This window comes from Chrysochloris asiatica, unplaced genomic scaffold (genome assembly GCF_000296735.1).
Source record: "Chrysochloris asiatica unplaced genomic scaffold, ChrAsi1.0 scaffold00316, whole genome shotgun sequence".
Classification (NCBI taxonomy): domain Eukaryota; kingdom Metazoa; phylum Chordata; class Mammalia; order Afrosoricida; family Chrysochloridae; genus Chrysochloris; species Chrysochloris asiatica.
The window spans coordinates 1,987,273-2,053,536 of NW_006408834.1; the positions used below are offsets into that span (position 1 = coordinate 1,987,273).

Consider the following 66,264-nt stretch of genomic DNA (forward strand, 5'->3'; position numbering starts at 1 on the left):
CCCTTTTAAGCTACTACATCCATAAGTATAAGTCAAGTTCAAATTATAGCAGATCACACTTTTTCCTCTTCTTTCTTTCTCTAGTTGAGTTCTGATCATCCAAACATTGAAGCTAGGTCAAATGGGTACTATCTGCAAGTATGGGCATTCTTGTGCTTCTCCCCTAACATCATATCAGCTGGACCCTTTGCTCTCCCCTCTAGCCCTCTGTGACTATGACCCTGAACATGGGCTCTGGAGTCTCCAGGCCTCACTATACTGCTGGCCACCCAGGTTGCAATCCAGGTTAACAGGAGTCTATTGAACGTGGTCAGACGTAGCTCACAGCTTCATTGCTGTTTTTCCCCCACTTCCCCTTATCGGTAGACCAGCATGGTCACCAGCAAGATTACATGCCTGCTTGTGTATTCCCTTTAAGTTTCAATCTTGGAAGGGGTTTGCCCTGAGGAGACTTGATTACTTGCCTTGATGGCTCCTGGACAAACAACTTGCTAGTTCTTGTAGTAGTCAATCAGACTTCCATTATTGTTTTTGATTTTTCCTGCTGGTCTTTCTTTTAAGAAGTATCTTCTGTTCCTCTAGCTGTTCCAGGCTGGTCTGCTTGTCTTTTCAAGTGGAAATTTCCCACCTCAGAAGAGTCTGGATTGGGATCAGGAATCCCCCATATGGTCTTATGCAATGCAAAGGCTCCTCAGGAAGACTCTTTCACTGGGCAAGTTCTAGCCCCATTTTAGGTATTCCAATCAGTTATAGGATGAGGATGGACTTATAAGCTTTCTAGAGTGATGTTTCTGGCTATTCCTTTCTCTCCCCCTCAAGTGTCTATTTTATAATAGTAAGCAATGGAAACCAAGATTCATAATACAGTCAAGCATCTTAACATTATTTCCCCTCTTTTACACATTAAACCATGCCTCAATCCCTGTATCACAGAGCCCTGTTGTTCTAAGGTTGAGCATACATCACTATTTACCTCTGTCCCATTTAGCACATGCAAACCTGCCTAAATGTTCTCCCATCCACCCTTCTTGTTCTCCCCTCCCCCTTCTTGTGTATTGCCCCTCCCCAACACCCACACTATCATGTGTCTATTCCCTACTCTGTGCTCTACCTTCCCGTAGCCCCTTCTTCCCCTTGCCCCACCCTCTACAGTCCGTAACCAACAAAGAATTTTTTTTTTTCCTTTTAGTGTGGGTATTTTTTCTTAAGCATTTACAATAATGGTCATATGCAGTATTTAAAAACATGGAATGCTTCTCGAATTTGCGTGTCATTCTTGCGCTGGGACCATGCTAATCTTCTCTATATCATTCCAATTTTAGCATATGTGCTGCAGAAGCAAGCACTCACACACACACAAATATATATATATATTATTGGCATTTTGATTTGTATTATTCTCTTGGATTATCTTTTGATAGTGTTGCCTATTTTTCTCATTCAAGCAGTTACTTTCCTGATTGATGTATAAAAACTCCTAAATGTTAGGTAATATTAATTATTGGTCGTGTGTTGTAAATATTTTTCCAGTTTTCCATTCCCTTTTTAATTTTACATCGGTTTTGGCATACAGGAATTTTTCCTCTTACATAATCAAGCTACCCGATTTTTCTAGTTTCTCATTTTTACGCACAAGGCTTAAAAGTGTGCAGGCTTAAGGCAAAGATATCCTAAGTGACTCTCGACCAATGAGTGGGGCTGGGGACTTTAAACTGAGGTGGCTCAATGTGCTCTGTCATGTCTTTGAAGCCACTGGGCAAGGTTTAGGTCTGGGAGAAAGAGTTGGATATATAGGCACCCAGAGGGGAGGAACCCATTTTGAAAGAGATGTTGTTATTAGGTACCATTGAATCTGCTCCGACTCATAGCGACCCCTTTTATACAATAGCACAAAACACAGATCGGTCCTGCAGCGTCCTCACAATTGTTGCCATTTGAATCCATTGTTGCAGTCATTGTGTCAATCCATCTTGTTGATACAGTTTTGAAACTGTTGTTGTTGTTGTTAGGTGCCATCGAGTCAGTACCGACCCATAACGACCTTATGCATAGCAGAACGAAAGATTGCCCGATCCTGGGCCAACCTCACTACTGTTGCCACGTTTGAGTCCAGTGATGCTGCCACTTACTTAGCCAATCCATCTCGTTAGGGGTCTTCCTCTTTTTCTCTGACCTTCCACCTTACCAAACATGATATCCTTCTCCAGCGACTGGTCCCTCCTGACAGTATGTCCGAAATATGACAGATGAAGTTTGGCCATCTTGGCATCCAAGGAGCACTCTGGCTGCACTTCTTCTAGAGGAATAAAATGAGGAGGAAATTGTCGAGAGAAAGACTCTGTGTGGGTGATGATGATGATGAAACTTTTAAGAGTCATTTATGTGACTGGAAATTGGATGACTGTTCTGTAACCTTTTCCAAGTTCCTGAGCTTTGGGCTGATTTCAGGGGACTTTTGGGGCCAATTTCTCCCCAGACTTGGGCAATCCAAATGATTCAGTTGCTGGGGTCCCCTAGGTATGGGGGAACCCTTTTGGTGGCCAGTAGTGTGATGAGGAGGTGGAAGAGCTGCCTCCGTTACAGTAGTGACCAGTTCCCTCACAAATGCTGTCTCTTAACTTTGCAAAGTGTTCTCAGACTTTGCAAAGCTCTTCCACATAACTCTGCCTGTTTTACTTATTATAGCAACCATGTGAGGCAAGTAGAATATCAAGGATACCTATTCTCATTTTTATGGAACCTAAATAAAAATATAATGTAAAAAGTATTCTGATTTGGGTGAAAGGACACAAAGCAAATTCATTTTCCATTCAACAATTTCTAGGCAGTTTGTTTTGTGACATTGATTGCAATCTCCACAACGTAACAGCAACCGTCCCACTTCCTCCCTGTTTCCCGTTTCCATTCCTCCCTTCTTTCCTATCCCTTCCTGCCTTCTGAGCTGGCAAAAGCTGCCCTTTTGATCTCATCGGGTTGATTGTTCTAAGAAGTGAGTACCTCCCTGGAGTTGCAGGCCTGTCTATTGGCTAAAGATTGAAAAAGAATATGAAATTATGTCACCTTTTGAAACTCAGCGATTGAGTTATGAAGTTATGAAAAAAGACCCCACCACCACCACCGCCGCTGCCCAATTTCTGGTGAGGTGCACAGCTTACCAGAGAGAGCCGTGTGGCTAAGAGGTAGTGTGCAGGTGATGGAAGCAGACATCAGGGTGAAAGGCCAGCTCAGCCACTTACTCTCTGACTTCAGGCAAGTAACTTTTCCTGAGTTTATAAGTATCTATAATGTGGGCACACGAATACCTGTCTTGCAAGGGTGGTATGGGAGTTAAAAGATATCATGCTTCATGTTCTTCCATTCTTTTATCTTTTTGGCATTGGGTGTTTTGGGGAGCCATCTTGAAGCTTGATGTGGATCGAGTGTATGTAAACCCACTCTAAGAGATGGGAGAGCCGAGGAGTACCTGCACAGGGTCTGCCTAACAGTGGCTTCTCTTCCATTCTCCCATCTTACAAATACCCAACAACTGTGATGCACTTGGAGGCCTTGACTAAAGGGTCCTTGTGTGGTTCTATAATCCCACTCATCTAAATGTCCTTTCCCATTGAAGGATTTCTGGTGTGGCGCTATAGGATCAGTACTGTACTGCAAACCACAAAGTTGGCAGTTCAAACCCACCTGCTGCTCCTCAGAAACCCTAAACAGAGTTGCTATGAGTCAGAATTGACTTGACAGCACTTAAAAATAGCATCATATGCATGGAGGGGGTTGGAACCATGGCAATGAAACGATATACGATAGAATGAATGTAAAACTAATGTTCTCCCATGTAAACTATCATATAATTCACAATATAACATTTAAAAAAAATAGCATCATAGGCTGTAGATAGAGCAATGCTGGCATTGAGAATATGACTCATTAAAAAGAAAGAAAAATGAGCTATTTATCCAGAAGACCACTGTATAATTGGGCTCAATGAATGTTTACAATCACTCACATGTAAATGTAAAAGAACTAAAAAAAGATTATTGAAGTATAAGGAGTCTAGCAACAGAACTCAAGAGAGGGCTTAGTAGGTGGCTAAGAGTAGAGTTCACAGGTCAAATTGAAGCTACCACCTGCTTGTGTAAATAACGTTTTACTGGAACAAAGACATACTTGTTTCTGTGTTGTCTATGGCTGCATTCTGGAATCCTGGTTTGGCACTGTGGGATAATGCGCTGGACCGCAAAGTTGGTTTGAACTGTTGGAAACCCTATGCAGGGTCGCTATGAGTCGTAATTGACTTGTCAGCATTTAACAACAACATGACTGCATTCTGGGTGGCACAAACAGCTTACTTTTGGCTACTAACCTAATGGATGGTAGTTCAAACCCATTCGGTGTTGCTACAGAAGAAAGATCTGGTGATCTGTTCCATAAAGATTAGAGCCAAGAAAGCCCCATGGAGCAATTTTACTCTGTAACACACGGAGTCTCCATGAGGAGGCTAGGACTGTACAGCATGTGCTTTCAGTGTTATTTGTTTTGATTTTTGGCTCTGGCTACAACAACAGAGACTCTATGTCTCGTAATGATGAGACATTTACAGTGTCTCTGATCCATTACAGTGAAAGGTTGCCAACCTCTGGCTGCCAGCTGTTACTCTCAGGCTCTGTGACCGTAGACTAATCACTCATACTAGCTTTGCCTCAAACTCCTTATCTATAAAATAACAATAATAATAATACTTCCTTTGCAATTTGTTATAGCGATTAAATGAGATAATCCATGCAAAAGCCTTAAATATGAGGGGGCTTCAAAAGTTCATGTAAAATTCCCATTATGATTTCATTCCATTTTCCACGAACTTTTTGAAGTCCTTCATATGGTGAGTTTTCAGTAAACAATTGTTGCTGTTGTCAAATGCTGTTGAGTCATAGCGACCCTGCACAGGGTTTGCAAGGAACAGCTTGGTGGGTTTGAACTGTTGACCTTGTGTTTCACAGTCCAGTGCTGAACCTACAGCGTCACACCAGGAACCAAAATAGCTGTCATTATAAGGAGGCATGATGGTATAACAGTTGAACACTGAGCCACTAACCAAAAGTTTGGTGGTTCAAGCCCACCCAGCAAAAGACCTGACCCCTAGGGGACAGTTCTACTCTGTCACATAGAGTCGCTATGAGTCGGAATAGACTCAGTAACACCTAACAACCACATCATCATTATTACTAATATCATTAGTTTGCAGCCAAGTCCTTTGGGTGAAACACTCACTCTGACCCAAGGCTATTTGTCCAACCCTAGTTTCAAAAGCCCCCACTATGGATATCAACAGCAGGTAAACCCCTGCCACAATCATGCTTTCCTAAGATCCACCATTTCAATAGCATTAACTCAGCTTCCAGGAGATCAAACCCACATGCTGCTTTCCTCCACACTTAATGTAGACACTTAGCTCAGTGTAATTGAATACTTTCCCGTAGTCTGTGTACCCTATCTTGGGGAGAAGGGATTGAATGAGGCGTGTCGTTGGAATTAAATGTCAAGAGCACCAGCTGGTTCTTTCTAAAAATATGGGTTAGATATTCCAAAAGGTGTGAACCATCAATCAAAGTACAAGCGAAGCGTTTGCATTTAATTGTTTGTTAGAAAACAATTTTGAAAAAGAAAGAAAATGAACCTTTTAATAAATGGCATGGGAAACCATTAAGGGAGCTGCCAAAACAAGTAGTCCGTGTTGGCTCCTAAATATGATGGGAAAATGCTGCTCAATATCAAGAAGAAGTCTTACCCTACAGTCCAATCAGCACTGGGAGGTGGTTTCCAAGAGAGAAGTGAAAAACAAAATCCCACAGCCCAACCTTTCAGAATAATCATAGTCATGCAGAGAGAAAAACTTTTCCTGCCCTCTTCCTCATTGTCAACCTTTGCAGGTTAGAAGAGCAATCCCTATGGGAAGTCAAATCTCTAGCCCAGCTTCTTACCAGGTGGCTGAGCAGGGTTAGAGGAGGAGAAAGTGTGGAGAAACATCTACACATAAATAATGGACTGGTAACCCCACCACCACAGGGGTATATCCTGACCCTTTGTAGATCACCTGAGCCCTGAATGACCACTGCCATGGGCAGTGCTTCATCAAGTTGCCCTTGGAATAGGGAAGAATCTTCTCCTTACTCCCACACCTCATCATTGTGGACTGGGTGGGTCATAGGAGGGAGGAATGACTGAAAGTAACAAGACTGCTCCCATGGGATTCCTCCTCTACCACTCCTTGTCCATTCATACTTCCCTTACTGTCTAAGTAGTTGCTCGTTGACTCTGACCCCTGGAGATTCCATATGTATCAGAGAAGAACTGAACTCCAGAGTTTTCAACGGCTGATTTTCTAGAAGTAAATCACTAGGTCTTTCTTCCAAGCTTCCTCTGGGTGGACTCAAAGCTCTAACCAAGTTTGTACCCCTCAGGAATTCTCCCTTACTGTCATTTACATCCAACAGAGGTTTATTGAGCATCTCCCTACATTAGCTGGCAACCTTGGGTGTGCATGATAACCAACTGCAGAGCTCTTAAAAATGACAATACCTGTACCCCACCCCCAGAGAGCCTGATGTAATCTACATTTGGAGAAGGGCTGATGCATTCTACTGAGTGTGTGTGTGCCAGTGGGATTTTTAAACTTTCCAAGTGATTCTAATATATGAACCTATTATGTGTCGAGTGGTATATATATGTGAATAACATAAGCAAGGTACCTGACCTCTTGGAACTTATAGCCTAGTGGGGCAAGACAGACAATAAACAGATGAATAATCAAGTTACTTTTCTATAGTGCTACTAGGAAACTTAATCTTGGGGCTGTGAAAGAGAGAGTCAGGGCTGGAAGAATGTGTTACTTTAGCTAGAGTGGCTGGAGCATCATGGTTGTGGGCAGTATTCTGTTCCTTTGTAGTGAGTTCTGTTAGAGCTCAGGACTAGTGTCATGGTCAGTCAGATAAGAAGCCTGTACCTTTTTCAGGCTAGTGAGCATCACTTTGTTCCCTGAGTCCAATGTTGTTGTTAAGTGTTGTCAAGTTAGTTCCAACTCATAGCTACCCCTGTACAGGGTTTGTGAGGCTATAAATCTTTGCCAGAGAAAAAACCTCATCTTTCTCCTGCAGAGTGGCTGGTGGGCTCGAACCCCTGACCTTGTGGTTATCAAACAGAGTCACTGTGCTCTCTGAGGGAGAATTGTTGTTAAGTGCTGTCTATTCAGTTTTGACTCATAGCAATCCTCTATAGGGTTTCCAAGGAGTGGCTGGTGCGTTTGTACTACCAACCTGTGGTTAGCATCTAGTGCCACACCAGGATTGTTGTTGTTGTTATTGTTAGGTATCGAGAGGGTGCCAAATCATAGCGACCCTATGCACAGCAGAATGAAACACTGCCCAATTCTGGGACAACCTCATTACTGTTGCCACGCTTGAGTCCATCGATGCTGCCACTTGGCTGGGAGTCTTCCTCTTTTTCTCTGACCCTCCACCTTACCAAACATGACATCCTTCTCCAGTGACTGGTCCCTCCTGACAATATGTCCCAAGTGTGAGAAATGAAGTTTGGCCATCCTGGCCTCCAAGGAGCACTCTGGCTGCACTTCCAAAATGGATCTGTTTGTTCTTTTGGCAGCCCATGGCACTTTCAATATTCTCCTCCCAACACCATAACTCAAAAGCATCAATTCTTCTACGGTCTTCTTTATTCACTGTCCAGCTTTCGCATGAAAATGAGGTTATTGAACATACCATGGCTTGGGCCAGGCACACCTTAGTCCTTAAGCTGATATTATAGTGATTACCCAGATGGAAATAAAACCTAAGGTCACATGTGCTCTTAAAGCCACAGACGCTTTTAAAAGTAGCTATAACAATGCATAGTAAGAGAATCCCAAACAAGCAATGACTGTGTCTTGAGTGCCCTTTTGGTGATCAGCACAATGCAAAATGCAAAGGGAAAATGAATTCCATGTCACAGGGAGCGTAAGTTGTGGTTGGGAGAAACCTAACAACCAAGACACAACCAGAGCACAATACAAGGGAACACTGCATTTAACTCAGGTTTGCTGGGGTGATGGAATAGGATTTTAAACAAGAGAGAGATAACTGGGCATAAGAACAGAGAGGAATAGCTTAAAGGATGAAGCTAAACTTTAAGTTCAGCCTGGCAGATGGAATGGATCAGTAGAAAGAACATTAGAATATTCTTGGATGGTGAATCAGTGTAAACAAAGGCAATTAGAGTTAGTTTGCTTCTTACCTGGTCTGACTAGAGTTTAGAAGATTTTAGAGAAAAGAAGAATAAAGGTGAACATGATTATAAACACTTTTGAAAGTCAAGTTACAGGAATTACACATTTGACTTGCTCTGTTAATCAGTTATGGAGGTGTTTAGTTACAAGCCACAGAACTCTGAATGCATTTGCTTAACCGGTTAAGGATTCTCTTTCTTAAATAACAAACATGCCATCACCAAGCAGGTATGGAAGTTCCACATTGATACTCCATTTAAAATATTATTTATTTTGTTGTGTTTTTTTTTTCAAAGATATACACAGTAAAATAAACATCAATTCAATAGTTTCTACATGTACATTTATTATATTCTTTGAGTTGTGCAGCCAATTCTCACCCTCCTTTTCTAAATGGTTCCTCCCCTATTAATATGAACTCCGGGGGTAGCACTGTAGAATAAACGCAGGACTGCAGGGTTGGTTTGAACCACAAGGTCAGCAGTTCAAACTCACCAGCCGCTCCTTGGAAACCTTATGCAGAGTTGCTAAGAGTTGGAACCAGCTTGACTGCACTTAACAGCAAGAAGATTCCTATATAAGCTTTTGAGTCACTGTTGTCAATTTAATCACCTATAGATAGATTCAGTGGCACTTAGAAACAACAACAACATAGATATATCCTAAAAGAGCATAGTGCTGAAAGTAGTTTTTTTTGTTTTTGTTTTTGTTTTGTTTTTACTGGCTAAGCTAAACGACTATTTGGTTTTAAGAAGACCTTAGGGAATATTTTTGGTTTAACGTTTAAAGATTACCTTAGGGCAATAGTTTCAGGGGTTCATCTAGCTTTCATGTATCCAGAAAGTCTGAAGTCCATGATTGAAATTCTGTTCTGTATTTCCCCCCTTTTGATTAGAATTCTTCTTTTGAATCTTTGATCAAAATGTTCAGTAATAGTAGTTGGGCATCATCTAGTACTTTTGGTCTCATGGCAAAGGAAGCAGTTGTTCATGGAGGTAATTAGCCACACAGTCCATGTCCTCCTCCTCTTCCTGATTCTCTTCCCTCTGTTGTTCCAGGTGGATAGAAACCAATTTTTGTGCCTTGGATGGTGTTTTCAAGCTTTTAAAACCCCAAGCACTACTCAAAGAAGTAGAAGGTAGGATAGAAGTACTAAATACACTATTGGGCCAATTAGCTGAGATGTTCCATGAAGCCATGACCCGAGATCTTAAAACCAGAACCAGATTCCTGATTGTACATAAGCAGCCTCAATAGCTATTCTTGTGTTTGTGTCATTGTTGTGACTGTATCTATCACACAACTTTTGTTCTGCAGGTGCACAACTTATTGACAGCAGTTACAGTAATTGTGGAGTCTTGGTGTGGCACTGTAGGATAAGCACTGGACCTCATGTTTGAACTGCAAGGTTGGTGGTTCAAACTCACCAGTTGCTCCTCAGAAACCCTATACAGGATCGCTATGAATCCAAACGGACTCGACGGCACTGAACAACAACAATAAACCCTTAATCACAATTACTGTAACTGCTGTTCTGCAACCCTATCCTTAACCAAAGATATCTGGTAGCGTAATAGGTTACACACTGGGCTGCTAATGGCAAAATCAACAGTTTTAATCGACCAGCTGCTCCACAGGAGAAAGATGAGACTTCCTGCTTCCGTAAAGATTTATAGTCTCAGAAAACCTCTTCAGGGTCACTATGAGTCAGAACCAATTTGATGGCATGCAGCAACTGCATTATCCTTAATCAAGGCTATTTTTCTATCACCCTTAATATCCTTTTTCCTCCTGCCCTGGGTAGCCACTAATTAACCACTTCTAAACTTTGATCTCTATACATGTATACACTGATACTTTCTATCTTCCCCTCCACCATAGGGAAGGCATTGTCATGAACCTTGTTTCTTCATAGTTACAATATAGCTGTATCGCCTCAAGCCTCATATTCACATTCCAAGCAGAAAGAAGACAGGCAGGAAAGCAGAACCGGTGGTTTCTGCTTTAAGAATGCAAAAGCTTCCCCAGAAATCTTAAGCAGTCTTCTGTTTGTATCTCACTGGTCAAAATGGTGTCACGGGTTACCCTTAAATGAAATGCTGGTGATTTTGCTAAGAACACTGTTACCCCAAGAAAAATCAGAGCTCTGTTTCATATGGAAGAAGAAATGTATACTGGAACAGCAATTAGGCATCTCTACTCTGGTAGCGTAGTGGTTACGAATAGGGCTGCGAACCTTAAGGTCAGCGGTTCGAAACTACCAGCCACTCCGGGGGAGAAAGATGAGGCTTTCTACTCCCGTAAAGATTTACACCCTCGGAAACCCTGTACAGGGTCGCTATGGGTCGGAACCGACTCGACGGCACTGAACAACAACAACAACACACTATGTATTGGTTACAAATCGGGCTGCGAACCGCAAGGTCAGCAGTTTGAAACTACCAGCTGTTCCAAGGGAGAAAGATGAGGCTTTCTGCTCCCGTAAAGATTTACAGTCTTGTACTCCACGGCACATAACCAACCAACCAACCAACACACTATATATTGTACTTTCTATTTGGCTTTGGTGTACTAAGGATTTGGATGAAAGCAGAAGAAGGGTTAGGTCCCTGGTATAGGATTAAAAGATGTTAGCAGTCATTTCTAAGCAACAATGGATATGACTTTGTGACAGCCACCAACAAGGTGAAGGGCACTGACAAATTAACTTTATAGTCTTTTCTTTTTCTTCAATGCATAATGTTAACATTTGGGATGGATGGGAGAGAGCTATGAATAAAGTTATGCATAGTTGATCAAAGAAACCCACAATCAGGGACATGTTCAGACAATAAAAAAACACATTAAAATAGTATTACATTTAAGGTAGAAAGCACTTGAGATACAGAAAAAGGGTTGAGTTAGGTTCAGATCTAGGGATTCTAATATGAATGTTCTTTTTCTTGGAAATGTAAACATTGCTTTCAAGGTACATTTTCTAGACACAACACAAGTGGACCATTAGAATAGCATCTGAAATTAAAAACAAAAAAGGCCAACCAAGATGAATGAGATCTGAAAGTAAATTGCATCCTTTCGATGGCTAATCCTACAAAGAAAACAAGTATTCTGCCTATTTGATAGAAGGTGAAGAGAAAGGGAAGAAAAGGGACTCTAGGTCTTTTTTTTTTTTGAATTTTATCCTAGTGCTGTAGGATAAGCACTGGACTGTTAACTGCAAGATCAGTGGTTCAAACTCACCAGCCACTCCTTGGAAACACTCACTATACAGAGTTGCTATGAGTCAAAACTGAATCGAGGGCACTTTAACAGCATTGTAAAAGAACAGAATAAATTCTTCTTAATACTACACACATATTGCAATTTGAAAATTCATCACTTAGAAATTTATCAAGCACCAGTGAAGACTCGGAAGGATTCAGGCAATGAGTGGTTGCTGACCTTGAGGAGATGGCAGTGTTGTGGGGAAGGCAGATTATTGCAATATCGCATGAGGAAGCAATTTAATCTAGGGTGTAGGCACAGGCTGTGGGAACTGACAGGAGGGCAGGACTAATTCTGCCTGTGGGTTGGTTATCCTTTGTGCTTTGACATTTTATGGTTCTGCAGTGGCACAAATAGGATTGAACTTTTACTTTAGCCTAAAAGGGAATTTTAAGCCACTCAACTTCCTTAGGACCCTGGGGAAAGACTGACCTTGCCAATATATGCTCATCCATAGCATCCCAGAGCTATTTCTCAGCATTGGAGAAGAAACCATGAAGCAACTCAGTGATGGCTGCCTTGAGTGACCATAGAGAAGCTGGGTTACAAATGTTTGCAATGCATGATTCTGTAATTACTGTGAGACTCATTTTTATTTGGACTTCCAAAGTCAACTCTAGTTAAGTTTTTACTTATAGGCAACTGGGCTTTCTTAATATATTTTCCAAAGGTCAGCTCCATGTTGCAAATTATGGGAGCAGTTAATATGAGGTTGGCTTGGGATGACTGGGGCAGGCCAAGTCAACTAGTTATTACTTTCTTCAGATGACACCAAAATTCTGCTTGGGATCTGGGAGCAAATAAGAGCATGATTTTTTTCAAATAAATTCCCAACTAAATATTGGACCCTGACAATATATAGGGTACTAGGCAAATTTTTTAGAAGAATTGATGCTTTTGAGTTGTGGTGTTGGAGGAGAATACTCAAAGTGCCATGGGCTGCCAAAAGAACCAATAGATTCATTTTAGAAGAAGTGCAGCCAGAGTGCTCCTTGGAGGCCAGTATGGCTAAGCTTCGTCTCTCCTACTTTGGACATATTGTCAGGAGGGACCAGTCACTGGAGAAGGGATATCATGTTTGGTAAAGTGGAGGGTCAGAGAAAAAGAGGAAGACCCCCAATGAGATGGATTGGCCAAGTGGCAGCATTGATGGATTCAAGCATGGCAACAGTAGTGAGGTTAGCCCAGGATCAGTCAGTGTTTCGTTCTGCAGTGCTATGGGTCGGTACCGACTCAATGGCACCTAACAACAACAACAAGGCAAGTTTTTGGCAACTCAAACCCACCAGTGGCTTTCGGAAGCCCTGTGAGTCAGAAGTGAACTCAACAGCACACCACCACCACAACAAGGCAGGCATCTGACTTTCTAACCAGATTTAGTTTAGAAATGTGATTGATTATTCACCTACATAGAAAGGTTACTAGCAACACAAGATTAGGTTACTGAGTAGAAGATCACTGAATTTGGGGAAATGAGGGATTCAATTGCAGCTCTAGGAAGAAAGGTTATCCCTCTAAGTCTTCAGAAAAGCCTCTGCTGGATAAGCTTTTTCTCTGTCTCCCACCCTGTTGAGCTGATATGTCCGGTGAAAGGTGTCAAAGACAGAAGGCAACTGGCTGCTCAAGTAGACTTCATGGAATAGCAACGCCTGGTCAAACCACTGCTACTCTGGATTTGGTCTGCAGGTTTGGAGAGTCGCTAACTAGCTCAGTTTTCTAAGAGCACTCAGTTAATCAGGCTTAGGGGAAATGAGTCACAAGAATGATTCATGGTCCTGAATGTCAGTCCTGATGATCTATAAGGGGTAGGAGTATAGTTTCTGGTAACTAGAATGCTCTTGTCCACTGATGGTAACCTACATCTCAAAGACTATTGGATCAATAACAGATTTTTTTTTTTAACTGACCATGCAATCAGGGCCAAAGGAGAACTTATTGCACCATCCCTGCCCCACAATATTTCTTCTGAAGAGAATGCATGTGGGGAAAAAAACAATGCTGATATCTGTGATGTTTAAAGTCTTCTTTTGGGATAGAGCAGGAATTAATATCATTGAATTTCTAAAATCTAGTTCCCCTCCATAGATAAGATAGATAGATAGATAGATAGATAGATAGATAGATAGATAGATAGATAGATAGATAGATAGATAGATTGTTGTTGTTGTTGTTGTTGTTAAATGCCATCAAGTCAGTTCTGACCCATAGTGACACTGTATAGGGTTTCCGAGGAGCCTTGCAGTTCAAACAGCTTTGCAGTCTGGCGCATTAACCCACAGCCCCACACCAGGACTCCAGATGAGCTTACATGTAACAAAATGAGTTATCTGTCAGGTCCTGCATCATCCTTACAATCACTGCAATGTTCAAGTCCATTGGTGCAGTTACTGTGCCAGTCCCATCTTCCTATAACTTCTCCCTTGATCTTCACCAAATAGATGTCTTTCTCCAAGAATCACCTGATGACTTGTCTAAAACAAAAGAGTTGGATAGTTTTTGTTGTGATCCATAAGGTTCCCACTGGCTAATTTTCGTAAATCGATCACAGACCTTTCTTCCTACTCTGTCTTAGTTTGAGAGCTCTATTAAAACCTGTCCTGGTGTGGCGCTGTGGGTTAATGAGCCAGACTGCAAAGCCATTTGAACTGCAAGGTCAGTGGTTCAAGCTCACCAGCTGCTCCTTGGAAACCCTATACAGGGTTGCTATGGGCCGGAATCGACTCCATGGCACTTCACAACAACAACAACCATAGGTGACCCTGCTGGTATTTGAAATACCACTAACCTAACTTTCATCATCACAGCAATATGCAAGTCACCAAAATACAACAAGCTGATAGTTGGGTAGTGGTTGCTGTAGAGACCATACAGACCATGTGTACGTCACTAGACACATTCTTTAGATATGCATGAATTTGATCTTAGAGAGTGAAGTCTGATCATCTTGGTAGTTGTTGGGTATTTCCCAAATATCCTCAATTATGTGTTTTTATAATGGTGTGCAGCGTAGCATTTTTGTGTGTTTCTTTTATATTTGTAAACTTATTTTCAATTTACACTCAGTAAAATTCACTCTTTGAATCCTCTGAATTTTGACACATACAGTATTTTCTTTTTAATATTTTATTGTGAATTATGTGATAGTTTATATGGGAGAACATTAGTTTTACATTCATCCTATCGGATATCATTTCATTGTCATGGTTACAATCCCCTCCATGCATCATCAATCAACCAAAGGGTATACCCTGCAAGCCTGCTCCCCGGTCATCAGCACACAGCCCCTCTCCCTCTCTGAGTCTAAAGTCCCCAGCTGCTCCATTTCTTCATGTCATCATCTCTGCCTCCATCTCAGACTTCACTGCTTCTCTGGGTAGGGTATTGCTCTCTGCTCTTCTCCCTTGATAGTCCCAGGGACCTCTGCTCCTAGACTGCAAAGTTAATCCCTCCCCTCCTTGCTACAAAATGTCTACCTTTACATTTCCAACCCTCACAATCAGTCCTGATAACAATTATTCACTATTGTATCACAAGAGACCTATTCACATTTCCTTTCATCAGGCCCCCCAGACAGATTAGATACTACTCAGTGGACAGTCTACCTTCCTCCATGCCCTCTGGATCTAGGTTCCCTCTTGAAAGCTTGTAAGTCAGTCACTTCTTGCCTTTGTAGTCCCCCCACCCCCTTTTTGGGTAGCCAATGTCCAAGTTGCCCATCCCTATCTACTCTGTGTATGGAAGGGGTGGGAATGATTCTTGCTGTAAAGATTTGTTCCCTTTTTTGAACTACTGCATCCATAGGTATAGGTCAAGTTCATTAAATTGTATCAGATTACTCTTTTTTTCCTCTTCTTTCTTCCTGTAGTTGAGCTCTGATCATCCAGTCATTGAAGCCAGGTCAAGTGGGTATTATCTGCAAGTGTGGGTGTTCTTGTGCATATGCCCTGTCTTATTATCAGCTGGATGCTTCACTCTCCACTCTAGTCCTCTGGGCCCAAGAATCCCCAGGTTTTGCCACATTGCAGGCCAACCAGGTCTTCCCCCGGGTTCACAGGAGTCTATTGAACATTGCAGGGTTTAGCTTGTAGCTTCATTGCTGTTTTTCCCTCACTTCCCCTTATCCGTGATGAACGTGATCACCAATCAGAGCGTGTATTCCCATTGAGTCTTAGTCTTGGAAGGGGGTTTGCTCTGAGGGAACCTGACCACTTGCCTTGATGTCTCCTGGGTGAGCAACTTGCTTGTTCTTGTAGTAATCAGTTGGTCTGCCTATATTGTTTTGTATTTTTCCTGTCTGTCTTTCTTTCAAGAAGTATCTTCTGTTCTTCTAGCCACTCCAGGCTGGTCTGCCCATCCTTTTAAGTGGAAATTTTCCACCTCTGAAGATTCTAGATGCTGTTCAGGATTCCACCTATAGTCTTATGTAATGCAGAGGCTCCCCAGGAAGCCTCCTTCATTAGGCACGTTGTAGCTCTGGTAGCGTAGTGATTACAAATCGGGCTGCGAACCTTAAGGCCAGCAGTTCAAAACTACCAGCCACTCCGCGGAAGAAAGATGAGGCGTTCTGCTCCCGTAAAGATTTACAGCCTTAGAAACCCTGTACAGGGTCGCTATGGGTCGTAACCAATTCCACGGCACATAACAACAACAACAAGCCCCATTTTAGGTATTCCAATCAGTTATAGGCAGAAGACAGACTTACAAGCTTTCTATGGTGATATTTCTGGCCAGTCCTGTCTCTCCCCCTCCAAACACATACAGTCGTGATATAAATCACAGTCAAGATATAAAAAGTTTCATTACCGCCCCCCCACCAAGATATTCCTTCAAGCTACTTCCTTGAGTTACATTTTTCAAAGATACCTACCACAGATTATTAACCTCATCCATTATGTGTTGATTCGTGCCATTTCTTTTAGCAGAGTGTCAGTTTTTCTGGCATTATCTACCAGTCTTGGGGCCCACCAGACTGAATATGCAGTTGTTATCACACAAGGGCAAAATGAAGCTTTCTAATATGCATGTGTGTTTTAATTAGGCTATTGTTGTTGGTAGGTTCTGTTGAGTCAGTTCTGACTCATAGTGACCTTTGTACAACAGAATGATACACTGCCTGGTTTCACACCATCCTCACAATCTTCCCTATGTTTAAGCCCATTGTTACAACCACTGTGTCAATCCATCTCGTTAAGGGTTTTCTTCTTTGTCATTGACCCTTTATCTTATCAAGCATGATGCCCTTCTCTAGGGACTGGTCTCTCCTGATAACATATCTGAGGAAAGTGAGATGAAGCCTAGCCATCCTCACTTCTAAAGAGCATTCTGGTTGTACTTCTTCCAAGATGAATTTGTTCAGTCTTCTGGAAGTCTATGGTATATTTAATATTCTTCACTAACACCATAATTCAAAGGCATTCATTTTTCTTCCTTATTCCTTATTCATTGTCCAGTTTTTGCATGCATATGAGAGAATTGAAAAAAAAAAAAAAAAAACATAGGTTGAGTCAGGTACAGACACTTCCATCCTCAAAGTGACATCTTTGCTTTTTAACACTTTAGGGAGGTCTGTTGCTTAGCTAGGCTGGGAATATCATTTACTGGATCTGTAAACATAAAACAGTTGACATATATGAGGGGGCTTCAAGAAATTCGTGGGAAAATTCCATTGTCTTCAATTCCATTTTTCCAAGGACTTTTTAAAGCCTCCTTATATTTGGAGCTCTGGTAACGTAGTGGTTACGAGTCGGGCTGCCAACCTCAAGGTCAGCAGTTCGAAACTACCAGTGGTTCCACAGGAGAAAGATGAGGCGTTCTGCTCCCGTAAAGATTTATAGCCTTGGAAACCCTGTGCAGGGTCACTATGAGTCGGAGCCCATTCCACAGTACTTAACAACAACAACATATTTGAAAAGCACTTTCCCCAAAGGAAGTTAGAGAAAAATTTTAGTGTTCCAGTTGGAGCTCCATCTACAAGAAATATGTTAACTCTGAAGGTTAGGGAAGAGAAGTGCTAAGTCATATCTCCAATTCATTTCCTTCCTTTTAAATGGGTCACGAGGGCAGAGATAACCCCAACACACTAGCAGCTGTTCCAGAACTCAAGTAATTATATTCATACCTCCTGTCCAGAAACTAGGCCTACATATTAAGCACTTAAAAGAAAAACTTAACTTTCCTAAATTAAACCTGCATTCATTTTAACCTGTGAAAGTCAGTAATGGAATTTTTAAAAATCTTACAAAATATGTTAAAAAGTGTGGCAACAGTAGTGAGGTTGGCCCAGGATTGGGCAATGTTTCGTTCTGCTGTGTATACCGACTTGATGGCACCTAACAACAACAAATATATATATATATATATATATATATGTCTCTGGACAGTGAATAAGGAAGACTCTAGAAGAATTGATGTTTTTGAGTTATGGTGTTGAAGGAGAATATTGAAAGTGTCATGAGCTGCCAAAAGAACCAACAGATCTGTGTTGGAAGAAGCGCTTTGATATCGCATGGGATATCAAAGAGTATATGTCTCTTTGATGTTCCATGACCTTTAAAAAGGTCTTGTGCCACAGATGTACCTAATGCAATATGTCATTTGATTTCTTGACTACTGATTCTATATGACTATTGATTGTAGATATAAGCAAAGTGAAGTCCAGTTACAATTTTTTCTTCATGTTTCATGATTTTATTTATTGGTCCAGTGGTGAGGATTTTTGTTTTCTTTACATTGAGGTGCAATCCATACTGAAGAGTGTGTCTTTGATCTTCATCAGTAAACATTTTAAGTCCTCTTCACTTCCAGCAAGCAAGGTTATATAATCTGCATATCACAAGTTGTTCATGAGCCTTCTTCCAATCCTGATGCCATGTTCTTCTTCAATTTGTTGTTGCTGTTAGGTGTCATCAATTCGGTACCGACTCATAGCAACCTTATGCACAACAGAACAAAACACTGCCCGATCTTGGGCCAACATCACTATCTTTGCCACACTTGAGCCTATTGATGCCGTCACTTGGCCAATCCATCTCACTGGGGGGTCTTCTTTTTTTTCTCCTACCCTCCACCCTACCAAACATAATAACCTTCTCCAGCAACTGGTTCCTCCTGACAATATATCTGAAGTATAAGAGACGAAGTCTGGCCATCCTGGCCTCCAAGGAGCACTCTGGCTGCAATTTTTCCAACACAGATCTGTTGGTTCTTTTGGCAGCCGATGGCACTTTCAATATTCTCTTCCAACACCATAACTCAAAAGCATCAATTCTTCTACAGTCTTCCTTATTCAATGTCCAGCTTTTGCATGCATATGAGGTTATTGAAAATACCATGGCTTGAGTCAGATGCACCTTATTCTTCAAGCTGACATCTCTGCTCTTCAACACTTTAAAAAAGGTCTTGTGCAGCAGATTTGCCTAATGCAATTCTTCTTCATAGAATTCAACTTTTCAGATTATTTGCTTAGTATACAGATTAAATAAGTATGGTGAGAGGATATGGCCATGACACACATTTTTCTTGATTTTAAACAATTCAGTATCTCCTTGTTCTGTTTAAATAACTGCCTCTTGGTGTTTGTACAGTTTCCAAATGTGTACAATGAAGTGTTTCTGAATACCCATTCTTCGCAATGTTGTCCATTGTTTGTCATGATCCACACAGTCAAAAGCCTTTGCATGGTCAATAAAGCACAAGTAAATATCTTTCTGTGATTTTCTTTTAGCCAAGATCCACCTGATGTCAGCAATGATATCCCTAGTTCCACATCCTCTTCTGAATAAAGCTTGAATTTCTGGCATCTCCCTGTTGATATACTGTTGCAACCATTTCTGAATTATCTTCAGCAAAATTTTACTTGCATGTAGTATTAATGATGTTGTTTTATGAATTCTGCATTCTGTTGGGTTACCTTTCTTTGGAATGGGCACTAATATGGATGTCTTCTAATCAGTTGAACAGGTAGCTGTCTTCCAAATTTGTTACCAAAGATGAGTAGGTGCTTTCAATTGCTGCATCAATCTGTTGAAAGATTTTAGTTTTTATTCCATCAATTCTCGGAGCCTTGCTTTTCATCAATACTTTTACTATTGCTTGGACTTCTTCCTTCAGTACCATTGGTTCTTGACCATAAGTTTGTTCTTGAAATGTTTGAATATTTAATTTTTTTTGGGGGGAGGGTAATAGTGACTCTGTATTCCTTCCATCTTCTTTTGATGCTTTCTGCATCAATATTTTGCTCATTGTTGTTGTTGTTAAGTGCTGTCCAGTCAATACTGACTCATAGTGACCCTGTATAGGTTTTCCAAGAAGCAGCTGGTGGGTTTGAACTGCCAACCTTGTTGTTAGCATTCCAGTCCTAATCCTACAGCACCACACCAGAAGTCTATAAAACCCTTCAATAGTTCAAGCTGAGGCTTGAATTGCTTCTTCAGTTCTTTCAGCTTGAGAAATGCTGACTGTGTTGTTCCCTTTTGGTTTCCTAATGCCAGGTATTTGTGCATTTCATTATGATATTTGACTTTACCTTCTTGAGCTGCCTTTTGAAATTTTCTGTTCAGCTCTTTTACTTCTTCATTTTTTTCCCATTCACTTTAGCTTCTCTGTGCTCAAGAGCAAGGTTAGGAGTTTCTTCTGACATCCATTTTGGTTATATATATATATATATATATATATATATAGTGTTTTTGTCAGGTGCCATTAAGTCTGTAACAACTAATAGTGACCTTATGCACAACAGAATGAAACACTGCCCGATCCTGGACCAACCTCACTATTGTTGCCATGCTTGAGCCCATTGATGCTGCCACTTTGCCAGTCCATCTCTCTGGGGGTCTCTCTTTTTCTCTGACCCTCCACCTTACCAAACATGATATCCTTCTCCAGCAAGTGCTCCCTCCTGACAATATGTCCAACGTATGAGAGACGAAGTTTGGCCATCACTTCTGATAGTATAGTGGTTTTATACACACACACACACACACACACATATATATATAAGAAGCTCTGATAGTGTAGTGGTTATGAGTCAGGCTGCTAACCTCAAGGTCAGCAATTGAAAACTACCAGCCATTCCATGGGAGAAAGATAAGGCTGCTTCAGTAAAGATTTACAGTCTCAGAAATCCTATGCAGGATTGCTATGAGTCAGAACCGGTATATCACCATATATATATATAATATATACTCATGCTCATTATCAACGATTCAAACAATACAAAACTAAACTTAACTTTTGTTATATTGTGTCCTGGTATTATTTAGAAGTTGTTTGTTGTTGTTGTTGTTGTTGTTGTTTTTAATGATGTCAGTTCAACTGACAGTTTCACATGTGAACCATTCCCCTCACCAGTTTATCTTTTCTGACTATCTAGAAGACTCATCCCATGCCATGGGCTGACAGATAACTCTTTATATCAAAATGGGGAGAATGTGAGTTTATAAATAATATTGGGGCCAGCAGCATATTCTGTAATGGCTCTGAGCTATGGGGTCTGGCTATAAACAGGCATCTTGGTCATCCCTTCTTTGTTCTACCACTGACCCATAGAGTGACAAAGAAAACCACTAGTTATGTTAAGAACGTACTGATCTATTTGCCAGGTGCATACAGAGACTCCTCTATTCCTGCCAACTTCAGGAATTCAAAACAAAATCATGACTTGCCAAATACATGCAGATGAAGAACTCAGCAGTACAAAAACATATATATATATATATATAAACATATTTATGTTGAATCATTAGAACACTTAATTCTAAGATCCAAAGAGTTCCCAGTTGTTAACACAAGTCCAGAGAGAAGCAGATGATCCAATAAAACTCACTTCACAGGAGCCTTATAAAAAGATCTCTTTGGTTTATCACAAAGAGAATACCAGTCAGTCCGCATATACCCACCTGCCTTCCTGTAATCCTCCACAACTCTCCACCTTTTGCTTCCCTTACCATCGATTACTGTCCTTACGTTTTCCCACAGCTCTCACCTCATTCCCATCCCCATCTCTTTTGAGAGTGGAGCCCCAGGCAGTCCACGTAAACAAACTGCCACTCTCTCAAATGAAAAAGGAAAGCAATGCCTCCAATAGGAAAATGTAGCATTTTCCAATGACACCCTGGGAAGCTTCAAAGAATAAAGACTATGTTTTCTCTTTTTCATGTGGGAGTTAATATTTTTCATGAATTTCACGTTGAACAGAAATCAGTGTCATGAACTAGAAATAAGTAGGTCTGCCCCTCATGTGCTTCATTGTGGCTCTTCTACGAACATTTACTAGAATGACCTTCGATTTGAATGGGAACCACAAAATACCAGTAATTTTATCTGGGGAATATTTATATTTTGATGCAGTAGGTGAATTCCTGATTAAAGGGCATTATTAGAAGTTTTTGTTTTGTGTTTTCCACACTAAATGTAATTTCATCTTGGTTAGGCTTTGCATTTCTAATTGGCCCTTTGGGTTCCAAAAGGATTTTTTTATTTTTGTTTTTTAAAATCCATTTCCTTTTAAGTTGCTCTCATGATAAGACCTGTCAAGGAACACACATTGAGTTCCAAATTCCTTTACCACAGGTCAACCCCATCTTTTCTCTCTCATACTATTTTGCTACAGAGAAGAACTTTTCCATAGGGTTTTCTTGGTTGTAATCTCTCAGGAAGTGGATTGCTGAACCTTTCTTCTGTGGTACTGATATTGTTGTTGTTAAGTGCCATTGGATCGGTTCTGACTCATAGCGACCCTGCACAGGGTTTCTGAGAAGTGACTGGTGAGGCTGACCACCAACCTTGCTATTCAGAGTGACCTTATAGTTCAATGTATTAATCCGCAGCACCATACCAGGACTCCACAAGGTACTATGAGTGAGTTCAAACTGACAGTGTAAGTTAGCAATTGACCACAGACTATTGATACTACCCAGGGACCTTTAACTTCCTGATTTACAGCCTATTCGATTGGAAAATCTTTATGTATTGAAGAAAGCCAGGGACCTTAGAGTATTATCTGTCCATAGTGAATGATGATATATGATTATTCTAAAGCCTCATTCCATTCATTAGTACAAAGGGAAGCTACCAACTTCCTAAACATTTCCTTTGGGATTGAAGGAATTGACCATCCATTCTTAGTTTGCAAATCACATTCTCAGCTCAGGGTCTTTCTATCCTTACATCCTTTTTCAACTTTTTAGGCATCTGTTTTCTGACTGAGTTGCAGAAAATGCTTTGAGGAGGGCTCCTTAACATTGATGTAGTTAGGATTTAGGATTTACCTGGAATCTGAGTTCAGAGAATGTTGCCTTTGGAAACCGTGGTGTGTAAGCAGCAGCACACACACACAAAACATGAGTATCAAGATCTACCACAACCGGGAAGATTGGCTAGCGTGTTGATGATCTTACGGCAACACATTGGTTACCAACCCCAAATAACTAACTCCATGGTCACCAAGATGGCCTCAGTGTAAACCATGTAAGCAAAAATTGAACATTTTAAAATTCCATCAGGAATAACATGAACTGTTCAGTTATTCTCTCATCCTACAGCAGTCCAGTCCAAAGCATTTACTTTGGGTACTGCAGACTCAGTAAGTAAAACAGACCTAGTCCTTATTCGCTCAGTCTAGCAGGAATTCCAATAGCCAGTTTGTCAGTGTCGACCCAGTGCTGGGTCTCACAGGCAGGTCATCTGTCTCTTGAAAGGTGGTCTCTGAGCAGAGACATTCTTCAACATCTCATATAACAAGTTGTCATCAAATTGATTCCTACTCATGATGACCTGATAGAATGGAACTGTGTTCTATGGTGGTGACTGATATTTCAGAAGCAGATTGTCAGGCTTTCCTTCCAAGTCAACTCTGGGTGGACTCAAACCCCCAACCGTTCAACTAACTCATTAACCATTTACATCACCCAGGGACTCTCAGTTTTCCATAGATTGGCTAAAATGGCTCACAAGACCACCCAATTCCTTTTGCCTGACTTCACACTCATCAAAACTTTCTGTTTCAATGTGGTTGCAGATACCCTGATTACAGGAAATAAAGGCATAGAGCAGTCAGAGATGAGAATAATCTTAAACTGAAAGATTCATCTCCACATGTAATGAATAAACTCATCATGGCCTTAACTATTGACCCCTTTGATCTTGGTTCACATACATGATTGTATGTGGATACAAGGCTGTATATGGATAAAGTCTTGGACTTGCAAAGCAGAGACCAGAAGCTAGCCAGTGATGACCAAGATAGTCAGATTGAAAATATTTGCTGGCCTCAGTCTGCTGATCCTCACCTGAACGCTTTCCTCTAGTCCACCCTGTCTATGGTTCAAAGACACCCTATTGTCTAGGGCTTAATGCTTGTTCACATACACATTCTATTTTAAGCTGCTATGTGATAGATAACCCAACCCCTAGGCTACTGATGAAGAAATTAAATTTCAAAATTAAGTTGCTAAACCTCCTACAGCTGCTAACACAAAGTCAGAATTTATACCCAGTTCCTCAGATGCCAAGCCAAAGTTCTTCCCACTATCCAAAAGCTGTCCATTTTTTAAACTTCAGTTCTCTCCTTTTGCATTCTTTTTCAGAACACACTGGTGGGGAACTGTCTCACAGTCTGCCTGTTTTCTTCAGGGTCTCTGGAAGCAGCTGCAGATTACTGACTCCGGGGTGACCTGCAGCCCGGCTCCCCACCTCACTGGGGCTCAGAGCTCTCTTTCAAACCAGATTTCGGGCCCCAAGCCTCTCCCACATTGAAATCCTGTAGCTGTCACTGTTGCCTGAGCAGCTGTTTTTAGAAGTAAGGGGAGGGGGGCATGTGGAGGGTGAACACTGAGGTTTTCTTGAAGTCTATAAATATTTTTGCTAAGGCCACCCAGAGTTTTAACTCCACTGATTTCAAGATAAATTATTTCCTGAGGAAAGGTATCTTTTCCTTACTCTTTCCTTCAACATTCTCCATCCCCAGTGTGTGTGCGTATGTGTATAAAGGATATCTATCTATCTATATATATTGTTGTTAGGTGCCTTCAAGTTGACTCCAACTCACAGTAACCCTGTATTTTGTTTTCAAGGAGTAGCTGCTGGTGGGTTTGAACCACCAACCATTGCTGTTCAAACCAACCTTGCGATCCAGTACTTATCATACCACACCACACCAGGAGGACTCCCAAATATATATCTTGGTGTGGTGGTGTAGGATAAGCACTAGACCGTAAGGTTGGCTTGAACAACAATGATTGGTAGTTCAAACCCACCAGTCACTCCTTGAAAACCTTATACAGGGTCATTACAAGTCAAAATCAACTCAACTCGACTTAAAAATGACATCTATATTGAATCGACAACCATTGCCATTTAAAAATGTGGCCGTCTGCTTCTGTAAAGATTACAGCCTCGAAAACCCTGTGGAGCAGATCTACTTTGTCCTACAGGTTTGTTAGGAGTCAGACTCAGCTAGAGGGCCATGAGTTCAGATTGGATTTGCTTACATCTTCTCCTTATCACTATGCTCAAAGACAGAGATATTAATAACTCACAGCAGCCAAGGCTGATTTATGGCTCAAGAAGTCTAAAGGGAAGCAGATCGAGTTCTCCTCAGCTTCTGCAGGGATGGGTAATGGTCTTTAAAATCTTTATGCAAGAGGGAGAGGGGCTGTGTGTTGACGACCGGGGGGCAGGCTTGTAGGATATACTCTTTGGTTGGTTGATGATGCATGGAGGGAATTGTCGCCATGGCAATGAAAAGATATATGATAGGATGAATGTAAAACTAATGTTCTCCCATGTAAACTATCACATCACAATAAAACATTAAAAAAAAATCTTTATGCAGGAAGAGACTCCTGTTTTAAAGGTCTGGAAAAATGTCCACGGATAGATTCCAATGTATCTTTAAACCTCCAGGGTTACTCTAGAGTACTTAGGCTACAAGTTGCCGGGTGGGAGAATCATTACACATATAAACCCGAAGCAAGGGAAGTGAATTTTATATAGTGGGGAAATAAAACTATACATATGTACAGTCTGAAGTTTTGTCACTTGGGGGATATAATCTGCTGTTTATGTTTTAAAAATCATCTCTGTTTATCAATGTTTCTTTGCTTTAGTAGGTCAGTGGTGATAAAACAAAATATAAACACTGAAGCAAATAAATTTTTGAAATTAGTATTATAAATTCGGAGTAGCACTCTTAATATGGAGTCCTGGTGTGGTGCTGTGGGTTAATGTGCTGGACTGCAAAATCAATTTGAACCGCAAGTTTGACAGCTCAAGCTCACAAACCGCTCCTTGAAAACTCTATACAGGGTCACTATGGGTCAGAACCAGCTCAATGTCACTTAACAATAACAGCAACTCCTAATACATCAAAATAAATTATTAAATTGTATCACAATTGCAAAAAAAAAAAAATCAAAGAAAAGCAGTGAAAATGTGCACAACTCAAAATACCTTCAGTTTCTAAATCAGTGATCATATCCCACTCCAAATAGGTAACATTGTGGTAGAAAATACACACTTCATTCATCATGCATTTCCAAATACACTTTCTTAGCAATAAAATACACAAAAGACTCAGTACATTCTAGCCCATGTTCTAACACATCTCTTATTTACTACTTCTTAAATTAAGCTTTCTAAAATGGAGTTCTGATGTGGCACTGTCGGGTAAGCACTGAACCACAGGTCAGTTTGAACTGCAAGGTCAGAAACCCTATATAGGGTGACTATGAGTTGGAACCGACTCAATAGCACTTAATAACAACAAGGTGAACTAGTAACCATTGCTCCTTTCAATCAGAGCCAAAGACACAGAGGAAACCAATTTGTTGCATGTGAGCCTTAGTCACTTGTAACCCAAAACACTTGTCTCAAGTCCACACTGACTTGCTAATAGGAACTTCTCTCCAAAGGGGTAATCAAACTAACTGTGTCCAAAGTGAAATTCCAGGGAAAAGTTCTGCCATTTTCTTTCTCTATTTCAATAGGACACATTTAACCTTGTCTGGGAGCCGATTGTTTTTATAAATACAACACATTCTTGGACCAGTGCCACACCCTCTATAATTCTGTGTGAAATCTAGGAATCAGGACCTGCTGAACTACAAACCAAGAACCAACCAGTCTCATGACCATGAAAAGCCAGCCAAGAGCCTCAGCTGTCCCCCACCATGTGCTGGTCCTTTATTTCTGAACCAGCAACAGTGCTGGTGTCATTTTCATATCCATTCCACACTCCTCCCAGGTTCCTAAAGCTAGACATTTTACTCCCTTATCACTTCCTACAGTGGCTGGTCCTTTAGGCAGCAGTGGTAAAAGACCTTGCATTTCAGCAAGAATTTTAGGAGGAAGCAGAAGAGTATAACACAGGACTCTTACTTTTAATTACGAAGTCTCACATCCATGGAAAGCCATCCAGGGCTATCTTCCCACTCACATAAACACCAAGCAAATATTGTTTCTCAACCCTCTAACAATTTCACGTAACAGCTTTGAATAATACACAAATATTCACATAATAAAACCAGTTGCCACTGAATCCATGCTAACTAATAATGGCCCCATGTGTAACAGAGTAGAACTGTGTTCCTGAGGGTTTACAGTGGCCAATTACTTACTTACTTACTTATTTATTTATTTTTCAGAAATAGATCACCAAGCCTTGCTTTCAATGTAGCTCTAAGTAGAGTCGAATCTTTAACCTTTTGTTAGCAGCCAAGTACATTAATTGTCTGTACCAAACAGGGACTCCATTCACGGGACACATACTTTTTCTTCAATTGAATTGTTTGTATTTGGACTTGGCAATCAAATACAAAAAGGTCCAAAATTGTTTCAATTATGCTGTAGTTTGCAAACCTCTCATAAGGACATGTAATTTGGGAACATCTGTTGTTGTTGTTGTTAGGTGCCATCGAATCAGTGCTGACTCATAGTGACCCTATGCACAATAGAACGAAACACTGTCCAATCCTGGACCAACCTCACAATTGTTGCCACACTTGAGTCCAATGATGCTAACACTTTGCCAATCCATCTCACTAGTGGTCTTCCTCTTTTTCTCTGACTCTCCACCTTACCAAACATGATATCCTTCTCCAATGACTGGTCCCTCCTGACAAGATATCGGAAGTATGAAAGATGAAGTCTGGCCATTCTGGCCTCCAAGGAGCACTCTGGCTGTACTTCTTCCAACACAGATCTATTTGTTCTTTTGGCAGCCCATGGTACTATGAATATTCGCTTCCAACACCATAACTCAAATGTATCTAAGTACTTAAAAAAACTGTATTATCTGGTCAAGGACTATAATAAATCCCTGGAATATGGCGGCCCTTTCGACCTTGGCGTCCTCATTCTGCACTGTTCGGGTTATAACCATGTTTAATAGCCAGAACCTTGAGTTAGTCTACACTCGATCCCAGCCTTGTCTCCGGTGGCCCTAGATTAGACGTAAAACTAGTGTAGGCAGATTAGCTCAATGGGAGTGTCACATGATCACAGGGGACCAATTCCAGTCAAACACAAGACATCAGTAAAAGTACTCTCACTGAAAATGTGGAACCAGTCAATTGGTTGATTCCACCAGTGTCTTTTCGAGAAAGATAGAAGACTGTCAAGGAGACATGGGAAAGACAACATGGCTCCTCATTTAGACTCCATCCAACCCCACACTGTCTGCCTGATGCTGTCACCAGAACACAGCAGCTGGCTCAGCAAGGGCAGAGGGAAGGTCAGGACTGCCAGAGTCACCCAAAAGGTTTGCTTTGACTCCAGCCTGAGGGGAGAGACCCAAGTAGATATTTTATTCCCTTAGAAGTACAGCCAGAGTGCTCCTTGGAGGTCAGGATGGCCAGACTTCATCTTTCATACTTCAGACATCTTGTCGGGAGGGTCCAGACACTGGAGAAGGATATCATGTTTGGTAAGGTGGAGGGTCAGAGAAAAAGAGGAAGACCCCCAGCAAGATGGATTGGCAAAGTGGCAGCATCAATGGGCTTAAGCATGGCAACAATGGTGGGATTGGCCCAGGACCGGACAGTGTTTCGTTCTGTTGTACATAGGGTCGCAATGTGTCGGTACCGACTCGAAGGCACTTACCAACAACATCACTTCCTACAATGTCTGGTCCTTCAGGCAGCAGTGGTCAAAGACCTTGCATTTCAGTACACATTTTAGAAAGTCGTAGTCTGGGATCTTGTCTCCTGACACTGTTTCAGGGCAATCATTACAATGTTGACTATGTCTTGCCAAGATGACTTTACAGCATTGGTTTTCCCGATATACTTTTCTTAGTCAGATGGATCTTTTCCACATCATGCTCCTCAGCAGCACACTTTACAGAGTGGAGACTCAGAAAACGGTAATATTAAGCATTGACGTTCCGTCTCCTCCAGCAGCTAAGACTCTAAGTAGGGGTATGGTAGTGGGAATTGGTTCCTTTATAGAAGAAGGGATCATAAAAGACATTGTATCGATGGTGATGTTGTTAGGTGCCATAGACTTGATTTCAACTCATAGCGACCCCATATGACAGAGTAGAACTGTCCCCAAAAGTTTTCATTAGGAAGCAGATCTCTAAGCCTTTCTCCCTTGAAATAACTAGATGTGTTTGAAGTGCCAACCTTTGGTCAGCCACCAAGCACTTAACCTTTGCGCCGCCTGCCCTGGCTTCTTAAATCACCATTTGGAGATGGAACTCTACCTCAGATAGAGGTACCACAGCAGAATGTACCCCACTGAGTAGCTCTGTGCCTCGGTCACGTCATTTCTTCTCTCTGGACCTTGATGCCCTCATCTGAAATGGGAACAGTGCCCACATGCACACTCAGGTCCCAACTCCTGTTCTTCAGTATGAGTTTGTGGATTTACACTGGAAGCCAGTTTGACTCAGCCCATGGTCCCAGGAGGCCAATACTTTCCACACTATTCTCCCTAAATTTGTACTGAGCCCATCTAACCCAGGCCCTTAAAAGAATGGGATTATAATTAGTATTTTTAACAGCGTTTCTTTCTTTTCAAAGGAAATTTGCCAAGGATGCAAAAGGAAATGAAGATGATCAAAGATGAGGATGTGCATTTCAATTTGGGTGTGAAGAGGACCCCCTCTTTTCCTCATTGCTTGCAGCCTGTGGCTTCCAGGGGGAAAGCCCCCCAAAGACACTCTTTCCCGGAGGCTCTCCGGGGACCTTTCCCCCAGTTTCGGTATGAACCTTCCCCAGAAGACCTAGACGGATTCCCCAGTGACTTCGAAGGCGGAGGGTCTCGGAAACGGAAAAGCATGCCCACCAAGATGCCCTATAGTCATTCTGCCGAAGAAGAAGCCCCCATTGTGCTCCCCGCTGAGGAGACCAAAAACCAGGGTTCTCCAAACCTTCCTCTGCTGTTCCCGCAGCCCCCGCGGCCCAAGTACGACTCCCAGATGATCGACCTGTGCAATGTGGGCTTCCAGTTCTGCCGCACCCTGGAACACCTGGGGGCCAGAGCCATCAAGCAGGAGCCGGCTAAGCCCAGTGCCGTGTGGGCCCAGCCCACGGCCCCTCCGTTCCTGCCCACACCCTACCCCTACTATCCCAAAGTCCACCCAGGCCTCATGTTCCCGTACTTCATGCCCTCCTCCACCCCCTTCCCCTTCAGCCGGCACACCTTCCTGCCCAAACAGCCCCCTGAGCCGCTGCTGCCCCCGCGGAAAGCGGAGCCTCAGGAGAGTGAGGAGATCAAGCAGAAGGTGGAGAGGGTGGACGTGAACGTGCAGATCGACGACAGCTACTATGTGGACGTGGGTGGGTCACAGAAGCGCTGGCAGTGCCCCACCTGCGAGAAATCCTACACCTCTAAGTACAACCTGGTGACGCACATCCTGGGCCACAGCGGGATCAAACCCCACGCCTGCACCCGCTGCGGAAAGCTCTTCAAGCAGCTCAGTCACCTGCACACCCACATGCTGACCCACCAGGGCACGCGGCCCCACAAGTGCCAGGTGTGCCACAAGGCCTTCACGCAGACCAGCCATCTGAAGCGTCACATGATGCAACACAGCGAGGTGAAGCCGCACAACTGCCGCGTGTGCAGCCGCGGCTTCGCCTACCCCAGCGAGCTCAAGGCCCATGAGGCCAAGCACGCCAGTGGGCGGGAGAACATCTGTGTGGAGTGCGGCCTAGACTTCCCCACCCTGGCTCAGCTGAAGAGACATCTTACCATGCACCGGGGACCCATCCAGTACAACTGCTCCGAGTGCAACAAGACCTTCCAGTACCCAAGTCAGTTGCAGAACCACATGATGAAGCACAAGGACATCCGGCCCTACATCTGCTCCGAGTGTGGCATGGAGTTTGTGCAACCCCACCATCTCAAGCAACACTCCCTCACCCATAAGGTGAGCTCCCCACCCAAGGGCGGGGGCTGGCTGGCAGTGGGGTACTAGGAGCCAGGAGACCTGAGCAGCTCTCACCTTTCACACTGGGGAGCGGTGACTGAGTAGAAGGTTTCTGCTCTGAGCCCTGAGTCTTCATCAGCATGTTAAATGGAGGAAATGAAATTGTTGTTAAGTCCTTTCTCTCCCAAGAGTCCCTGGGGGTGCAGACATTCCACACATTTTGCTGCTAGCTGAAGCTTCGAGTGGAAAAATGGAATGAAAAGATAATGGAATTTTTCCACAAACTTTTTGAAACCATGCTGGTACTTAGAAAACCCCGTGGTTCTGATACAGAATCTACTTCTCCGCCACTGATCTCTCCACCTAGCTTTCTAGAGTCTCGGGTTGGCCTGTGAGCTGGTGACCTAGGAATAAATCACACAGACATTTTGGAGAAGAGTCTGAGAAGGACTGAAGGAAACAGCTAGAAGTTGTGCTGCTGTTTTCCAAGTCTCTGTGGTGGTGGTGGTGGTGGTGTGTGCTGTCCAGCCAGTTCCCACTCACAGTGACCATGTAGAGGGTTTCTGAGAGCAGTTGTTGGGTTTAAACTGCCGACCTTGTGGTTAGCAGTCCAGTGCCTATCCTACAGTGCCACATTCTGTGTCTGGAAACTTCATCCAGGGAACTAGCATGAGGACAATTGCACTGTTCAAAAAATGTGTCATCAGACTCCTGTGTCCCCAAGACCAGTTCTGTCCTGAGTTCAGTCAGCATTTTCGAGAGAATTCTCCTCATCTTTTGCTGTTGGGGGCAGCGGCTACCTTTTGCCTTGTTTTCTCTCAGTTATGAGACCTGCATTTTGTGCAGGTGGCTTTTAGGAGGAGAGCCTGGCCCAAGCCCAACAGGACCTGCTGTTCCCTGAGTTGAGCTTATGGGTGTAGTACCCTGTGGTTTGTATTGTGTTGTTTTGGTTTTATCTTCCACGGGCTCATTCTTCAAGGAAAAATGTAAGCCCAAGAGTCTAAATTCGGCCTAGTTTGGAATCAGATTCCTGGTGTCTTTCAGCGGAAGGAAGGCCCTCTTGTTGTCCCTGAAATACTATCCCCTTAAATTGACTTGGGTGTGGCGCTATAGGATTAACACTGAAACCTGAACTGCTAGGTCGGTGGTTCAAACTCACCAGCCACTCCTAAGTCAGAAATGACTTAGTGACATTTAATAACAACAAGAAGCTGACTTGGGTCTGCACAGAACTTCCTAGAGGGCAGGTTTGTCTTACTCACCTCTACCATCACACCCTTGACCACGAGCAATTTCCTTGGCAGTAGAGACTTCTAGCAAGTCAAAGTTTCTAAAACCTTCTTCAGTGAAAGGTCAGTGGAGAGCATTGCCCAGGCAAGATAGCATTTCTGCTCAGCGATAATGGGTCTCGTTTGTTAGATTAGGACAAAGCACAGGGCATTTTCTGGCTCTGCAGCAGAGACGAAATGTGCACAAACAGCTCCTGCCCTGCATTTACAAAAGGCCCCTGGAGATGCCATCCAGGGGGGAGTTGTCCTGCCAAGTCTAGGTGAACCATCAACAAAGAACGTAGTCTGAGATGCAGCGACAAAGGGGGCCAGTAGCTTATTTCAGGAACTCCTGTGTGTGGTGAAAAGGAATCAAAGTTGCATTTCAAAATGTAAAAAATTCTATAAAATAGTAGAAAATAAAGTAAAAAATGGGAGACACTGCCTGGTGCCTGCAATAAGCATTAGGAAATGGAATACATTTTAATTAGTTGTTGTTGTTAAGTGCTGTCGAGTCGATCCCGACCCATAACGACCCTGTGTAGGGTTTCTGAGGAGCAGCTGGTGAGCTTGAATCACAGACCTTGCAGTTCAAATGGCTTTGCAGTCTGGCACATTAACCCACAGTGCCACACCAGGACTTAGAGATGTCATTAAATAGTGAGAGGTAGCATTTATTGAGAAGTCTTTGGGTGATGCAAGTAATTAAGCACTTGACTGCTAATGGAGAGGTTGGTGCTTTTAGCCACCCAGACGTCTCTCAGAAGAAAGGTCTGGCGATCTGTTTCTGGAATCAATCATTGAAAATCCTATAGAGCATGATTCAACTCTGACATACATGGGGTTCCCATGAGTAGGAATGCACTCACTGATAACTGGGAGTATTTACCCAACACTTTGCATATGTCCGGTGCTTTGTAGTTCATTTAACATCTCTAAGAATAGCTATAATTATGATTATAATTATTTACAGATGAGGATGTTGAGGTTCCCTATACTCCAGCACTTAAGCTCTTGAATCTTTACTGTAAAGACTGTCCCCTCTTCTACCCCATTCCCATCATTCCTCCCTGTGCTCCCAGCTTCCTTCTGAGCCTCTCTCTGTGCTTTGACGGATCCTGTTGTGTTTCAGGCTTGTGTTCACTTGAGTTCCAAGGCAGCCCACACTTGAATTTTACTGGGACATATAATTCTCTTTAGAAAATTCTGAAAACCATGATATGTAGATTAGTAGTGATAAGTAGATCCCAGGACAGTTGGATCATAGTCAACTCCAGAGAGAAACTTGAGAAAAGAAAGATACTGAAGTAAATTTTGAAACACATAAAGAAAATATTAAGCTCATTATTGAATGTGCAACACATTTTTTTAAGTTATTTTAAAACTCAACAACAAAACCCACTGCAGCTGTGTCTATTCCAACATATAGCAACTCTATGGGATAGAGTGAAACTTATCTATAGGGTTTCCTGGACTTAAATCTTTATGAGAGCAGATAGCCTCATCTTTTTCCCATGAAGCAACTAGTGGGGTTGAACCACTGACTTTGTCATTAACAACCCAACACTTAACCCACTGTGCCATAGGAGAATGTTGTATTTTAATTTGAAGAGGGGATTGATGTCTAGAGTTCTTCATTAGCATAAATCCATACTCATCAGCAATCATTTAGATAGAGAGTATGAAAGCCAGAAAGAAACTCGAGTTTCCCAGAACTCACTGCTTCATCTTGACATGAGGAAAGCAACAAAAGACCAGGTGATACCATGTCTAAGGTTAAGATACAGCCAGTAAGTGGTTGAGCAGAGACCTGAATCTACTGTTTAATGCCCTGGACTCACCAACACTGAGGTGTGGTACTTTCTGACCATGCTCCAAATCAAGGAAAATTAAATATAGGTAGAGAGAGAGGCAGAGCTATTTGGAACACTTGCCTCCTTAGACCTCTACATAAACCAGGGTTTTTAAGGTTAGTTAGTTAGTTAGTAAGGTAGGTAGGTAGGTGCAATTGAATCATTTCCAACTCATAGCAACGCTATGGAAATGGAACAAAACAGTGCCTGGTCCCACACCATCATCACAATTGTTATGCCTAAGCCCATTATTGCTGCCACTGTGTCAACCCATCTGATTGGGGGTCTTCCTCTTTTTCACTGGCTCTCCACTTTACCACTCATGATGTCCTTCTCCAGAGACTGGTCCCTCCTGACAATATGTCCAAAGGAGAGAGAATGTCTTTCCATCCTTGTTTCTAACCAGCATTCTGACTATACTTCTCCCAGGACAGATTTGTTAGTTCTTCTGGCAGTCCATGGTACTTCCAATATTCTTTGTCAACACCATCGTTCAAGTGCACTGATTCTTCTATGGTCTTCCTTATCCATTGTCCAATTTTCACATGCATATGAGGTGACTGAAGAGACCATGGTTTGGGTCAGGTACACCTTAGTCCTCAACTGACATTTTTGCTCTTGAACACTTTAAAGATGTCTTGTACAGCAGATTTGCCTAATGCAATACATTGTTTGACCTCTTGACTGCTGCTTCCATTTGCTAGTTGTCCTGATCCTATATTAACCTTCATTTTAATGCTATGGCTCTCTTTAAGTTTTCCTTCCCAAAAGTCTTTCCTGGTCAAGATCTCCTGCAAAATCCTTCTTATGAAAGCAATAGTTATTGGTGGTGGTTATGTGCCACGGAGTTGGTTTTGACTCACAGTGACTCTGTGTAGGGTTTCTGAGATTGTAAATCTTTATGGGAGCAGAAAGCCTCATCTTTCTCCTGCAGAAACAATGGTAGTTTCAAACTGCTGACTGTGAGATTAGCAGCCCAACTCATAACCATGACACTATCAGGACTCCTTAGTAGTTAGTCAGGATCAACTAATGTTCTACTCCAGCTCTGAATCCCCAGAAGTGCTCTCAATGACAGCACTGATGCTTAGGTCTTCAAACACTTCTCTGTAATTTCCTGGTGCAGAGAGCTGTCCGCTGTCAAATTCTTCTGTAAGACAGAAACCAGCTTGGGGGAGGCACCATAGCTGTGCCACAGAGAGGTCACTGTGGCTGAAGCCTATAGGAGCCCAGGAAACCAACTCAATGGTGTAATTATCAAGTTGTAAGTTATTGAAGTGTGGGTCAGAGCTGTTTTCCTGGGATTTTCAAGTACATTAATGAGAACTCAATAGAGCATTGGTTTTCGTATGGGAAATGATAACATCAGTTTAGAAGGCTTTCTGTTTGCATTATCATGAAAGCTGGATTATAGATTCATTCTGCAGCTTATTCTACAGTGTTCTTACCCAAATCCTATTAATCTCCGAGAACTCTCTCTCTGTAGAATTAACCCTGTAGCAGCAGGAGCAACAAAAATAATAGCTTTCTTTCCCTCTAATGATCTGGCTAGTTTATGGTTTTCAGAAGAAAGAAAAAACATGCAATTATTTTGTTCTACAAAATAGTGATTTAACAAGGTTAAAGTCACACCATTTGCAAACGCAGCATCTGTCACTAAATTCTTTGTGGATTTCTTTGGCAGAGAAAGAAATGAGGACTAGAATCACAATAAAGACATGTTACCTGTTAACTATCTATTTCCTGAATCTGGCCTCCCTCCAGGGCGTGAAGGAACACAAGTGTGGCATTTGTGGGCGGGAGTTTACCCTGCTGGCCAACATGAAGAGACACGTGCTGATTCACACCAACATCCGTGCCTACCAGTGTCACCTCTGCTACAAGAGCTTCGTGCAGAAACAGACCCTCAAGGCCCACATGATTGTCCACTCGGATGTGAAGCCTTTTAAATGCAAGGTGAGCAGCATGTCGGGGAGAAATACAGAAAAGGGGGACACACGGGGTTGTGCAAATGGCTGAAAGGAAAGGTCCCCAGAGAATCTTCGAATCCATTTGATTAGTGGGCCACTGAGGCCCATAGTAGATCCTTGGCCATCCCCAGGTACCATATGCTGCTTGGAGTCTCTTTTCATACAACCGATGCTCACACCAGTCCACATTGGTCCCTAAGAAGTCTGCTTGTTGGTCACATTATTAAATCAGTGCTAATAGCAAGTAGGAGAGAAGGAGACAAGGATGATAGGCTGTTTCTGGGTGGAGGCAGGTGTAAGAGAAGGTGTGAGGGATGGAATGTCCATTTGGACAATGATGTTTCCAAAGGAAGACGGTGATGTGGAGTAATCATGTATAGTCTTCTCCCCTTTATGAATCAATGAGTAAATTGTAGAAAGGAACTAGAGAAACTTCTAGCACTGTTGCTCTCTTTTCTCACTCCTCTCCTCTCCTAGAACTCAAAAATATTTGGTTGGGCTGAAGAATAATCATGAGCACAATTATTTGAAGTATTTTCCATTTGCTCCCAAATAATATATAGTATAAGGATTGTAAAACATGATGCCGGGACATGGGACTTCCTCATGTAACTTTACAAGGGAGGAGGAGAATCATTATCAACATCAACAGCCCAACCTCCAACCTTGTTTTTTGGGGGGATGGGGTGGGATATGACCTTTATTGAGCTTATCCACCAGAGTGGAAACAATGTCTGTCCAAAAGCAAATGTTTGTTACTATAACTTCTGCATCACAATTAAAATCCAAAGTTTTTTTTTAAAACAGTCAACTCAATCAAAACCCACTATTTCAGAATCAATAGCTTCTTTGAAGCCACAGTAACCCTAAATATGGTTAAGACTCGAATGCCGAAATTTGGTTGATTGCATAGCTAATTAAATTTCCAACTTGCTCAAATAGAATACAAAAAAGCAAAATTGTGGTTTTTTCCACATACAGTCCACTGGAATCACCAACACTGGGCAGCTGTTAGAGTATTTCGAATCCTGAGACAATAAGGAATCCAGGCATCCTTTAGACAGTCTTCTGTTGCCCTTTCTTCCAATCAGAGATCAGTGGATGTGTGGGATGACACCACCACCAGCAATTGTAGCCTTAATAAGGGAGTCCAGCTCTTCTTCATCTCCTCAAATAGCAAGTTGCAAGTGACAAGGGGTAATACGCTTTACCTATAAGTCTTTTGTTGCATTTCCTGCCAGTTCAAGAACCTCTGAGGTTAGGTACTCCAGAATGGCTGCGTTGTACACAGCGGCAGTCGTGCCCACATGCCCGTGGCTGGTCGTGCTAGATTTCAGGTGTCAATGAATATGGCTCACCCGGCTCACCCGGAACTGCAAGCCGGCTCTCTGCGAGCGGGAGACAGCTTTTGTCTTTGCCTTTCCTGAGTCCTTTCCAGCCTTACCGCCAGCCATTTCGAATTCTGCTGAAGCTCAAACAAGCAAGGTTAGAGAAAAGGTTAGTCAAACACCCAGCGAGGTCCCATCAGCTACTTCGTCGCACCGCAATACAACTGCCCTCCAAACTTTTTTACCATTTCTGACACCAGCTGTCCGTCTTACAGCACTAATTCTCTTCTGGGTTTGTTAATTAGTCCCAATGTCACAAGTAACTCACAAACTATACTCAGAGTTATGGGGTTTACTAGGAAAGTGGTGGTGGTGGTGGTTATGTGCTGTGGAGTCGGTTCTGACTTATAGCGACCTTGTACAGAGTTTCCGAGGCTACAAACCTTTACGCGAGCAGAAAGCCAACAGACTACAATTCAGGATCAGGAATGACTCTGGATATAGTTCTTTATGGAGTCCTGGTATAGTGCTGTGGGTTAATACGCTGGACTGCAAAGTTGGTTAGAATCTCAAGGTCAGCGGTTCAAGCACACCAGCAGCTCCTCGGAAACCCTATACAGGGTCGCTATGGGTCGGAACCAATGGCACTTAACAACAACAACAAGAAGATTCTTAGCTCTGCCCTTAGCCCCTCAATCTGATCTCTGCCTGCTCAGGAAAGTGTTACAAATATCTTTAGCTCTGCTAATAAGTGCTAAGAGGCACCACACTCAGCAAGTAAAACTCAGCTAGAAGGTGCTCAGCATTCTTCTCTTTGAGTAAGGATACTCACTGTAGCTGCCTTACTCCATGGGCTTCAGCACGACAGTCCTTCTAGTGCTGGCCTCATGGTTCTGCTGTCTCTGTTGCTATAATTTCTCTGCATTGCTTCTTGCCATCTCTCACCATCTTTGGTGTAGGAGGTTCTCAGCACAGAGACCCCAGGCTCAAAGGACACAATCCACTTCTACCTACTCTTTCTTGGTGATAGTAAGAACCCCACTTGCCACCCCTCGAATGACTCTTTGTTAAGCCTAATGAATGGCAAAACTAACCAATTCCGTTGTTTGGGTTCCATACACCTTATTTGCATGGTCCCACTCATAGTGGTTATGAATCGAGCTGTGAACCACAAGGTCAGCAGTTCGAAACTACCAGCTGTTCTGCAGGAGAAAGATGAGGCTTTCTGCTCCCATTTACAGCCTCAGAAACCCTTTACAGGGTTGCTATGAGTCGGAATCGACTCCAGGACACATAACCACCAACCACCACCACTCCCCCAAGGATTATATGACCCTTATTTGCATTGTTAGCAAACTGTCCAATCCCCTTGGTGGGCCACAAGTACCTTATTTGCCTAATCCACTCAATCATTTAGTGGGAATTATAGACCATTAGTGAGCAAGACCCTACATAAGAGCAAGTCATTGCATCACAGGGACTGAGAATCTTCATTCAAATATATGTGTTCGATTAAGTGGAATGGATCTTTATTTCATCGCCTGAGGTAAACTGTGGGATCTGGAAGTTTCTAAAGTCCAAGGCACTGATGTGTCTCTCAAAAGAGCTCAGGCTTCCCAAGCCTGTAACTCCCCAGTGCTGTTTCCCTACTCTACTTCAAAACCTAGAAAGACTCTTGCGCAGGGTTGAACAGCTTAATTTAAGGTACAGACAAGCAAGCGCTATCAGGTCATGAAGACAGGGCTAAGAGGAACAAAGAGAGAAATTACCATGCTTACCAAGTGTTAGAACCCTTCTGTTTGAAGCGGAAGTTTTCCTTTTCTCTGTCACTAGATATCTGATATGGTCTAAATGATGTTCTCTGTTGATCCCTATTTCCAAAGTGGGGTTCACTGTTTTTGAGGTCTGTTCTTGATTTATTTCCTTGGCAGTTTGTTCCCTCTTAAAGGAACCCCCTGCGAAGTTGACTTTTTCCTGTGCTGGCCACTCCTGGAATGGGGTGAGAGGGGTCAGGAACCAGAGCTTCCCTAGACCTGTGTGGGTATTCTCCAGAGATTGGGGAGGGAGGCTTCTCCCTCCAACCCTTTTCCTGCCACCCACTTGTATTTCCCCTCCTTTCCTTCAAGTTCCCAGTGGTTTGAAAGTCAAATTTATATCCATCTTGAGTCTTCCAAGCTGATGGGAGAGAAAGCTGAAAGTAGGATTAGCTGCCTAATTTGCAGAGCCTAGTGCAACATGGAAATGTGAGCGCCTTTGTCCAAATGTTGTTAAGAGTTTCAAGATGGCAACAGCAGAGCATGAAAGTAAGCCCGGGACCCTCTTCTCTTTCTATACAGGCCACACATCCATGAAACCAGCCCTGGGTACATGAGCCAAACATCTCCACAGACCACCTCCTCCCTCTGTCTTTGATCTCCTTCCTGCTCCACTGAGTCCCTTGAGCTCCTGCCAAGGGTTAACGGCCTCCTGCAATGAAGGTGTAAACAGGCTTTCTTTGCTTCTCTTCATTCCTCGCACTGTTTACTCTTGAACTTGGAGCATAAACTCGTTTTTATAAGTGGGGTACATAAAGTTGTCAAAAGATGGGGCAATCTTTGACACAGTTTTGTCATTGTTAGTTGCTGTGGAGTCAACTCCAACTCATGGTGGCCTTGTGCAAAAGAGAATGAAATGTTGCCAGATGGATCCTACACCATCTTTATGATCTTTGGTCTGTTTGAGTCCGTTGTTGTAGCTCGCTAACGTGTCACTCCATCTCACTGAGGTCTTCCTTTGCTTTTCACTGACCCCTCTACTTTCTCAGACATGCCGCAGTTTATGTTGTTGTTCTCAATGAGTGCCGTTAAGTCAGTTCTTACCCATAGCTACCCTGTATAGGGTTTCCAAGGAGCGACTGGTGAGCTTGAACCACCGACCTTGTGATTCAAACTGACTTTGCAGTCCAGCAAATTAACCCACAGCCTTCGCAGCAGGACTCAGTTTATGGTCCCCTAAAAATCCACACCTGGCTGATCTAACCTTTTCTCATCTTTCTTTTGTCCATTTGGGTTCAGTTGTTGCTGTTGTTGTGTGTTGTGGAATTGGTTCCAAATCATAGCCACCCTGTATAGGGTTTCTAAGGAGTAGCTGGTGAGCTTGAACTGGCCACCTTGTAGTTCAAACTGACCTTGCAGTCCAATAGCAGTGGTAAAACCAGGTAGAAAGCTCCCTGAGAAGGAGGGATACATTGGGGGCAGAGCCAAGTACAAAGAATGGACTTGACAAGCTGTATGTGATTTGGAGCTCTGGTAGCGAAGTGGTTATGAATCGGGCTGTGAACTGCAAGGTCAGCAGTTCGAAACTACAAGCTGTTCCGAGAGAGAAAGATGAGGCGTTCTGCTCCCGTAAAGATTTACAGCCTCGGAAACCCTGTATAGGGTCATAATGAGTTGGAACCGACTCCACGGCACACAGCCGCCACCACCACCATGTGATTTGGGGGCACAGAGGCAGTTCTTCTGCTTCTCTACTTTCAAGGGCCTCAGAGAGGTCTGGGGGATTTCTTAGATCAGGTGGTACTGAGGATCTAGAGGGTGCTCTTTAGTCTCACTATACAGAAAACTACACAACACAGTGCAACCCAGATCTAGTGATGCAGTGAGTGAGCCTAGCTTAATGTTTTAGAGTTCCTTTCCTGAAAGACTGTCTCCTCCTCCCAACAGCCAGTAATTGTACATCATACACAGATCAGAGAGTGCCTGCTTACAGCTCAGAAACTCAGTTTGAATCAACCTTCATTTTGTTGAGGGTTGATTAGGCTCTGGATGTCTGATCCATACCATCAGAGCCCATAAGAGAAATGTCAGCTTTGAAACAATGCACAATTTATACTTACAATGGGAGATGGGTCTGCACAGGAACTGCGCTGCTCATCTGCACAGGACTTTTCCTCCTGGTGGGTAGGTCTTCTCAGGAGATTATAAATCAGGAGGCTGGCTGGAGAGTGTATGTATCATTAGAACAAAACTCACTGGACTTTAAAGAGATTTCTGTCAAGCTTTGGTGGCATATCTCCATTCTTATACATTTCTAAAACAAGAGCTGGCATCAGTCACCTTGATCCAAAGCCCTCTGTCTCCTGGAAAATACCAGAAGCCTACTGCCAGGTTCTTCCCACCTCCACCCCCTACAAAGTGTCACCCTGCTTGATGTCCTCCTTGCAGCATCACCATCCTTTGTTTCAATATGCATTCAGAGTCTGTCTGAGTTTAGAACTATGCCTTGAACTTTTTGTGCTTGTAAACTAACTCCTGATCCCACTGTGGGATGAGCTATCTAGAGACATTCCTGTGGACATTTGTGGACTCTAATAGTTTCTTAACAACCTGGTCCTGGGTGGAGACTGTGGGGAATTTGGTGTTAGGAAGGAACCGTTTAATCATTGCTATGTAATTCATGGAGTCCTGATGTGGTGCTATATGATGAACACTGGATTGCTAACCACAAGGTTGTCAGTTCAAACCCAGAAGCCACTCCTTGGGAAGCCTATATAGATCATTATGAGTCAGAAGTGACTTGATGGCACTTAACAACCACAATGCAATTCATAGGGTCCTTGTATGGTTCAAATGATTAACACACTCCACTGCTAACCAAAAGGCTGAAGGTTCCAATCCACTCAGAGGTGGTTTAGGAGAATAATCTGTTGATCTACTTCTAAAAAATCAGCAATTGGAATCCCTATGAAGCCCAGTTCTCCTCTAATACATATGGGATTACCATGATCCAGGATCAGAGCTATCAGAGATAGATGGCTGGCTGGTGGTATAGAGATGTTGAACAAGCCCAAACAGTTAATCCCTAGCTTTATAGTGGTGACAAGGTAGATGTCACATGAGTGATGTGGTTGGGAAAAGAGTCTTTCTCCAGCCACACTCAAAGAGTTAACACTCCTCAATTCTTACTAAGAAAACTCCCAATTTTTCTTCTTAACCAAAACCCCTCCTCCTGCTGCAATAGGAACTGGTTCTTTCCAGCTCTGGGCTCAATGGGAACAGCTGTCCATAGCAAGTAGAAAGGTTCGCTCACTATGGAATTAAACATTAACAATAGGGTGGAAAATTAGAGGAGAGGAAAGGTTTCAATTCTGTTTCTTTTTTCATTATAAAAAAAAAAAAAAATGACTGCCCCTCCAGGCTCTTTTGCTATTGGCTGGATTTCTGGACTCCTTGTTTCTGAGAGCCAGCTGGAGTTTTTCCAGAGGCCTATGCCTTTAGACTTAAGCCTGTTTCAGAAATATGCTTCCCAGATTCTGCGTAAGCATGCAGGCTTGATTTGGATACTATCCTTGTGGTGGCCTCACTCTATAATAGCAACAAACCAGCTGCCGTCTTTGGGAAACCTGTCCAGGAAAAGCAGCCATCCAGAATTTCCGGGACAAATTCTCCTTTGAGATGGGTGAAGCCGGGAGCTGCCTAAGTTATGAATCACCAGGTCATCTGCAGCCTTGAGTGGTGCAGAGGGTTGAAAGCCTCAGGGCAGAGCTGTTAGAAGAGAAAGATGGTCTCTCTGAAAAGGGTCCCCACTGGCTCCATTTCTCCTCTGTCTCATTGATGCCCCATAAGGGGAGAAACCAGGTAGGGTGTTCTGAGGCCTTTCAGGCTGGCATGGAGGGAGTTAAGGCAGTGACCAGATAGAAGCTTTTTGGCAGCAAACCCCTCCTCAGCAGAAGGAAGGATATAGCTGTATGAGCTGCCTGTTTAACAATGCCTCACATGTCCCCTGGGGCCCGCCTGCAAATAGATTTCATCTTGCTTTCTCTTGTACTTTTCAAAGCTTCCTGTTTTCTCACGGTCCTTTCGGAAAGTTTACAGTCTCTCTCTCCCTCCCTCCCTCTCTCTCCCTTTGAGGAAAGGAACACCCTTCTTATTAAAAGAGAGAGAGAGAAGAATGTAAGGGAAGGGCCCTTTCGAGGGGGCCTGTTCTCCTGAGCTGCAGGCTGCTGCCCTCTGACCTTTCCTCTCAGAAGAGGAAAACACAGGCTTCCTGGCATATCTCTGTCCTGAACCTCAGACCAGGCTGCTTGAGCGAAGCAGTGTGCCTGTACTTGGCATAGTTGTCCTTTGGCCCCTGCCAGGAGGTTACATACTGGCCATCACCTCCTGTCTGGACACAGCAGATGTCCTCGCTAGGACTCATGGGAAATTGCCTGAGGTGACTCCGACCCTAGACTGAGGAATGAAAGGACAAAGGGAGACCAGAATTTGGAGTTCCGGTGGAGATGAAGGAACTAGGAGGCCTGGGGAGGACAGAGCATCTAACAGCAGTTTGATAGGGAGTACAAGGGCTATTGGAGTCCTGTTGTGGCACTGTAGGATAATGCACTGGACTGCAAGGTTAGCTTGAACTGTAAGGTTGGTGGTTCAAACCCACAAGCCGCTCCTTGAAAACCCTATACAGGTTTGCTATAGGTCAGAACCACTCAATGGCACTTAACAACAACAACATGAGGAATGTGGAGTCCCGGCATGGGGATGTAGGATAAGCTTTAGACAGCAAGGTCAATTTGAACCACAAAGCTAAGTGGTTCAAACCCACTATCTGATTTTCAGAAATCCCATACAGGGTCACTATGAGTCAGAACTGACTCAAGGGCACTTAACAACAACAACATGAAGACTGGGGAGTCAAAGAGTGATCTCCCCCAAAGCCGGAAATCTGAATGAATCTTCTGTTCCCATCCACACTTCCCAGAGATGGGCCGGGCACAATTGCTTGCATTTCTATCTGCCCACAAATCACCTGGCAAGTACTTAGTGCAAGAATTCTTCACTTGGTACTTCCTGTATTATTCCCCCCAAATAATGTGGTTTAAAGCGATAGCACCCTCATCTTCAAAAATCTTTCTACACCTGGAGAAAGATTCTACTATGTAGACAATGTTGTTGTTGTCAGGTGCCATCGAGTCGGAACCGACTCATAGCGACCCCATGCACAGCAGAACGAAACAATGTTTGATCCTGGGCCAACCTCACTACCGCTGCCACACTTGAGTCCATCAATGATGCCACCTGGCTGATCCATCTTGTTGGGGGTCTTCCTCTTTTTCTCTGACCCTCCACCCTACCCAGCATGACATCCTTCTCCAACGATTGTTTCCTCCAGACAATATGTCCAAAGTAGGAAAGACGAAGCTTAGCCATCCTGGCCTCCAAGGAGCACTCTGGCTGCACTTCTTCCAAAACAGATCTATTGGTTCTTTTGGCAGTCCATGGCACTTTCAGTATTCTCCTCCAACACCACAACTCAAAGGCATCAATTCTTCTACGATTCTCCTTATTCACTGTCCAGCTTTCGCATCCATATGAGGCTATTGAAAACACAATGGCCTGGGTCAGGCGCACCCTAGTCTTTAAGCTGACATGTAGACAATAAGGATAGTCATAAGAACTAATATTGTACTCTTACTATTTGTGGAGCCCTACATGAATTATTTCATTTGATCCTCATAACAACCTTCATAGGAACCAGGATCATTATGAATATTTTATAGAAAGCAGAAGCTTAGTAACTTTCTGGATTCTCACCTTTACCTCTAGTCTCTGCCATATCATAACAGTCCCTGCAACCCATTTAGAGTTCAAACTGTTTGTTCCAAATTTATATTCTATTTTAAAGTTCACGGTCCTTGGAAGATGCAGTATAGGTGTGAAGCTGAGATTTAATACCAGAGGCAGACGAATACTGCCCATAAAAACAACGGAGAGTTCAGGCAGGGGGCGACCTATTAAGATGATCACCTGCAAGATGAAATCAGAGTCCTCATTCCTCAGACAGTTTCCCGTACTGCCCCCTTTCCTGACTCCCATTTTAATATCTCTTCAGACCTTGACAGATCTTGACTTGGACAAACTCTTAGCTTCATGTTGTAAGGTGCCATCGAGTCAGTTCTAATTTGTAGCGCCATTATGCACAACAGAATGAAACACTGCTCGGTTCTGTGCCAACCTCATGATTAGCTTCATACCTCATGATGACAAGGGGCCTTGAGTTAGATGGAGGAGTCTTGGTCGCACAGTGTTTAAGCGCTCAGCTAACTGAAAGGTTGGTTGTTGGAACACACGAGACACTTTGAGGAAGAAAAGTGCCTGCATAAAGTTTTGTTGTTGTTGTTAGGTGCCGAGTCGGTACCTACCCATAATGACCTTATGCACAGCAGAACGAAACACTGCCTGATCCTACCCTGTGGGGCAGCTCTACTCTGTCACTCTGAGTCGCATTTAACTTGACGGCAGTGGGGTTTTTGTGTGTGTGTGTTTTGATTTAGATGGCTACTTTTCCCAGGAGAAGAAATTTCGAGTTTTGATACCCTTTTCCCTCTATTATTCTTTTTTCCAGTCTAATTCTTTCCTTTAATACAACAGCTCACTTCTCAATCGCCATCCAAACACATTGTCATTAATTGACTCTATCACTAATTGACTCCTTTCTCATTTTCTGACCCCTATCACTAGCAGTGACTGAGCAATCTCTTTCTGATTTCCACCGTCATAAAATAGCTCCATACATTTGTGTATTGTCATCTAAGGACAATCTTCTGAGAAAGATGAAGTGGCCAAGTTCTGGAGAAGGAACAAAGGGCTTTATGAAAGGTTTGTTGTTGTTGTTGTTAAGTGCTGTTGAGTTGGTTCCGACCCATAATGATCCTGGTGAGTTTGAACCGCTGACCTTAAGATTCAAACCGAATTTGCAGTCCAGCACATTAGCCCACAGCACCACACCAGGACTCCTGTGGAAGGTTTGTTGTTGTTGTTGTTGTTGTTGTTATGTGCTGTGGAGTCGGTTCCAACTCATAGCGACCCTGTACAAGGTTTCCGAGGCTGTAAATCTTTATGGGAGCAGAACATCTCATCTTTCTCCCACAGAACAGCTGGTAGTTTCTAACTGCTGCTGACCTTGCGGTTCGTAGCCCGATTCGTAATCACTACATTACCAGAACTCCTTTGTGGAAGGTTTGTTGTTGTTGTTATGTGCTGTGGAGTCGGTTCTGACTCATAGCGACCCTGTACAGGGTTTCCGAGGCTGTAAATCTTTACGGGAGCAGAAAGCCTCATCTTTCTCCTGTGGAACAGCTGATAGTTTCGAACTGCTGACCTGGAGACTCGCAGCCCGATTTGTAACCACTATGCTACCAGAGCTCCTTGTGGAAGGTTTAGAGGCTAAGAAAAGGAAAAAACTAAGGATGCTTACCAAGGAGCTATGACTGGTGTCCAAGTACCTCAAGTCCTTTGTTAATAGGCTCTACCCTTCTACCTGGAGTCTGGTGTGGCCCTGTGGGTTAACGCACCGGACTCCAAGTCAGTTTGAACTGCAAGGTCGGCAGTTCAAGCTCACCAGCTGCTCCTTAGAAACCCTATAAAGGGTCGTTATGAGTCAGAACCAACTTGACGGCACTTACCAACAGCAACAACAATCCTTCTATACCAAGATGCCCTGATGGTACGGCTGCTGACTGAACGATCGGCACTTTGAGCCACCAGCTAATCTCTGGGAGAAGAACCTGGCAGTCTGCTTTCATAAAGCTTTACAGTCCTGGAAACCCTATGGGGTAGTTCTACTTTGTCTTAAAGGGCTGTTATGAGTCCGAATCTACTTGAAGACAGCAGATTTGGTTTCATTTTTTTATCCTCTACCACTAAGGGTTTTAGTTTGCAGACTACTGCTGGTGTGGTGCTGTTGGATAAGCACTGGACTGCAAGTTCGGTTCAAATTGCAGGACCAGAAGTTCAAACTCACCAGCCACTCTTTGGAAACCCTATACAGGGTCAGAATTGACTTCACGCCACTTAATGGCAACGACATAAGTTTAGAGAGTAAAGGGAGACAGGTGTAGATACCCACTTAGGGGAATTTTTGCACAGGGTCGTGTTATTTTCCTGACTTTGTTTATTCGAACCAAATGCATACAAGGGGGCCTCAAAGAGTTTGTGGGGAAATTTCTTTATCTTTCAATCCCCTTTTTCCATGAACTCCTCAAAGGTCCTTTGTATATTAATTAAATGTACCAGTGCATAGCCCTGTGTTGAATACTGAGGTTGGTTTCAAAGAAAAGGAAGATAGCTCTTGTATTGAAGATTGCTTGCGCATCACCTTTTAAACTTGACACACCTCCACTCAGCCCTAAAAAAGCTACCCACTAACTAACCCAGTAGGCTACAATAACCTGTTTAGGATGACTCCAGTATACGAAAAGTAAAATTTGTCAACAGCACAAAAGCAACCTCTTTTACCAACCACACTCCAGATCACCACTTTGAGTCATGTTCCACAAGAGACTTGCCTTGAGGTCTTGACTGTTGGGGATAATATCATAACACTGCCATGTAAGGAGCTCTGGTAGCATAATGGGTTACAAGTCAGACTGCTAACCACAAGGTCAGCAGTTCAAACTTACCAGCCACTCTGTGAGAGACAGGTGCAGCTTTCTGCTCCTGTAAAGATTTATAACCTTGGACTCCTTATACCGGGTCGCTATGAATCAACGTTGGCTAGAAGGCACTTAACAATAACAAACATATCCTAAAGGGCCAGATTTGCAGATGTTGACTGCCTCATCTTTCTTTTGTGGATCAGCTGGTGGGTTCAAACTGCCTATGACCATTCCATTAACAGTCTAACGCATAACCCTCGGTACCTCCAGGTTCCTCCATTCGTGGGAATCAAGTACAAAAACACTCATCATTCCTTTCAATTCGATCTTTGTGGTCCATTCTCCATACCTCTCTCCATACAAGCTTTGTTGTTAACCACCACTGGCTTATACTTATAACAGGCCTGCTGCTGGAATGGACCCCAGTTCTCTACCCAGTAACAGATCATTGCTGAGGGCCTGCTTTGTATCAAGGTTGATACTAGACAAGACAGGCAATTAACAGGCGGGCAAAATAAAAAGAAGTGAGGTTCTGATACATGCTGTGACATAGATGAAGCTTAAAAATATGTTTTAAACACCCAAAATCCAAACCCACTGCCTTCAAGTCGTTTCCAGCTCATAACCACACTACAGGACAGAGCAGAACTGCTCCTTAGGAATTTTGAGACTATAAATCTTTACAGGAGCAGACAACTACTTTTTTTTTTTTCTTCCAGGGAGTGACTGGTGGGTTTAAACCACCGACCTTGCAGTTAGAAGCCCAACACCTAGCCCACAGAGGTCACCAGAACTCCTTTGCTATTGTCAAGTCAATTCTGACTCATAGCAACCCTGTATAGGGTTTTGGAGGCTGTAAATCTCTATGGGAGCAGAAAGCCTCTTCTTTCTCCCATGAAAAGGCTGGTGGATTCAAGCCACCAACCATGTGGTTAACCCTCCAACACATAACACATTATACCTCCAGGTTCTTGCCAGGCCTCCATAGACTGAGTAAATTAGTCAGACACAGAAGGATAAATATTATATGATCCCACTTCTTTGAAATATCTAGATTAGGCAAATGCATAGAAATCAAAGTTTGTTAGTAATTTCCAGAGTCAACTGATTGGAAGAGATCCATATTTGTGCCCATTCCAAAGAAAGATGACCTAACAGAATGTGAAAAACATTGGACAATATTAATATCACATGCAAGTAAAATTTTGCTAAAGATAATTTAAAAATGGCTACAACAGTACATTGACAGGGAACTGAGGAGAGTGTCAAACCAGACATCATCACTGACATCAGATCGTGGTTGAAAGCAGAGAACACCAAAGATGTTTATGTGTGCTTTATTGACTATGCAATACAAAGGGTTTTGACTGTATGAATCATGAGAAGCTATGAACAACATTGTGGAGAATGAGTATTCCAGAACACTTAATTGTGCTCATGAGGAACCTGTACTTAGACCAAGAAGCAATTGATTTTCAAACAGAAGGGGACACTGAATGGTTTTAAATCAGGAAAGGTGTTTATTCTTTAACCGTACTTATTCAATCTGTATGCTCAGCAAATAATCCAAGAAACTAAATTATATGAAGTAGAATGTGGCACCAGGATTGGAAGAAGGCTTATTAACAACATGTGATATGCAGATGATACCTTTCTTGTTGAAACTGAAGACTTAAAATACTTATTGATAAAGATCAGAGACCACAGCCTATGGTATGGGTTGCATCTTAATGTAAAGAAAACAAAAATCCTCACCACTGGATCAATAAATAACATCATGGTAAATGGAGAGAAGATTGAAGTTGTCAAAGACTTCAGTTCACTCAGACCAACCATCAACACTCATGGAAGCGAGCAGTCAAGAAATCAAACAACGTGTTGCATTAGGCAAATCTGGGGCACAAGACTTCTTTGAAGTGTTCAAGAACAAAGATGTCAGCTTGAGGACTAAGGTGAGCCTGACCCAAGCCATGGTATTTTCAGTAACATCATGTATAGTGAACAAGGAAAACTGTAGAATTGATGCATTTGAGTTATGAAGTTGGAAAAGAATATTAAAGGTACCATGGACTGCCAGAAGAACAAATGGATTTGTTCTTTATTTACTACTGGAAGAAGTACAGCCAGAAATGACCAGGCTTCATCTCTCATACTTTGGACATGCTGTCAGGAGTGACTAGTCCCTGGAGAAGGACATGATGATTGGCAAAGTGGAGGGAAAGAGAAAACGAGGGATAGCCCCAGTGAGATGGATTGGCACAGTGGCAGCAATAATGGGCTCAAGTGTAGCAGCAATTATGACGATACAGCAGGACCAGGTGGTATTTCGTTCTGTTGTACATAGGGTCACTGTGGGTCAGAACTGCCTTGAAGGCACCTAACAACAAAAATGGGAAAGTGGGATGGGGAAAGAGGAAGGTATTGTATAAGGGCTGCTTTTTCTATTAAGAGTGATGAAAAGGGTAACGGTGAAGATTGTCACTGAGTTACACATATAGAAATGGTTGGAATGGAAATCTTTTGTAATATATATGTCACCTCGATAAAATTAAAAAGAAAAACTCAGGCAGAGCCTTCATGGATGTTGCAGTCTGTTGAGTGAGAACAGATCTGAAACAAATACTGACTGAAGGTCATAATGAGACATTCGAACAAGGTCACTCAAAACTATCAACAAAGAGACTTGTTCTAAAATGACTCACAATTGGAAATGCTTAATGGTGCATTTCTCTAGCTCAAATGATCAGATGGAGAACTGGATAGAAACTAAACTACTAAATACAACTCCACCAGAACTTGACACATGTGCAAAACTGAGCCACTGGCTGATGTGTCCTGATACATTGTCTCTATTGAGACTATTAAGAAAGCAAGTATCCATATGGAGGATTTCTCCTAAGGAAGTTGAAATCAGACCAACTCTCTCATTCTTTCCTCCTCTTGAGTTATCATTCTCAAATGAATGAAGCCATTTCATACACTCTGAATACTGAACTTGGGACATCCCATTTTGATGTGCAAAATTCATTCTTGCTAATTAGGAAACCAAAAGCTCTTAAAATCCCAAATAAGAGCCATTTTAAACTACAGAACTAACTAGTCATGATCTATATATGAAATATTGTTGTCAATTATTGTCAAGTTGGTTCTGACTCATAGCGACCCTGCATAGGATTTCTAAAACTGGTAGGTTTGAACTGCCGACTTACATTGAAGTTACCAATCCAGTTTATCCTACTGTGCCACATTACCTGTGACAAAATAACAAACTCAGATTGGGTTCCTCTTACCACTCAGCACTCATTTAGGCAAATATCCAAGAGTTTTAAAATTTGTTAGAGGTAGCCATTCCTCAAAAGGCAGCTCAAATCTCACCTTCATAGCCACCTGGAGAAAATGTTGCTTTCATTAATAAAGTCTATCAAGAACTTCTAACAGTAACCTCGAATGTGTATCTCAGTGAAAAGGGGAAACTGGTGGAAGCCTCAGGCCATGCGTACCCCAAGAGTCCTCTCTTAGAGGCATCCCTCACTATATATGGCTGCACCACTACCCTGGCCTCTGAGGAAGGCCAGGGAAGGAGGATGTTTCCTCCCTCAACATTCAGGTCCAAGTGCAAGCCCAATTCCTTTCTTGAATTCCTTACAGCATGACCAAGGAAGAGCTAATTTCCAAATCCTGCTCTGCTAAGGCTTAGAGACAACAAGCATCTGCCATTGGTCCATCATCTATATAAATAACCTTTGAAAACAAAGTTTCAAGTCTTCCAAACGAAGGTGGAGGACCACTGTCGTGCTCCATCATGCACTTGAATTTTTATGGGAATGTTGTTGTTCTTAAGGGCCATGGAGTCGACTCTGACTCATAGCAACCCTAGATAGGGTTTCCAAGAAGAAGCTGGTGGGTTTGAACTACCAACCTTGTAGTTCCCAGTCCAGTGCTGATCCTACAGCACCGCACCACAAGTCCTTGATGGGATTGGAAATGACAAAAAATGAAAGAAAGAAAGTATCTTTTATTTTTTGTATACCTGAACTTCAGATTTCTACCCTGAGAAAATAGACATCCCATAGATGTCTTCCTTGCTCCTTTGAACCTTGACATTCATTCCAACGAACAGAAATGGAACAATTAGAAAAGCATTGCCCAATAGAGTCTAACCAAAGGAGTTATACTTGAGGGACACAATGTGGTGTGGCGGCCTCTGATATCCAGTAGCCTGGGTTCATTATCCCAGCTGCAACATCTACCAGCTGTGTGCCTTGACCAAGTGACTCAATCCCTCAGTCTGTCCTTCTGTAAAATAAATGTGATAATAGCATGTATTTCATATCAGATCAAAACCTCACTGCCATCGAGTAGGTTTTGAATCATAGTGACCCTGTATAGGGTTCTCAAGGGAACAGAGAGCCTCATCTTGTTCCTACAGTGAGGCTAATGGGTTTGAACTTCAACCTTTCAGTTAGTAGTCCAGTGCTTATCATACAGTGCTACCAGTTAAAATAAGTATTTTATGACAGCCTTAGTAGAGTGCTTTCCATATTGTAAAAGCTTCATAAATACTAAGTTGTTATTGTTAGGTGCCGTCAAGTCAGTTCTGACTCGCAGTGTCCCTTGGCACAACAGAATGAAACACTGGTCCTTCACACCATCCTTACAATTGTTGCTGTATTTGAGCCCACATTGTTGCAGCCACTGCATCAACCCTTCTCTCTGACACTCATGTCCTTATGAAACTTTGAACAGTTGCTTTTCAAATCAGCTATTTTCCTTTTCCAAAAGTCATATTCAGAAGACGTGTTAAAGGCTGTAAGATCTTTACCTTGAATTTAAAAAAATCTCCATGCTCCAGGAACGTGAATCTCACGTATTCCTCCCTACCTGCTTTGCCTCTGAGACTGAGCAGAATCCAGCTTCTCTCTGACCTTCCAGGGGACATTTTCCTTGGAAGCAGTTTAGAATATTGTCTTAGTCTCCTAGAGTTGCTGTAACAAAATATTGCAAAGTGGGTGGCCTTGAAGAACAGAAAGGTACTATATCACAGTTTTGGAGATTAGGCATCCAACACATCCAGATTCAGGATGGGGCAGGATCATGGGCTCTTTGTTGTTGTTGTTAAGTGCCATCGAGTGAGTTCCAACTCATAAGGACTTTGCACAGGGTTTTAGAGGCAAGCAAGGCTGCATTCACAGCATGCCTTTCGGGGGGACAAGGAGCTCTGGTGAGACAGTGGGTTACACATTGGGCTGCAGATGGAAAAGTTGGTGGTTTGAATCCACTAGCTGCTACAAGGGAGAAAGTTGAGGCAATCTGCTTCCATAAAGATTTACCATTTGGGAAACTCTATAGAGCAGTTTTACTTTGTCCTATGAGTCAGAATCAACTTGATAGCTGTGGGTCTTTTGTGGGGATATAGTTCAATCTATGACAAAGGCTAACCACAAGGTTGGCTGTTCAAAGCCACCAGCCACTCCTTGGAAACCCTATACAGGGTTTCTATTAGTCAAAATAGACTCAACAGCACTTAACAATACCAACAACAAACCAAAATAGAAGCAGTGTGGGTCACCGCTCATCCGCCCTCGCAGGAACCTGTGTGTGGACACACCTTGTCAGAGTCCTCCACCCATGATTAACATGCCTTCTCCACGTCACTGTCTCTGACAGCTTTGTGGGAAGGAATTCAACCGGATGCACAACCTAATGGGCCACATGCACCTGCACTCTGACAGCAAGCCCTTCAAGTGCCTCTACTGCCCGAGCAAATTCACCCTAAAGGGGAACCTGACGCGCCACATGAAAGTTAAGCACGGAGTCATGGAGCGGGGTCTTCACTCACAAGGTGAGCGTTCTACCACGAGTCCAGTGGGAGAGCTGGAGGGTTTTGTGTTTTCTTGGGGTGAGGACTTGGGGGCAATGCATTCTTTGGGAAGGTATCTCTCCTGTCAAAAAGGAGCCTGGTTTCTTAAATGCAAAGCTGAGAAGTGAGAGCAGGCTTATCGTGTCACTATAAAAAGTATAATGCCAATATCTGAAGAGTAAGTAAAAATTAAATATGGCAAGTAAGCAGAGCATAGTAATAATGAGAACCAGTCCTTTGTTCTAGACACTGCATCAGGTACCTGGTTGCCTTCAATGTTCATAACAAGCCCAGGTACTAGACATTTCTACTCTCCCCATTTAGCAGATGGGGAAACTGAGGCTTCAAGAGATGTTATGGTTGTTAAGTACTGTCAAGTCAGTTCCTACTCATAGTGATCCATGTAGGGTTTCTAATGAGTGGCTGATGGATTAGAACTGTGGACGTTTCAGTCAGCAGTCCTGTGCTTATCCTACAGTGCCCCAATAATATGAACTGACCACGGCTTGCTGGTCACCAGTGTATCAAGGCACTCTAGAGATAGACGGTGTTATTCTGATTTTATTATACTGGAGGAGGCTCAAAGTCTGGAGTCACAACTGTAACTCCAATTCAAGCTCATGACACTGGGTAAAGACCTGGTTGATTTGTTTTACTCTCTGCTTCTTCCACCCCCCACCTCTTACCCCTTGCAAAAAGGTAGTGAAATAGAAGACATATACACTCAGGATAAACCAAAACCATTGTTGCTTTCAGATTCTTCATGACTCTCTGAGTTTGTGTTGGTTCCTGGATGACAGGGAGCCATGGCCGTCATAAAACATGGGCTGGAGTTTATGCAAAAACCCTGACCAAATTCCAGGCTGAAAACAAAAGCAGGTTTTGTTTTCTTTTTTTTTTCCTGAGAGTGTTTTTCTTCTGAATTACCCATCCCATCTCTAGTTGCCTGAGCCACCTCCCAAGCTAAGTCTGGACTTTTCCAGAGACAGCAAGTTTGCTCAATTGGTTGGACAGGAGACATGCAAGGAAGGTACTAGAGACAGCCTAAACTAGAAGTCTAAACTGGTCACTGTGATTTACTCAACTCTGATGCTCAAACCTTAAAGAGCACCTAACAGCTCTGGAAAAATAAACATTCCTACTTATCAGTGAGACACTTTGAAAGAAATTTAACAGACTTGCAACATAATGTTTTCATTTACAAAGGGTGTTAATAGTCTTTCACTCTAGTTTTTGAAATGTCTCAAAATTCATGACTTAGAATAAAAAGACGGGCACCGTGCCCCTGACAAAATTAAAGACACACACATAGACAAGGGTGAGTCAAAAACTACCACTCTGGCTGTAGAATTTATTTTAATCGACTTTTAGAAATGACAAATACATCATGTTTGGACATAATCTCCATGCTTTTCAATACACTTTGCCCATCTGTCAACAAGTCTTCATATTCCTTTATTAAAAAATAAATGTTTTAGGCTGAGCTGAGAGCCATGAATGTACCACTGTCTTCACTTATTCATCAGAGGTGAACTTCCTCCTCTAAGGGCTGCTTTCACGGGACCAAACAGGTGAAAGTCTGATGGAGCAAGATCAGGACTATAGGGAGGATGATTTAACACCTCAAAACGAAGTTTCTGCGGTGTCAGCAGTTTGGGCAGAGGTGTGTGGACGGGCATCATCATGCAAGACCACAATGCTCTTGGGTAGCGGTCCTCTGCATTTTGATTGAAGTTTAGGCTTTGGCTCTACAGTGAGCATCTCAGTGTAACCAGCACTGTTGATTGTTGAACCTTTTTCTTGATAGTGTTCCAATACTGGCCCTTGAGAATCCCCAAACTGCAAGTATCAATTTTCCAGCTGATGGTTGACTTTTGAGCTTTTTCTTGGTCGTCAATTAAGGATATTTCTATTCCATACTCTACCATGATGAATGCATGTGATGAATCTATGTCTTGTCACCAGTAATGATTTTTTAAAAGACAATTTTACCTTCCTTCAAGTATTGGTCCAAATATTTTTTGCAGCTGTGCAGACACTTCTATTTTTGCTCTTTCGTGAGTTGTTTCGAAACCCATCTCACACAAACTTTGAAACCCAAGACTGTCGTGGGTTATTTCATAGGAAGAGCCATGGCTGATTTGTATATGATTTGCCATATAATCCATTGTCAATCATTTATTCGACAGAATCATTTCACGTGCATGCTCAATGTTGTCATCAGCCATGGATGTGCATGGGCATTTTAATATAACTGGAATGTGGATAATTTTTAACTCATCCTCATAGCTTCATTACCTAACAATAGTATAAATTGGACAAAGGTGGACATCAGGGCCCCCTGTCTGCCTTTGTTCACTCCACCCCAGAAACCTGGTTCTCTGGCAGTGTATCAAGATCTGGCTACACTTCTTGGGCACTTTTCTTCCCATTTCTTCTCTTCAGTTCTCCTGCTCTGGGTCACAGCCTCAGGGTCTGACCACTGGCTCACTATTGGCCTGGACTAACGATCAGTTCTGATGAAATGCTGCCATATCTCTGTTGGTCACTGATAAGCCCATCCATTATAGGGCCTTCAAAGAATACTGATGATGCTAGGGGGCAACACTTGACTGCCAGCAAAAAGCTTGTTGGTCTGAACCCATCCAGAGGCTTCATGGGAGAAAGGCCTCGAGATTTGTTCCTGTAAAGGTTGTTGCTATATTACATGCCTTGGAGTCGGTTCTGACTCATAGTGACCCTGTATAGGGTTTCTGAGGAGTAGCTAGTGGGTTTGAACTGCTGACTTTGTGGTTGGCAGTCCAATTCTTATCCTACAGCACCACACCAGGTATGGCCTAGAAAGCCCTATGTCACATGGGGTCACTATGAGTCAACAACACAGGGTTTCTAAATGGAAATTAAGTGTGAGACCCGCTCGCATCACGGTGTCTGACACCTAGGACACCTAGGGTTGGATCAGGGCATTTGTGTTCTTTCTACTGTGTCTACATCTAGGGGTCATGGTCATGGGGTAGCCTCCTCAGCCCCAAGTTCATGCTCTTGTCTTCCAGAGTAAAGTGTCTTTATTATTGCTTTATCTTTTTTTCTCATGGTGAAATATTAGTTTATGGTATAAAAGTAAAATAAATATATTAGAAGTAAAAATTAAAATGCAAATATCGCCATGGTTACAATCTGAGACGATATACGATAGAATGAATGTAAAACCAATGTTCTCCCATGTAAACTATCACAGAATTCACAATAAAACATTAAAAAAAAACTCATCTGAAGGAACATGAAAAAAAAGACATAAACAGATTTTTATGCAATGTTTCAAGAAGAAAAAAAATAAAATCACACACACACACACACAAATGCAAATATCACCTCAGAATTAATTATTTGTAATATTTTGGCATATACCTGTCCAGGTTTTTTCGTTTTTTTCTTTGTTTGAGGTAAATAGGTAGGTAGGTAGTAGATGTTGTTAGGTGCTGTCGAGTCAGTTCTGACCCATAGCAACCTTGTATAGGGTTTCCAAGGAGCAGCTGGTGAGCTTGAACCACCAACCTTGCAGTTCAAACAGCTTTGCAGTCTGGCGCATTAATCCACAGCGCTGATAGATGGTATGTAGTTAGGTAGGTAGGTAGGTAGGTAGGTAGGTAGGTAGGTAGATAAAAGTTTGGTTTCCATTATAAATATATGTTTGTCCTTAAGAATATCATTATAAAACCTTTTAAAGATCATTACTAGGTAGTCATTGTATGGCTGTACCATACATACAATGTCTTTAAATCTATAAAACAGTTTGCTTTTCACTGTAACAAACCTGTGGCAATAAGCAATCTTACACATACATTTTTTTGCACCTATTTTCATTGTATAAATTCTCAGAAGTGCAATTGCTAAGTCAAAGGTATGCTTATTGGGGGAATTTAACAAACAAAAGCCTTTTGGTGCACGTTGCCAAATTCACCTGGAGGGGTTATGCCAATGTTGACAGACACCATCTGTAACACTGCTCCATATCCTTACTGTGAATTGTCTATTTTTTAAATGCCCTGTTTTCATTTGTTTTCCTCCTTTGTAGGTTTTGGAAGGGGAAGGCTTGCCCAGGCTCAGAATGCAGGTGTACTGAGGAGTCTGGAACAGGAGGAGCCCTTTGACCTTTCCCAGAAGCCCCGGGCGAAGGGCCCAGCTTTTCATTCAGACAGTGAGAGCGCCAGGGGAAGCTCGTGCCACGAGGAGGAGGAGGAGCCAAGCTACGAGGTGGAGCCCTATAGCCCCGGCCCCGCCCCACGTCTCCAGCCGCTCTGCTCACCGCAGGATTTGTCCAGAAAACCCGAGCAGGCCTCCAGGTCTCCCAGAGACCACTGCGAGGAGGAGGAGGAGAAGGAGGAGGAGAAGGACGAAGTGCACAAAGAAGAGCTGCAGGAGCTGAGCAAAGACAATCCTGGTGCCGAAGGCGGTCAGGAGCGAGTGTTTGCCCTCCGAGATGAGTGCCTAAGTCTCAGGGCTTTTCAGAGCACCCGGCGGGGCCCCTCTTTTTCTGATTACTTATACTTCAAGCACAGAGATGAGAGCTTAAAAGAGTTACTGGAGAGGAAAATGGAAAAACAAGCAGTGCTTTTAGGCATCTAAGTGGACAGTTTTAAAATTACGTTTGGAAAATGAGAACTAGAAGGTTCAAATATAGCTTTCTTCATTCGCTGGGGACTGGCGGGTGGTGCAGGTCTTGACAGATGGCTCATACTGAATGGGTAGGGACGGTCCAAGGTAATGCAAATGCCTCTCGGGTCATTCTCTGGACTCTCAATATTTGTATTGTAACACACGAGCAAGTCTTCAGTGTTATTTTATGCGTCTATTATCAGTCCAGTATAATAAACTGCATATATCCATCTGGAGATCTAATTGTAAGCCGACTCGGGGGTGCTTTTAAAAATTCTATTTTCCTTTAACTAATATGCAATATGTGGCAGATTTCTTACTAGTTGCAAAAATATGGTGCTTTACGTGTTACCTTATTAATAACTCTTTAGTGACAGTTGTCGAATTCATGAAAGTTATCATATTTTTTTAGATAGATGAACAATAGTAGCTGTATATATATTAAAAATAACCTTTATTTAAGATTCAGAAATGACACAGGATGGTGAGTTATCAGAGGAGGATGGTCTCAAGTAATTACTGTAGATAAAATAAATATCAGGAAACCCTGGATAATTTTGACTAATGAAAACCCAGCAATATTCAGATACCTGTGGCTTGTTCTGTTTCAACTAACTTCATCAGATGGAAGAAACGTAATGTTCAGATGACCCATACGTGCTCAGGGGTCTGTTCTTCAGAAGTTACCTTTCAGGCAACCCCAACAGAGCCCCGAGATGGAGACCAATCCTGCCTTGCGCCCAGGCTTCATACCCAGTGAAAGGACTTCAAGAAAAGGCTGCCCATGTGAAGAGATTTCTCCTCCGAGTTGGAGTTGGGAGGGACGTTCTCCCTGAAATCTAAACTTTGACTTATTTTGGGTTTTAGATAATCATCAGCTTATCACTAATAAATGAGACACTGGGCTGTATATTAGGATCACCTGGGGAGGCTTCTGGAGGAAATGCCTGGTGATCTACTTAGGAATACTTAACCATTGAAAACCCTATGGAACTCAGTTTTACTCTGACTCATAGGGAGTAACCATGCGTTGGAATTGACTGGATGGCAGCTGATTGTTGTTTTTCATTTTGTTTTGTGGGAGGAACCTTTTAAAAAGTGCCAGTGGCTCACATCCAGGGGTCTGGAATGGACCCCCAGTATTTTCCAAATCATCCCAGCTGATTCATATTTGCAGCTAGAGTTGAGAAAGATTGATTGGGCTACAATACCACTCACCCATTTCTCCAGGATCATCTCCTGGGAACTCCATAAACATTCCTGTTCCTGGCTTCAGACTCATTGAGGCAGAGAACAAGAGATCTCACAATCATACTACTTTTCTAGGCTTTCTTACCTATTCTGTAAGGGATTCTGTAGAACCACTAGATACACATAGAATGCAAACACACTCACCTGAACACACACAGAGACAAACACTTTTTTGAGAAATACACACTTTTTGTACTAGACAATGATGCCTGTGATGTTATGGTCATTTAATATGTTTGAAAATGCAAGGTAACCCTATTTCTTCCCAAATGTTTCAACCATGATTCCACTGAGTGATGATGTGTTGGGTCTAGCAGGTGGGCCTTCCTTAGGCGCTGTATAGACTAAAGAAGAACGGACATGGTGCTGTACACATATGAGCAACCATAAGCAATGACCCTTCTGGTACTATCTACGTTTATATAAAAAGTTGGTTAATAGCATCAAGTCTTACTTATATTGCTCAAGACTGTTTGCTGGTTACTTCCCAGAATTCCCAGCACATTCTCTTAGAACTGTCTATCTTTGACTGCTCAGTGTCAGCTTTTGCTGCAGGCTGAGATGTTTCCCCATCCTCTAGTCCTCATCATCCCTCCGTGAGCTTTGCCACTTCCGGATGCATTTCTCTTCCCGAAATCCGTTGCCCTACAGCATCACCACCACCATGAGCAATACCACACAGAGCTAAAGCTGCTTGCGTTGCCTACTGCTACCCATGTCCTGAGATTAGATCATGGAAAGGGGGTGGGAAATGAAGATTGAGGGTCTCTCCTGTTATAAGTAGCTCTGGATTGAGAAACTATTCCAAATCCTCACTCATACAATTCATCAAGTTCTCTGATGAATGTTTCCCAGGACGCTGTTAGGATTCTCCATAAGGCCAGCACTCTCTGAGTCCTACCATATACTCATTCATTCAGTAAGCATGTGTTGAAGATCTGCTAGGTACCAGGACTGACCACAGTACAACAGACTTCCAGTTTGTCTGGGTATGCATGCCTAGCTGGAATAGAAATAGGAAAATTTAAAGTAGTAGGCTCAAGTCCTTTCCAACCAAAACAAATCATGTGGCAATGTTTTTGAGGAACCAGTTAATGTTGAGAGGGAAAGAGTATAGTCTATAATGGTGGTTTTCAAGCTGTGTTTTGAGGAGCTGCTGAGGAGAAGGAGAAACTCTCAGCCCCCATGCCTATTCCACTCAGAGCAGCTCAGATTTCATTTGTTTTATGTTAAGAGTTCCAAGTAAAATTTAATTTGGAGGGAAGAAAAAAATGTCTAGGAAAAGTAATACAACTGTGTTATGGAGTGTATTTCAAGGTCTGTTTTCAGTTCCTTGGCTCTGGATATGAGAGAGACTTAATTAGATATAATGTGATGGGTAAAATACAATCCTGCCCTGCTGGAAAGCAAGACTACAACTTTGGTTTTGATTGTAGTTGGGTGACCAATATCCTGGTTTTGCTGAGACAAGCCTAGCGTATGCCAGTTGTGCAGGATAATTACTAACAATGTCCTCTTAACTCTCAAAAGTCTTGCATTTGAATGACAAATTATATCTGTCCTATGTATGTGCTGTATGATAAGCACTGCACTGCTAACCAAAAGGTCCTTGGTGCTAATCCACCAGTTGCTTCTTGGAAACCCTATACAGAGTCACTGTGAGTCAGAACCAACTCCACAGCACTTAATGGAGACAACAACCATGCATGACTGCAGAGTGAAGGAAGAGTTGGTCAAACTTGCCTGATGGGCTGATTTAAGCCATACAAAGCTGAAGGAGAGCCAATCAGGGCCATCCTCAAAGAATTAAGGAATGAAAGCATCAAAGATTACCAGCACGTCCAGGGCCAGGACAGCAGGACATATATCACATTGTGCTCTGTGAAAATAGATCACAACCCACGGAGCAGCCAAGGGGCATATTTTTCTTTTATCTTTTTAATTCAGATCTGTGATCACCCCTCTTGCTGCCTTTCAATTCCTCTTTTATTTCCTCTTTTAAAATGTTGGCTCCCCATTGGCCATGAGACTGAGGCTGACCTTTCATTAACCCTCAAGGGTAACTGGCATATCTGTATATGAGTAGGTGCGTGAGAAAACTCAATGTGTGTACTGTATTTATTAAGCCCTAAAAGGCATTTAATAAAATATCAACATTGTGTTTTGAATTGGAACAAAATGTAACAAAGCTAACATTTAAAATCCTTCACATATTTGGACATTATACCAAATGTTGATTTTGTACAGAATTCTGGCTTGCTATTTAAAAACTAAAACTTCAAGTGTGTATCAACCCAAGTTGTGAATTTTGCTTTCTGCTTCAGTGAAAAAGCAGTTTACCTGAGAATAGCATGTAGCCAATTTTTTGTTAATTTAAGCAAATAAAGACCTTTTGAAAAAGCCGACCCATGACTTTCAAATACCTAAGATTTTACAAGGACACCATCATTGTCAACTTCTCTTATCCTCATCCTTTCTACCAAGGAGACAGGAGTTCTGACGTCTTCCTTTCTTGAGGCTTCAGTCAGAATTAATGACCCTCAGTCTATCTGTAGGTAGGTGACATCTTTCTTGTCCTCTTCCTCTTTCTTATTCAGAAAAATGAGTTTTGGAAGGGTGCAAAAAGGAAGTGGGCAGTTGGAGGAAGGATTGTCTCATTATACCTCAAATTCCTTTTTGAATAAATTGCATCCTTACAAGGATTTGCCAAAAGGCAGTATATTCTAGGAGGCAAGAGCAGAGAGTCTGGTGCCAGATTGCATGAGTTCAAAACCCAGTTCTCTCACTTCTAAGCTTTGAGAGCTCAGACCACTTAGTGAACGTCTTTGTGTCTGTTTCTGCATTTGTAAAATGGAGCTAAGGATGACCTATCTCATTGGGTTGTGGTGTGGGTTGAGTTAGTATGTGCAACACACTTAGGATATACCTGGTTCATAGTTTATGGTTTGTAAGCATTAGCCATTATTATTATCAACACAGTGCCCAGAAAATTAAACACTTTGCTCTTTTCCCACAACAGAAAACTCACAAAGCTGTTTATAGGAAACTCTCAATTTCTGAGGGAGCTTCCCTTTAAAACAACAGTAAAATGGAAGTACTCACTGAATACTGTTGTGTGCCAAATGTTGTACCTAGTGATTTACACACTTTATTTCACATAAGCCTCACACAACCATGAGAAGTAAACCTTGCTACCCCCATTTTACTGATGAGGAAATGGCAGCTAGGGAGAGTGAATAAATTACATAGCAAGAAAGCTCTTTCTTTGCCTCCAAAGTATATAGAAGTTTAGGTTCTCTGGAAGCAGATGTGTAGGCAAAGTTTGAATACAAGATGCTTATTAGAGATCAACACCAATGCAAAGAAGGAAAAGGAAAGAAAAGACAGACTTAAAGTGCAATAGAGGCTGGACAAAGCATCAGTAACATGATGGAAGCTCTAAGGTAAATTATATCTACCAGAATTATACTATAGTATGCCAAAATGTCTAGATCTTTATATCCCCCAGATCTCTCAGTCACCAGATATGGTCTGCCCTGGAAAGAACATGACTCTAACAAGGATGAGAGTCTTGCAACATGGGAAGACCCAAAGGGAGCTTCATCTAGAGACTGTCTGCTAACTGTGTTCTCCCTGCTGGGTACAACACCTTCCTTGAAGGGAGATATGGGCTGCGTATCTCTATCTACCACTATCCACCTTTCGTAGCACTCTAATCTACATCATCACAGATACCCATATTCATGAGGCATCTTTTCTAGAGTTCCAGTTGACCTCTCTGCCTCGGGGAGGACACAGAGGAGGAAGGCTAGTGGGAGAAACTTCATCTTCACTTCCACAGTTGGTCTAGAAGTCACACTTGATACTTGGCACCATTAGATATCGCCTCTGTCAGCCTCAGAGCTGGATTTTCTGTTGGTATGACCCAGTTCTTCATCCCCAAGGAGTCTGAACAATGGCCAGAATACTTTCCTCAGGCTGAGGGTGTTAAACCTATTCATTTACCAGCACACTTGGGAAAGGGAGTAGAACTAGAAACCCAAGTGAGTCACCTGGGTTTCACATGTATTCCTTCCTGACCAATGGCGTGACAACAGCCTTATCTTCTATTAATAATCACGCCAGTGACCTCTGGCAAGATGGTGACTCCTTTGCTTGTCTGCTAGTCTCTGGAAAACAAGGAACAAAAAGTTCTCAAGCAGTAGCTGCACCTTATAAATCAATGAGACTCTTGCTGTGTCCCCAGATGAAAGTGGCCCCTTTGAGGACCACAATGTCTAATCCTGCAGAACCCAGAGTTACAGGTATGGTAAATATAAAGTTCCATCACTGGGAGTGAGGGAAGGTGGGACCACTTCTGCTTCCATCCATGGTCTCTGGACATGGGACCATACTGTGCCCTTCCAGTTGGGGAAACAGTACCATATAAAAGTCTTTGATTCAATAAATATATTAGAGGATGACACCTCATTCTTGCAGAAGAATATCTTCCAAACTGGAGCTCAGGTGTTTCTGCAGCTGACAATTTCAAGAATGAGGAATTTTGGGGTGGTAAGTAGATCCATCTCTGCACCTTATTTACTCTAAAATAAATCCCATGGTTTGCTGTGATTTTATGTGGGATTTCCATGCTGGTAGACAGAATAATCCATAAAGCTTTGCGTAGTGGTACAATGTATAATGAAGGCTATGGACAGGAAAAGCAAAATTATACCAGAATGCATGTCTATTCCTGTGCAAATGAAATTCGGACACTTCCAGAATGAAAAGGACTTAATATAGTGGTTCATTGGTATGTCTTACTTATCTAGTGCTGCTATGTAACACAAATACCACAAGTGAGTGGCTTTAAGAAACACATTTATTTTCTCACAGTTTAAGAGGCTAAAGGTCTGAATCCAAGATGCTGACTCTAGGGCTAGGATCCTTCTCTCTTTGTCCACTCTAGCTGAGGGTTCTTTGGCAGTCATGTGTTGGGGATGGAACATATATCTGTCCCTCTATTTGTGCTTGTTTATTTACTTAATCTTTGGTCTTTAGTGTTAAAGTATCAAAATCTGCTCTTCAGATGATCTCTAGATTCAGGTGGGATATATTCAAGGTCATATTTTGGCTCTTGTGGACTTGTTTTCATTTTCTTCAGCTTCAGTTTGAATTTGCATATGAGTACTTGATAGTCTGTTCCACAGTCTGTCCCCAGCCTTGTTTTGACTGATGATATGGAGCTTTTCTGTCGTCTCTTTCTGCGGATGTAGTCAATTTGATTTCTATGTATTCCATCGAGTGAGGTACATGTGTCAAGTTGTCTCTTATGCTGTCTAAAGAAGGTATTTGAAATGAACAAATCATTGGTTTTACAGAATTCTATCATGCATTCTCCAGCATCATTTCTATCACCAAGGCCATATTTTCCAACTACTGATCCTTTCTCTTTGCTCCCAACCTTTGCATTCCAATCACCAGTAATGATCAATACATCTTGATTGCATGTTTGATCAATTTCAGATTGAAGAAGTTGTTAGAATTCTTCTATTTCATCCTCACTGGCTTTAGTGGTTGGTGCATAAATTTGAATAATAGTGGTATTAACTGGGCTTCCCTGTAGGCACATGGATATTATCCTATCACAGACAGCGTTGTACCTCATGACTGATCTGGATATGTTCTTTTTGACAATGAATGCAACACCATTCCTCTTCACTTTGTCATTTCTGTCATAGTAAACCATGAAGAGCAAAGATGTCAGCTTGAGGACTAAGGTGCACCTGACCCAAGCCATAGTATTTCAATAATCTCATATGCATGCAAAATCTGGATAGTGAATAAGGAAGCCCATAGAAGAATTGATGCCTTTGAGTTATGGTGTTGAAGGAGAATATTGAAAGTGCCATGGGCTGCCAAAAGAACCAATAGATCCATTTTGGAAGACGTGCAGCCAGAGTGCTCCTTGGAGGCCAAGATGGCCAACTTTGTCTGTCATACTTCAGATATCTTGTCAGGAGGGAGCAGTTGCTGGAGAAGGATATCATGTTTAGTAAGGTGGAGGGTCAGAGAAAAAGAGGAAGTCTCCCAACGAGATGGATTGGCCAAGTGGCAGCATCGATGGACTCAAGCATGGCAATAGTAGTGAGGTTGGCCCAGGATTGGGCAGTGTTTCGTTCTGCTGTGCATAGGGTCACTATGAGTCGGTACTGACTTGATGGCACCTAACAACTACAACAATTTGCTTAATTTACTCTTTTTTATCTCAAAATGACTTAAGACCCATCCTACACTAATACTATCTCATTAACATAATAAAAAACACCATTCCTATTGGGATTTTAGCCACAGATAAAGAGTTTCAGCTTTACAACACATATTTTAGGGACACAATTAAATCCACAAAGTTTCCTTGAAGAATGGAGCCATGTGAAAACTCAGCATTGATCTCTGTTGCTGACATGTTGGATATTCAGCCACAGAAGTACCTAGATTAGGTTTACTAAATGCAGTTCATGCTGTTAAACACATAGGTAGTCTCCATCTATGCTACAGTGACCAATTAGTACATATGTTCAATTTTCCAACATGGGCGTCTGTTGAAAGAGGCTCGATTAAGTCAACAGGCCAAGTTATTTTGTCTACCTGGTTAACTAATGTGTCTTACATTGTTGTTGTTATTAAGTGCCATGGAGTCAGTTCCAATTTTCAGTGACCCTGTATAGGGTTTCCAAGGAGTGGCTTGTTGTTGTCAGGTGCCATCGAGTCGGAACCGACTCATAG

General features: G+C 42.5%; 1 protein-coding gene and 1 pseudogene across 1 annotated transcript; one reads left to right on the plus strand and one right to left on the minus strand.

The window, feature by feature from the left end:
* Positions 1-3,206: 3,206 nt before the first annotated feature.
* On the plus strand, positions 3,207-58,385 carry ZNF366 (zinc finger protein 366). The gene is made up of 6 exons (XM_006875270.1): positions 3,207-3,211; positions 4,405-4,409; positions 29,554-30,905; positions 35,791-35,982; positions 53,400-53,574; positions 57,668-58,385. Exons 3-6 carry the CDS (start codon positions 29,568-29,570, stop codon positions 58,216-58,218), a joined length of 2,256 nt encoding a protein of 751 aa, XP_006875332.1. The 5' UTR covers positions 3,207-3,211; positions 4,405-4,409; positions 29,554-29,567; the 3' UTR covers positions 58,219-58,385.
* Positions 36,914-37,450, minus strand: LOC102829545 (annotated as a pseudogene).
* Positions 58,386-66,264: the final 7,879 nt, after the last annotated feature.

Excerpts from the sequence above, each read along its gene's own strand:
- ZNF366 (XM_006875270.1), top strand. The coding sequence starts at position 29,568 with ATGCAAAAGGAAATGAAGATGATCAAAGATGAGGATGTGCATTTCAAT. Across the intron at positions 35,983-53,399 it reads TGAAGCCTTTTAAATGCAAG|CTTTGTGGGAAGGAATTCAA; the intron begins GTGAGCAGCATG and ends TGTCTCTGACAG. Across the intron at positions 53,575-57,667 it reads GCGGGGTCTTCACTCACAAG|GTTTTGGAAGGGGAAGGCTT; the intron begins GTGAGCGTTCTA and ends CCTCCTTTGTAG.